The sequence below is a fragment of the Dasypus novemcinctus genome, chromosome 24 (assembly GCF_030445035.2).
Source record: "Dasypus novemcinctus isolate mDasNov1 chromosome 24, mDasNov1.1.hap2, whole genome shotgun sequence".
Classification (NCBI taxonomy): domain Eukaryota; kingdom Metazoa; phylum Chordata; class Mammalia; order Cingulata; family Dasypodidae; genus Dasypus; species Dasypus novemcinctus.
Window position 1 is genome coordinate 46,983,192 of NC_080696.1, and position 72,089 is coordinate 47,055,280.

The 72,089-nt window shown below is 42.7% G+C and overlaps 1 protein-coding gene and 1 non-coding gene across 2 annotated transcripts; both read left to right on the forward strand.

The window, feature by feature from the left end:
- Positions 1 to 12,672: 12,672 nt before the first annotated feature.
- LOC111759475 (small nucleolar RNA SNORA31) lies at positions 12,673 to 12,801 on the forward strand. Its single transcript, XR_002793445.1, has one exon. It is a non-coding gene; the product is annotated as a small nucleolar RNA SNORA31 (small nucleolar RNA).
- Positions 12,802 to 62,614: 49,813 nt separating this feature from the next.
- On the forward strand, positions 62,615 to 68,658 carry SRSF6 (serine and arginine rich splicing factor 6). The gene is made up of 6 exons (XM_058287119.2): positions 62,615 to 63,100; positions 63,331 to 63,479; positions 64,780 to 64,904; positions 65,013 to 65,221; positions 65,487 to 65,570; positions 65,688 to 68,658. Exons 1-6 carry the CDS (start codon positions 62,994 to 62,996, stop codon positions 66,046 to 66,048), a joined length of 1,035 nt encoding a protein of 344 aa, XP_058143102.1. The 5' UTR covers positions 62,615 to 62,993; the 3' UTR covers positions 66,049 to 68,658.
- The last annotated feature ends 3,431 nt before the right edge of the window (positions 68,659 to 72,089 follow it).

The following is a 72,089-nucleotide window of genomic DNA, read 5'->3' on the forward strand; positions in this document are numbered from 1 at the left end:
GGAAGCAGGCACTCAACCACTTGAACTACAGCTTCTCCCCCATTCATTGTTTCTTGATGCAATTGGGCCAGTGGAGCAGGCTCTCTTGGTACAATTTGCATGGGACTAAGGCGTTTCCCAGGAGGCAGGACTTTCAAAACTCAAATCAGCAGCAGCTTTTGACCAATCACAATGGGGTTTGGTGGATAAACCAGCAAACTTGCCCCTTGGCAAGTGTGGTAGACATTCCCTAAAATGACCCCCAGTGACCCTGGCTCATGGTCTGCATGCCCTTGTGTAATCTCCTCCCCTTGTGGGCAGGCTGGGCTCGTTTCTAATAAATAGAATACAGCAAACATGATAGGATGCCAACTTTGATGTTTGCTTACAAACTGAGAGACTTCCTACCTGCTGGCTCTCTCTCATATTCTCCCCTGCTTGCACTGAGAGAAGACATTTGTCATGTTGGGAGGTATCCTAGGGAGAGGTCCACTTGGCAGTGAATTAAAGTCTCCAGTTAAGAGTCATGTGAATAAGCCTGGAAGTGGATCCTCCCCCAGCCAGCCCTGAGAAGACATCTCCAGCAAACACCTTGTTTTCAGCATTGAAAACAAGGCCAAAGGACCCAACTAAGCCACTCCCAGATTCCTGACCTATAGAAGCTATGAGAAGATTCAGGTCAATTTGTTTTACAGCAATAAATAAGCAATACAGATAAGGATTGGAGAATAGAGGAAATCTGGAGACTCACAGAGTAGCCCCAATTGCCAACAGCATTACTGCTTTTAACTTATCAGTTACAGATAACTTCTGTATCAGTTATCTATTGCTGTGTAACAAACCACCCTGAACCTTAAAGCAACAATCATTTATCTGCTCATAATTCTGCAATTTGGGTAGTTCTTCTGATCCTGTCTAGGATAACTTATGAAATTGCAGCCATCTTGCACTTTAGCTGGAGTTGAAGGGTCAAAGAAGCACAATGCACAACAAAAAGAGACACAGAGGAGAGACAATAAGAGATGCAACAGACCAGGGAGCTATGATAGTGCAAAAGAATGATTGCCTCTGTCCCACTCTGGAACCGATCTCCAGGATCAGTTCCTGGAGCCACCCAATGAGAATACAAGCAGACACAGAAGCATACACAGTGAATGGACACAGAAAGCAGACAACGGACAGAGGGGGGAGAAATAAATAAATAAATCTTTGAAAAAGAAAGAACCCAACGTAAGAATCCCAGGTAAAGGGCTTAGCCTAAGACCATTCCATTCTTGCCTTAGCAACCTCAGGCATTCACATTTATACAATAAAGACTCTCAAATCTCTATCTATAGTCCTACCCAGACTGAATAGCCAACTCCATTCTCAACAAGTCTTCAGGGGCCCTCCCAGATATCTCAAATTCCATATGCCAAATTGAATTCTTGATCTTCAATACCTCCAGCACTCTTACCCCCAGAGGACCAGTTAGCAACCCAGTGGCACCTCCACCAGCCCAATTGGCCATGCCAAAAAACCTCTCCAAGTCCCATTAATCCCTAAGTCCTATACTTTAAAATATTTCTCAAATCCCTCTTCTCATCACCAGCCCTGCCACCACTGTGATCTAAGTTACTCCCATCTGTCTCCTGAATGACCACAGTGATCTCCTAACTGGTCCCCTTGCATCCCTCTTCTCCCCAGAAACGCATTCTCCATAATTATGTAAGCAGTCAAAGTAATTTTTGTAATATAAAGTTTATGATCATGTCATTCTCCTTGCTTAAACCCTTCAGTGTCTTTCCCACTAGCTTTAAAATTAACTCCCAAATCCAAATTTTCCAACCCCTTCTCATACCACTTCCCTCCATACCCTCTCAAAATCTATGTTCCAGCATTACTTGGCTTCCTTGTCTAGATCATGATTTTTTTCCCTCCTCAGGGCCTTCGCACAAGTTATTCCCTCTAGCTGATACGTGTTCTCCATCACCACCACCCTTCCCTGCCAATTCTTCCAGCCACATTCCCATTCAACCACGTAAGAATTAAACAGTCAGGAAAAAGAAAGAGTCAGTTCAGGAAACACTGAACAGAAAGTAGTTTTATCTTTCCATCCTGGCTTGGTCTCCTTGAGGTGTGTTTCTCTTACTGGTGGGTCTTCAGTCTGCCCTAGGGTAACCACCCATCCAGGTTTGCCTGGGACCAAGAGGTTTCCTAGGATGTGGACCTTTCAGTGCTAAAACCAGGAAAACCCCTGACAAACTAAGATGCTGTTTTTTCCCCACCAACAGCTGCTTAGAAATCAAGGAGAACAGCCAAACCTTTGCCCAAGGAAGGCTATTTCCCGTTCAACCCCTGCAGGTTCCTCTGCACTCTCCACCTCAATCAGCTAATCACTGAGAGTTACTGTTAATTAACACTCTATTGTAGACCAGAACAAATTGCAATAAGCATTTTGTTCATTTTCAAATAAAGGGTTGCTTTCAATGAACTAAGTGTGAAAATTCTGATTGTGATGGTTTACACATATGTTCAGAGTTAACATCACCAATTAGCAAGCCACTGCCCCCAAAGCCCTCATTAGTCCTGTGTTTATGACATATAAACAAAAAATGAAAAGCTAGGATGCAGTGGCATCCGTTTCCTAAATTCCACGAAGGACAAGGACGGAAACACAGTTAAAGCAATCATTACACACTACGATATAAAACCCAGCCACATTTTCTAAGTGTTTGCCAAACGTGCGATTCCATGTAGGAGAAGTGCCTTCTGTGGAAATGTCACAATGTTTTGCGTATAGGTGCTACTTAATAACAAAAGTTCTTGAAATTGCTGCAAATCTTCTTTGAACAAATTCTGCACCACTAGGAGGCCCAGAAAAGTGAAATGACTCCGCAGAGCAGGGCAGCTACAAAGCACAGCTGGGACCAGAGCCGTTTTCTAGACCAGGGTTTCTCAGCCTTGCCACAGCTCGCGTCTTGGGTTGGCTATTGTCCTGGACACTGGAGGATGTTTAACATTCCTGGCCTCGGCCCACTAGTTGCCAACAGCAGTCCTGTCCAGTGACAACAATCAGAAGTATCTTGGGACAGTCCCAAACGTCCCTCGGCAGGAAGGGGGTTACAAGGGAGAGCGCCCCCTTGGAGAGCCATTGTAAATGTATACCAGGGGTGCTCAAATTGCTGTCCCCACTGAATCAGGCCCTCGCAGGTGGCTCCCATCTATAAACCCTGCGGGGATTCTGATGCACGTGCAGTTTGGAGAACCGCTGGTGGAGATGGTCTTTAATCCTCTCGGTAACCTTGCAGGGCAGGGTGGATACTTTTGTCGCTATTTCGTACATAAGGAAACTGAGGCTCAGAGAAGTTACAGGCCTTGCCCCAATTCTGATGTAGGAATGGCAAAGCCAGGCCCTGATCTGGGCTCAGGCTGACTCCAGAGACCAGCTTTTCTGCTCGACCACGTCTCCTCAGACACAAGGCAGCAGGGATGAGAGAAAGACTGGATTGGGATACACGAGCATCACGGAGCCAGTGCCAACAGCACCGGGACCCCTTCGTGTCGCTGCTGCCCTTTGGAGTTCGAGGTAATGAAGACTGGGGGCCTGGAGAGGCTCACCAAACCTGACGAGCTGTTCCTGAGGGCACATCAAGCACCTTGGGAGCCCAAGGCACAACTATCTCCAGACCCACTTTCCAAGAAGCATTCTGAAGGATGCTTGGTAGAAAAAAATATATTTTACCTTTCCAGTCACCTCTTTTCTGGGAACCTCTTCTGGGAGCCTATCCCATTTCACATGGTCACTATAGTAGCCGCCATTTTATAGAACAGGACCTCACTCTTCTGGTCACAGCTGACTGGCTTGGAGCAGGTACATGACCTAAAATGAACTCATGACTCCCTTCCCTGGGATTTTGGACAAAGTGAAGATTGAATTGGTCCCTCCCTGGTGGTTGAAACTGTGAGATTTCAAGTTCTGGCACTATTGGTCACCATGCTAGTTCTACTACTCACTGGCAGGTTTCTTTATCTTACAACCCAAATCTACCTAACTCGAATAAGAAAGAGAAAATGTCTCTCACCACCGTAACTACCCAGAGGGAGAGTAACAGGTTTCATAATATTTAGGAGACAATTCACCCTCAACTCAGAAAGGTTTGTTATGAGAAGTTCCCTCCCATCTTCTCCATGGTTTATGGTCTCTGAAGATGGTTCTAATCTGCTGAGAAGAACCAGGGCTGCCCTGGACGCTTTAGGCTCAAAAGTTATCACTTGGAGTTTCCCCCTCCTGCCTAGCAACAATACCTCAGACCAATAGCAAAATTATACATGGAAAAGAGAAAGAGAAAATATTGTATGTCAAAGAGAATGCAAGTTCCTTCAGGGTGAAGATTGGTTTAAAGATAAGGAAATACAAGGGGAGCAAGTGTAGCTCAAGGGTTGAGCATCTCCTTCCAATGAATGAGGTCCTGGGTCCAATCCCCAGTACCTCCTAAAAAAATAATAATAATAAGGAAATGCAGAAGTTCTAGAGAAATAAGAGAAGTGTTTACTAGAAGAGCTGTGACTCCAAGACCCTCCCTGCCTCATTGGGGAGCCTGATTCACCCCGAGTCTCCACCTCTGTATCACAACAATTTTTTTTTAAGATTTATTTTATTTCTTTCTCCTCCCACCCCCCATGGCTAGCTTTCTGTCTGCTCTCTATGTCCATTTGCTGCACATTCTTCTGTGTCTGTTTGTCTCCCTTGTGTCATCTTACTGCGCCAGCTCTCCACAGGGGCGGGCCAGTTTGCCTTCACAAGGAGGCCCTGGGACGTGAACCCAGGACCTCTCATATTGTAGACGGGAGCCCAACAGTTGAGCCACATCCGCTTCCCACTAACAATTTTTTAAAGGTGTCTCAGTTAAAAATGGCATCAATGCTTTTGTTATATGAAGGGATACAAGGAAAGACAGGTGGATGGGTGGATGCACAGATAGATGGATGGACAAATGCTCAAAGAGAGCACTGTAGTTCTCTAGAGGAAGAATTAGAGGTGGATTGGAGTGAGGTAAAGGGTGAGGGTTTTCGACTGAACCTGACACCTCTTGCCTGGTAGATGGGGGAGAAAAGTGACCATGAGAGGTAGAGAGAGAGAGAACTGGCCAGGAAGACAAAAGTCAGTCTTGCCACTGACCTGCTGTGTGATCCTGAGCCACTTACTTCCCTCCTCTGAGCCTCAGTTTATATACAAACACAGAGCTGTCCCAGATCCTCATCTCTCCCCAGTGTCTAAGGAATCTGCATAGGGTTGGGGTTTCTCCAGACTGTTAAAGCAGAGCCTGGAGCCATGTTCCCCACCGTCGGCAGAACAGGTCGCACTGCCATATGCCAGTCCTGTCTCCAGAGCAACACCAGGATGGGTGGGCAGTTGGGAGGTCTCCAACTTCTCTGAGAGCATCGCTGCAGCTGCTTTTGAAAAGGGTGAAATGTGGGCTTGGTGGTGAGTGAGAAGTTGGGACTGCTGCCTGTTCCCACGCTCAGCTGTCAGCACCACCCCCCGAACGTGGAGCACTAGTAACTCCCCCATGGGGGCTCTGGGGCCTCCTATGAGATGGTGGGGGGGCTCTATCAGAGATGGTGCCCTCTCCCACCCCCACCCCCAGCTGTCACAAGGATGAAGTCCTGGAACTGCTGGGATGATGACAACCCAAATATCTCCAGCCTTCACCAGCCAATGGGGACATCCAGGGCCACATTTAGGGGCATTCCTTTGCCCCAGTTTAATCCACTTTTTGATCCTCGTTGCTTTAGTCACCATCAAGTTGTTCCTCAACCCGCAGGTAATCAGTTGATGAAATATATACCATTCAGAGGCTCTTAAATTGACAGATCTGAAACAGAACCAATAAGATATATATATCCATGATTTATTTTAAGAAATTGGCTCATGCAATTGTGGGGGCTGGCAAGTCCGAAATCTACAGGCAGGCTGGCAGGCTGGAAATTTAAGCAGGATTTCTTGCTTGAAATCCTTAAGAACAAAAACACCCACTTTTTGTTCTTAAGTTAAGGCCTTCAACTGATTGGATGAGTCCCACCCACTTTATGCAGAAAATCTCCTTTACTTAAAGTCACTAATGTAGACCCTAATCTCATCTGGGCAACACCTTCACAGCAATATCTAGACCAGTTGTTTTGTTTTTATTTTTGTTTTTTTTTCCTTCTTTATTTTCTTTTAAACATTACATTAAAAAAATATGAGGTCCCCATATAGCCCCCACCCCACTCACCCCAACCCTCCCCCATCACTACCTCTTCCGTCATTGCAGCACAAATGCTGCACCTGGCGAACACATTCTGGAGCACCGCTGTAGACTGGTGTTTGACCAAACAAATCTGAGTACCATAGCCTGATCAGGCTGACATATAAGATGAACCATTACAAGACCCAGACTCCTCTTAGGCCCACTCAGGACATCTTGGTGCAAATTAAAAACAAATAATTTCTTTTTATTGAGCACTGCTATGTCCTCTACAGGAGGCAGTTTAGCCCCAGTATAACACCGATGAGTAAACTGAGGTCCAGAAATGCTGTTCACTTGCCTGAGGGCACATAGTGAACAGGTGGTAAAACTGAGATGGGAATTTGGGTCAGCCCAAAAGGCAGAGTTTTTGCCCCTACCCACTTCACCACAGCCCAGGTCTTCAAGCTTCCCTGCACAGCCCAGGTCTTCAAGCCAAAGAGTCTTCCATTCTGGACACACCTCATGGTGCCATTTGCAGCTCCCTGTCCTGTGTGTCCCTCCACACTTTTGCTCAAGCCCTTTGCTCTCTTTGGAATGCTCTGAGCTCTGTTCGTGGGTGCCCTTCTCTAAGAAGACTTCCTGAGAAGCCCCAGCCCCCAAGGTGGAATTAACCCATCTCTCCCTCATGGCCCCACGGGACCCTGGAGGTGCATTGATCATAGGAAACATTTGTCGACCTCACCCTTCCAGTGAGAGGCTTCTGGGAAACAAAGGCCATGCCTTGTCCCTTTCTGTATACCCAGATCCAGCACAGCACTAGGCAAATAGAGACTCTCAGTAAATATGGAAAGAAGAACCAAGTCAACAGAAACCTCCCCAGAAATCCAATTTAGAGATACCAAGACAGCAAGTTCATGGGGCAGTGTTGTTTGGCACACAGCCCAATAAGTATTTGTTTCTTAAATGAATACAGCTGAATATATATATACTCTTATTTCTGTTGACTCTATTCCCAGGCAACCTAGAAGGTTGGTTCGAGGTACAATCTTAGGATTTGAAAATGGAAACATCAGGTACCCTCTAAATAAAAGTAAACATCAGATACCCTCAGAGTAACTTTTTCAACTTTAAGCGATCCTTCAGAGATAACAGTGGTTCAATATGCAATGAGAAAATAAGCCCTCAATTCAAAACAGTAAGCTATGAACACCGGCAACCAAAGGACGTAAGTCATTCAACATTGCCAAGAGGCCTGGCCTTATTCTGGTAGGCTAATGAGATCTTCAAAATCAAATGTTAATGGGTAAAAACCTTTCTTGGGGTTGGGTTTCCCCAGGAGCAGACCCTAAGACAAGAGTTTGAGTGCAAGTAATTTATTTGGGAGGTGACCCCTGGAAGCTCCAGTAGGGGAGAGGGGAAGAAAGACAGAGAAGGAAAGAAAACCAATTAACAGTGTGTTCTCAGTCCAGTTACTACTGTGGGCTACTAGAGCTTAATCCTACTGGGGATCTTTGGAGGACAGTATAAAACATGCACCTGCCAATTATCCCACCTACAAAGAGAGGGAGCTGGGGTACTTATCCTCCAACTGCCATCTGCCATTGCCCACTCCCAGAGGCATTAACTTGCAGTATTTCCAGCCTGCCCAAGCACCAGGGACTGAAAGAAAGCCCCCAAGGGTAGAAGAGCAGGTGCCTCCCGGCAGACATCTCAGCATGCACAAGAAGGGCGAGTGCAGAGTGGATATGGGGGAGGCATCAGCAGTGCCTGCTATGAAGTCCAGTGGTGTCCACCTACCACGTAGGCATCAGAACCTAATGAAAACTAAGAAAGAACGTGGCGATCTGAGACAAAAGCAAGCTCTGGGCAGAGGAGGAGCGAGGATCTGCCACCTGCCTCGTCTCCTCGTTTCCCTGTGGGCTGTGTGTCTGCCTTTCTCCTCCTTTCCCTCCCCAACTTGGAATCTATTTTCTTCTCACTCTGGATCTTTCTTCTCCTTCCCCCTCAATAGCTTTCCACCCACCCCTTCTGTCCCTATTTTTCTCATCTCTTTAAAAGCCCGTAACAAGGAAGGGAAGTATCTTGCTTAATATTTGTTTACTCAGGAAGAGTGAGTTTTATGTACACTGTTCTTAATTAAAATCTCAGCGAGTTTCTATTTGTAGATGGAGAGGCATTCTGCCCGGGAAGGGGAGCTTGACAATCTTGGCACCTCATTTCTAGCGTATCCCCAGCGGTTGGAAGGAACGCTTGGGATTTGGTCTTTCATGTGGGGCACATGAAGCTATTCGTGTTCTCAGCAACACCAATTATTGGCAATTTCACTCCATAAGGGAAGCCGATTTCCTTCCAGACATCCTGTAGTGGCGCTTCAGAAGGAGTGGTGACTCGTTGCTGCATGTGCGGGGGTGGCCTGTAGATAAAGGCTCATCTGAAGTGCCAGGTGGGATGTCTACAATGAAGTACTCAGCCTCCTGGAGTCTCCTGCAGTAATTGCTCCATATTGTCATTTGGGGGGGTCCCCACTAAATGAGTGCATTGATCAAGAAAGAAAGCTTCTCTCTGTCTTCCATACACTTCTCTCCCTTTGCAATTTGTTCTCTGCACAGCTTTCCTCCAGACCACCCAAATATCCCCTCCTCTGAGAAGCCATCGTGGCTCCCTCAAGCTGACAGGTGCACTCTCTTCTCTGCTCCCTGAACCTGGGACTACCCACTTGCATGGCATGTCCCAGACTGTGTTGTCTGCTTGCTAGGCTGTGGGCTAGTGGAGGACAAAGTCCCCATCCTAGTCAATTTGTCACCCTGGAAGTTCAGCAGAATGCAAGTTTGGTAAATGTTTGTTGAATGAATGCATGGCCAGAACCTCCAAGAGGCTGAGAATGGCTTGTAGGAACTCTTGGGCTAACAGCCAGGGGAAATGCAAGGAACTGAGAAGTCAGGAAAACAGTGTTTTTCACCATGGGGTGGGCATGGGGGCCAGAGGAGGCTCAAGGGACCAAATTCTCCCATCTGGAACCACTGGCTTTATAAAGTCAGAAAACTACTATTCTACTCTTCCAACCACTGCATTTTTTCAGATGGGCCGTGGCTTATTCATGGCCATCCAGGGAGTGAGCAAGGCCAGCCTGGGACCTAGGTTTACTGACTCCTTGTCCAGTGCTCACTTAGCGCACAAGCCATCCCAAAGATGCCATTCCGGAGGGAAATGAGGGCCTTGCACCTGGAGGCACAATAACCGGGCAAGAGGAGTCTGGGATGGGAAGTGGAGGGCTGGTAGTGGCAGAGATTGTGGGACAACAGGGCCAAGGCTTCTGACCTGGGGTGGGAACAGGAGGGGGGGAGGCGGGACAAGGAGGAAACTGGATGGAGAGTCTTCCCTCTAAGGTCAAGGCAGGGCTCAGGAGCACAGACGGGTCTCAGTGTGGACTGGTCTCAAGGCCAGGACACGGCCCCTCCCTCAGCCTGGATAGATGGACCAGGTGGCCAGAACCGTGAAGGGGGGAGGTAGGAAGCCGCGTGGAACTTGCACAGGAAAGGTGACTCCAGAGTTCGCCCCACTGCATCCAGCGTTGTATGGAAAAGCGGGAGCCCTGGTGGCCTCAGGAAGGCTGGGGAGGCTGGAATGCTTCCAAGCCGCTCGGTGCCCTCCAAGCAGCAGCCGGCGGAGAAGCGGCGGCGCCACCTCCTGGCACTTGTGGGGAGTGCAGCTCATGCTGGGCCAGCCTTAGGGGTTGGGGCGGTGCTGGACCCAATAAGAGCTAATAAGCTGTTTCCTTTTTCTAGTTTTACATTTTATTATGAAAAACTTCAAACATATACAAAAAGTAGCAAGAACTGTATTCATGAACTCCCATATACCCATCACTACACTTTACCAATTATTAGTTCATGGCCAATCTTACTTCTATGGCATTCCCCAGCCCTCTCCTCCCAATTCATTGCAAAGCAATCACAGGCATCATATTCTTTCATCTGCACATGTTTCAGTAAGTAACTCTAAAAAGGTATTTTTAACAATGTAACACAATACCACTACTCACCAATAAATGAATAATTCTTTAATATCAAATAGCCAATCATCTCAAAAAATCGTGTTTTTTACAACTTATTAATCAGGATCCTAATAAAGTCTACATGTTGTGATTGGTTCATTGTCTTTTGAGTCTTTTTTTCAATCTATAGGCTTCCCCTCTGTAATGCTTAAGCTCATGTGTCAACTTGGCCAGGGTCTAGTGTCCGTTGTTCTGTCAGCAAACATTGGCCTGATGGTTAGTGGAGGGTATTTGGAGGAATTTTTTTTTTTAAGATTTATTTTTTATTTCTTTCTCTCCCCTTCCCCTCGCCCCAGTTGTCTGCTCTCTGTATCCATTCACTGTGTGTTCTTCTGTGATCGCTTCTATCCTTATCAGCGGCATCGGGAATCTGTGGGGGGTTTTTGTTGCATCATCTTGGGTCAGCTCTCCGTGTGTGCGGCGCCATTCTTGGGCAGGCTGCACTTTCTTTCACGCTGGGCAGCTCTCCTTACAGGGCGCACTCCTTACTCATGGGGCTCCCCTATGCGGGGGACACCCCTGCGTGTCAGGGCACTCCTTGCGCACATCAGCACTGTGCATGGGCCAGCTCCACATGGGTCAAGGAGGCCTGGGGTTTGAACTGTGGACCTCCCATGTGGTAGGTGGACGCCCTATCCATTGGGCTAAGTCCACTTCCCTATTTGGCAGATTTAAGTCATTAGTCAGTTGATTGCATCTATGGGTGATTTCATCTACAGTCAACAAAGGAGATTGCCTTCAGCAATGAGAGAAATCTCATCCATCAGTTGAAGGCCTTAAAGGGAGAACTGATGATTTCAGCAGTCAGAAACAAGAATTTCTGTCTTCTACTTCAGTCAGCCAGCTTCTCCTGGGGGATTCATCGAAACCTTCTCAGAGTTCCCAACTTGTGGCCCGCCCTATGGGATTCAGTCTTGCCTATTCCCATAGTCATGTGACCCAATTCCTATAAAAAAATCTCTTAATTTTATATAATATATTATATATGCATGTACATGTGTCTATATTCTGTCAGTTCTGTTTCTCTGGAGAACCCTAATATATCCTCCTTTTTTTTTTTTTTAGCTAATTTGTAGAAAGAACCTGGTCATTTGTCCTGACATTTCCCACAGTCTAGATTTTGTTGTTGCAACCCTGTGATATCATTTAACATACCTCATATTAGTTCAAATTCAGGTTTGATCTTTCAAGAAGTCTACTTCAGAGGAGCTGTTGTGTTCTTCCATTAGGAGGCAGGAAATATCTACTACTTCTCTTTGGGGAATGTGAGCAGCCATTGACCATCATAGCCTACATCCTTTATTTCACTGGGGAGTACAAACTGGTGATATTCTAATTCCATCATTAGTTGTTTACTTTTAAATCAAAGATTATTAATTCAGAACTACTACCCACAAAAAAAGATGACTTCCTACAAGAAAATCCTCTTCTGGAACCTGAGATAAGTCTTCTCCCCTCTCTAGAACTGCATTGAAAAGTGGCTAGTTCCACTTCGTGTTGTGCTGTAAATGGAAAAAACATATCAGATTTCAAAGTCTTAGTATAAAAAAGGAATGTAAAATATTTTATTAATAATTTTTACATTATTGTTGAGATGATGTTTTGAATATTTAATGAAATACATTATTAAAAACATTAAAATTAATATTATGTTTATTTTTACCTTTATTAATGTGGTTATTGGAAATTTTTATATTACTTATGTGGTTCCCATTGGATTTCTGTTGGACAGTGCTGGTGTAGGATCTAGTTGTCATTCATTAACTTTTCCAATGATTATTGAGCTCTAACTATGTGTCAGGCACTGTTCTGAGAATATGGCACTGAATTAAACAGACAAAGCTCCTGCCCTCATGGAGCTTGTATTCTAGGAGAAAATAAAGAATTAGCAAATATCCAGCAAATCAGGTAATGAAGTGTTTGGGGGGGAGGGCGGGAAGCTAAGGAGGGCCCCTCTGATTAGAAGATCATTGATCAGAAAACTGAAGGAGGTAAACTGGTGGTCTCTGTGGATATCTGGAGGAAGAACTTGAGACAGATGTTAGGAGTGAGGACCAACTTAAAAGACCAAAATAAGGACTTTGGTTTTGTTTTTTTTTTAATACTGGTTTTGCACTAGGCTGAATAGCATTCTATTGTATGGATGTGCCACAAATTGTTTATTCATTCACCAGCTGATGGACTGGAGAAAATTTGAAGACAATAAAGGAGAAAATGAGAAACAGAAAGTATGATAAATACTTAGAAAGATAGAAAGGAGGCCTAAAATAATAGTATTTATAATAAAGATCGGAGGATTAAACTCATCAATCAAAAGAAAGAGACTCTAAGATGAACAAAACATGATACAGCAACGTGCTATATATTTATAAGAAAACACTTAAAGAATTCAGAGACACTAAAGATGGAGGAATCAAAAAGGATACACTGCATCCACTGACAGATTGTTGAACAAATTGTTGTTCTTTTGGTTTGCACCAGGACGTGAAAGAAAAAAACTCCCTGTGCTTTCCGTCTGTCTTTGTGGCAGCCCAGATGGAATAGGGGAATACATACACAGAAAAATTAAAAAGGATACAGATGAATATGAACCCAAAGAAAGCTGGGTGATTGTCCTAAAATCTGACAAATCAAGATTCAGTGCAAACAATATCACAAAAACAACAATAGATTTAAAATACAGCAATCAGTAATCATACATTTTCACCAAAAAATGCAGCTTTAAAACATAAAGCATTTGAGGCCCAGTGGGATGGAAGAAGAGCAGAGGCCCCAGGCCTTTTGAGACAGAGGTACCTCCTTGATTTCACCTTTCCTTCTATCTACACCTGCACATCAGAACCACCTGGGAAGATTAAAAACCCTAATCCCTGAGCCATACCCAAGACCAATTAAACAAGAATTTCAGGAAGCAGATGTGGCTCAAGCAATTGAGCTCCCACCTACCATATGGAAGGCCCCAGGTTTGGTTCCCAATGCCTCCCAGAGAAGACAAGCAAGACAGTGAGCTGGCGCAACAGGCAGGAGTGACAAACTGATGCAACAAGATGATACGACAAGGAGACACAAAGAAGAAACACAATGAGAGAGACAACAAGGCAGGGAGCAGAGGTGGCACAAGTGATTGAGCAACACTCTCCCACATGGCAAGTCCCAGTTTCAGTTCCCAGTGCCTCCTAAAGAGAAGATGAGCAGACACAGAGAGCACACAAAATCTTTATTTTAAAGATATAAATAAAATATATCTTTAAAAATAAATAAATAAATAAGAATTTCTGGGGGTGAGACCCAGGCACAAATATCTTTTAGAACTCCCCCAAGTGGTTGACAGGGGTAAATTAATATCTACAGGGAAAATGATCCATTTATTCTTTCACTCTTTTATTACACTCACACACTTATCCATATTTTCATCCATAAAACTAATAGTAGTTAGACACCTACTACTGCCTAATTGTGCCAGGCACAGTCTGAGATGACGAAGCTGCAGTATGAACAGAGTCAGAATTCCCACGCTCATTGAGCTACAGTCTGGAATCTAGAGGAGAGTTTACCCACGGGAAAAGGAGTTGTGCATTTTGGGGTTTGGGGATTTGGAAGAAGAGGCCACTGGTTCTCTTCCAGTTGGGGAAAAAAAAAAAAAACCTTAAGCATCAACTTATAGAATTGCATAAAGAAATAAATTAACAACTGTAGTGATGAATTTAATTCATCTCCCCCAGAAATTGATCAAGCAGACTAATAAACAAATTTCTCAATCAGCAAGGTAACAGGTATCTATGGGACTCTATACCTAATAATCAATCAAGACATTCTTTTCAAGAACACAGGAAACATCATTGAAATTCACCACTAAAATAAACCAAAATAAATGTCAAAGGATCAACATCAATAGGCGCTCTTCTCTGGCCATAATACAATAGACTAACAAAGGATAACAACCAAATTCTCATGTATCTAGAAACTGAATGATATACTACTAAATAACCTATAAACCAATAAGGAAATTACAAGAACTAAGCATTTGACAGGTCAAAATTTGAGGAAATAAGCTAAAGCAATACCTGGAAGAAAATGTATACTTTGAAAAATGTTTATCATAAAATCAGAAAGATCTAATATAACCAAGATAAGTGTTCAGTAAGGAAGTTGGGAGAAAGAAGAGAGATGATGACTGTTTGGATGACAGTAATCAAGATGGAGAAATATGGGCAGATTTGGGGTACGTTTTAAAGGTAGAGTCAATAAGCTGCATGGATGAGATTGGAACTCAGTGGAAAAGGTCATGACTAGAGATATGAATGTTGGAGTCATCACATATAAGGAGTATTTAAAATCACAGTCAGTGAGTATAGATAAAGTAGAAAGCCTAGGTGAGCTTACTAGAACCTAAAGTCTGGACCTACACTAGGCGAATCCAAAGACCTCATCCTGTTGGGGTCCCAGGGTATTTTAGGCACAGAGATGATACCTCAGACCAACAAGGTTCACCAGAGCCTAGTGTGAAACCAGAACACCCAATAAAGAACAAATGTCAGGTAGACCAGATATCATCACCACCATGATCATCTTTCCTGCCTTCCTTCCCTCAGGCAGATAGTAATATTATTCCCATTTTTGAAAGGGGAAGTTGAGGTTCAGCAATATTTGGTAATTTCGTGCACAACAGAGATAGGACTCAATCCCAGACCTGTAGCACTGTCCTGTCAGTGCAAGGATGGTCACAGACACATTGCTTACAATGGCAGAAAACTGGAAACAATTCAAACTGTTTGTTAAGGGAGTGTTCAAATAAATAGTGTTCAAACAAATATCATTTAAGACCTATTCTGAAGTCCAGGATAGGTGCAGCAGCAGGAGCACTGGATGTGGATTCACCATTAGGGATCAAGCCCAACTTGACAGTAGATAGATGTGTGATCAGTCATTCTCTGAGCCGCCACTTCCCCATCTGTTCAGTGGGGAGATGACTCCCTTTCCTAGTGGCCCCAAAGATCTACAGTGAGAGCCAAACAGAAATGGATGTGAAAACCTTTAATTTCTATACGGGGCTGTGTGCAGGTGAAAGGGGACAGCTGCTGTTGTCAGAATTCTGAACAGGACTGGCTCCACTCAGGTGACTCTTGGAGGGTCTCCTTCCAGGAGTGTGACGGGGTCAGATATTGAGATCCCCATGCCTTTCCAGCTTTGCACACCCAGAAGACTCAAACAATCAGAGCCTTTCTGTTGTGGCTGTAGCAGTTTGATACTACTTATGAATTCCAAAAATAGGTATTGGATTATGTTTGTAAACTGGCCTGTTCCTCTGGGCATATTAGATTGTATTAACTTCAGAGGTTTCACTTTTACTGGATTAAGTTATAATTAGGGCTTTTATTGGACCACATCAGTAAGACGATGAGTCCCTGCTCCCTTGGTGGGCAGGGACTCACAGCGAAAATGAGATGGCAGAGGAGAGAGTGGGAGTTTTGACGCAGGAAGTAAACACACAGTTGAAGAACACAGAGGAATAGAGATGGCTCCATAGACATGGCAGAGGTCCCAGGAAGAGACAGAGCCTGACAGTTTACAGATGACCTTATGAAGAGACCAGAGCAGCTGAGCCCTGAGAAGAAAGAACCCTAGGAGAGAGATGTTTAGGAGGAAGAGGAACGCTGAACCATCACAGAGACCGGCAGTCATCTTGCTCCAACATGTGGCAACAGACTTCGGTGAGGGGAGTAATTTACTCTTTATGGCCTTGTGAATGTAAGCTTCTACCTCGAATAAATACCCTTTATAAAAACCAACTGGGGAAGTGGATAGGGTGTTCGTCTACCACATGGGAGGTCCGTGGTTCAAACCCTGGGCCTCCTTGACCCATGTGGAGCTGGCCCATGTGCAGTGCTGATACACGCAAGGAGTGCTGTGCCATGCAGGGGTGACCCTGCGTAGGGGAGCCCCACGTGCAAGGAGTGCGCCCCATAAGGAGAGCCGCCCAGAGTGAAAGAAAGTGCAGCCTGCCCATGAATGGCGCCGCACACATGGAGAGCTGACACAAAAGATGACACAACAAAAAGAAACACAGATTCCCATGCCGCTGACAACAACAGAAGTGGGCAAAGAAGAACACGCAGTAAATGGACACAGAGAGCAGACAACGGGGGGGTTAGGGGGGAAAAGGGAGAGAAATAAAATTAAAAATAAATAAATAAATAAATCTTTTTAAAAAATAAAATAAAATAAAAACCAACTGATTTCCGATATTTTGCATCAGCACCCCTTTAGTGACTAATACAGAGGCCTTCCTATGGCGATACCCCTCCGCACAGTGCAAGGAATCCGAAGACCTAGAGGAAGTGCCCACCTGAAGCCCTTCTCCCTTTCTAGACCATACTGCAGTAACCCAGGACCCCAGAATGCCCCACCTAAATGGTCCTGAACTTGCTTCCAGGACCTGCATGAATCCTTCTTTGGTTCCTTCCTTCCAAGAGTGCACTGTCCCTGGCATGTGCACCCCTAGGCTCAAAGGAGGTTATTTGCAAATGGGGTGGAGAGTTGGGAGAGAGCTTAGAAATGCAGGGTGTGGTGACCACATGCCAGAAGACAGACCTTTCATGGTGACAGAGCTGGGGCTGGGAAGAGAAGAAGATGAGCTACAGGCCAGAGCTGCCTTTTGTACTCTTGCCCCAGACCCCACAAATATTAGGGCATCACACAAACATCATAATGCTGGTCATATCCCTCCCCTTCCCCTATGAGTCTGGTGTTAAAACACAAGAAACAAAAACCATCTTTGCTGGAAGCCTAATTATGGTGAGCAGCCTGGCAGTGCTGTATATAGACTCTGCTTTGGGGGAAATGTGCTGATTTATGCAGTTTCCAACATTTAAAGGTGAAGACCAGACTGGGGCTGAATCAGATCACATGGTTCTACAGGACAAAGCTTCAGTCCTGGGCTGCTGAGAAAAAGTTTGTAAAAGATTATCTAACCCTTCCTGCCCTTCCTTCCCACACCCAGCTACCAGCTTCTTCTTTGGTTCTCTGGCCATTCCTTTCTGCTGAAGACCCAAACTGGTCTCATTGACATTGAGGCAGAAGCCAATAATTACTGCATACCTGCTCTGTGCCAGGCCCTGGGGAAACTGATGTGAACCAAGGCCTCTGAAATCTCATAACCTAGTGAGGCAAAAGACACACAGACAGACACTCTTGGGGTGGCAAGGTCTGTCCAGCTATGGAAATTAGCAAAAATGGCACCCAACTCCCCCCTCACTGTATCTGCACCTTTTTGCTATGTTACTTTGAGCCTCCTCCCACTCTGGCTCTGGGCTCAGCCATATGACTTTTGGGGCTGATAGGGTACTAGAAAACCTGAAGCAAGCAAAGGCTTGAAAACACTCGGGCAGTGGGGCTTGTCCTCTTTTACAGCAAATCTGGGTTAGCCTGGTAGAGAAGAGAGACCACATGAAGCCATGTAGACTGATTCCTAGACATCCCAGATGGGACCATTGGAAACTAGCCAGCCCGTCAACCCACCAGTACACAGCAGCCAGCCTTGTCCAGAAGAGCCACCCAGCTGAGCCAAGTCCACACTGCCAACCTACAGAACTGTAACTTAAATAAAGAGTTGTATTAAGCCCTCCACAGCAAAGGAGAGGGTGGAGATGGACTTTAGGGTGAGTAGGATTCACCAGGTAGACAGATGAGGAAGGGTAAGCCAGACACAGGGAACAGCATAAGCAAAGGCATGGAGATGTGACCTATTACTCTGCTTTTGGAGGATGAAGTCATCCAAGATGACTAGATGAGGGACCTCTGGGGACAGATGAGGCTGGTAAGTTAGGCAGAGGCTGGGCCACAGGAGACCTGAAGCTTCAGCCGTGGGTTGTTGAGCAAAAGTTGGCAGACTTTCCTCCTCCCTCCTCTCGCCCCTGACTCCAGACAGGAGGTGCTGCCAAGATCCCAATGTTTCCAAACAGTCTATGACCACCAGCAGTGTTGTCTGGCATGTTGGATCCTCAGAATCAGGGACAAGGAGGGACAGGTACAGACAAGGAGAACAGCTTCATGAAATCATCCCCAAGAGCCAGCTGGTCCAACACCCTCTAAAGTAGGACTCAACAACACACTCCTTACATATCTTCAGTGACGGGGTGCTCAGTATTCTCTCTGCCCAAGGTTCTCCATCGAAGTTCTTCATCACAGGTTTATTGGTCCAAGCCTCCTGCTTCCATCCACAGCAGCCTCGAGGGGTGGCTGATGCCCATAGTAACCCCCAATTTGTCTCTTCTCCAGGCAGAACATAGTCCTGCAGTGATGTGACTTAGGAAGAAAGGGAAGGGGAGGTCATCTCCCTCATTCCCCCAACCTCTATGAATGGAGCCTAAAAACAGCTTTCACGGCAGCCACCTCGGTCCATTCCCAGGACACTCTCCCCTCACCCCCCAATAAGGCTGTGTTTTGTAGACACTTCTTTACAGCTAAATTGCAATTATTTCCTCGCATGACAAGACCATGACCTCTTAAAAAATAGGCCCTAGAGCAAATTCATCTTCACCCCTCTCCACCCCATCAAACCTGGCACAAGGCTAGACACAGAGTAGTGGCACAGCAAACACCTGCTGAATGATGAATCAAGTTCCAGAAGACTAAGAGCTACGGTATGGAAAGTACTGGGCAAAGCAGCCTAGCCTCGTGCCAAGAACGTGGGCTCAGGAGCTGGACTGCTTGGGTTCAAGTGTCTGTTCTCACTAGCACATCTCCTAAGGTCACGGGTTATTTAAACTGTTTGAGAGAAACACAGCCATATCGATCAGATACCTACAAACTATAGCTGGAGGTAATTTGCAGTTTCAACATTAGCTTGTGCTACTTGCCTTTTGATGATGTCATATCTTTGTGAAGCTGGATTTTCAGGGATTATTGTGAAAGAAATCAAGTGCCATGTGAAAATCAGTGTAGAATAGGAAATGAAGGTGGCGCTGTCCAATCTGATTCTGAGGTTCAGGAAGTTGTGCTGTGCCCAACAGGCACACACATCCCATGACTACATAATCCAGGTTACTTAAGAATGGAATAAAAATATTTTTCCTTCACTTTATATGAATTATGTTTTCAAGTGACTATTAAGCTGTTAGGACATAAATATTATAACTTCTTTGGACTCAATTACTTAATAAACAGAACAATTAGGTATTCCTTTTGGCCGTAGGGTACCAGGGGAAAAAATTACTGCGGCTCTAAGTATACTAGGAACAAAGAAATTGCATTTTACTTCACCTCTCCTCATTCTCAGTTTCCCTATGCATATATTGGGGTTGGTAATAATATGCTATAAGATTGTTGAGAGGACTAAATAAGTGAGGATATGTGCAGTGTTTAGAACAGTGAGTGGCACATAATTACTGCTGTATCTGTGTTGTTACTATTATGTAGAGATGCCAAATCAATAGCTGGTGAGATTATAGGGGAAATGTTAAAAACACATCTCTTTGACTTCAATAACTTCTGACACCAACAATACAAGTCTGACTTGACCCAGAGTTGGGTCAGGTTGAGGAAGCATCTTTCTTTAGGAGGTACCAGGGACTGAACCCAGGACCTCACACATGGGAGGCAGGCGCTCAACCACTGAGCTACACCCGCTCCCCAAGGAAGCATCGTTAACAAGACTGCCCACACTTCAGACACCAGCCACAAGTTTAAGTCTTCCCAGGCCACCCACACTTCTGACCAACTGGCTACAAATTCAGGGGTTCCCACCACCCCCTCAGGTCTGGTAATTTGCTATCACAACTCACAGAACTCAAGAAAGCATTACACTCAGAGTGCTTAGATGGGTGGTCTTGGTAGCAAGTCCAGCCCCCAACTCTAAGACTACAGGCATCGCATTAGCATAAACGATCAGGTATAGTCAGGTGCACCATAAATAACAAGAGACACTCCAATCATGGGAAATTCCAAAGATGTAGAGGGTATCTCCCAGGAAGTGAGTGGGCCAAAGACCAGGCAAATTCTTTATTATATTACAGCAGTAGAGAAGAGTTTTCTAGCAACCTCTTCAGGCATTCTCTTGTTTTATTAACAAATACATTACAAGGAGCACTAGCAGGGAAATCATACGGAGATGTGTTTCAGCTACAATTCAGCCTTGAAACCTTGAACAAGGCCCCTACCTCTTCCTGAGCCTCAGTTTCCATTTCTGCATTTTATCCATTTTATACATGTTGTGGTGTCAGTGGTTCTGGGGCAGGGATGTCGGCGGTGGGGGTGGGTTTAAGACTCTTTCTTCAGGTGTGTGAACACCAAGGGAGACCAGACCCCGGATGTGGAAGCGCCCTGAACTACAAAGAACAGAGCAAATACCAGGGAGTGGGTGATTAATACTGTGCACTTGATAAAGCTAATTATGAACCATCTTTATCACCTTGTTGAGGCGAGTTCCCCTGAGGCTCTGGAAGCCACAATCTGAAAGAATGAGTTTCTTGGCTTAGTCTGAGTTGAAGGTAATTAAGCATGTCAGAGTTACAAAACCACATGGCTTTAAACTGATTCAGACCTTTCACTAAATGAGACCATGGTAGAAAGTGTCGCCATAGTGAGGTTTTACCAGCTGTATAATCAGTTCCGTATTCAATTCCTTAGATAGAGATTTGCTGATAAACCAACCTACCGTTTTTAAAATGTAGTTTTGTCTTCAGGAAAAATAATAATAATAAAGCCTTCTTTTAAAAGAGATCCTCAGTTTTCATCAGATCAAATTTCCTTTGCCTTTTGCCTCTAGGGTTCCTAGGGATACTGATTTTATTTTTTTTAATGCCGAGTTTATTCCTTTATTAGATAGTCATTGAAATCGACCTCATTCCCATGGAGGGGTGATTATGGGCACAGAAAATGCATTCATTCCTTTTACAAGGCTGGTGGCTGGCAGGAGTTATTCTGCAAGTAGATTCAATGGAAATGTTAAATTTTATAAAACGAGGACTGAGAGTATCATAAAACTGATTTTGATATGTATTCCTAAATTTTAAAAAAAAAAAAAAAAAGGAAAAATGTTTTCTCTCAGATGAAGGGCTCTCTACATGGATAGGTGGGACTTTGAAAAAGAAGGCAGGTCTCTCTCCCTGACCTCACCCCACCAGTCTCCAGGCTGCCCAGGTATGGCTGAGCCTGGAGCAGGGAGCAGACCTTCTTATCTTTCCCAGGGGGAGCCAGGGGCACCCGGCATTTGGACATAATGAGATAGGAATGGTTAGACTCAGCCCAAAAATTATCTTTTTTTAATATATATTTTTCATTTTTTTAATACCCCAATTCATTTTTATTATCTTTTTTTAAAGATACATAAGTAACACAAAATGTTACAATAAAAAATATAAGAGGTTTCCAAAATACCCCATTCCCCACACCCCCATTCCTACATCGACTTCTTTCATTAGGGTGGTACATTCATTGCATTTGATGAGTATACTTTGGAGCACTGCTACACCACACGGATTATGGTTTATGTTGTAGTTTACACTCCCCCCCAGTCCATTTAGTGGGTTATGGCAGGATATATAACAACCTGCACCTGTTCCTGCAATATCAACCCCAAGTCCCGAAAATGCCTCCATATCACACCTCTTTTTCCCTCTCCCTGCCTTCAGCAACTCCCGTGGCCACTCTCTCCACATCAGTGATATAATTTCTTCCATTGCTAGAGTCACGGAATATCAGTAAGTCCACTCTAATCCATGTTTTATTCCTTAGCTTGTAAAATTCACCTTGCACCATACTCGAGACTCAAGCTATGACCGCAAAGACACCCTAGTAGTGTAAATGAGAGAATTAACAATTGATTATGATTACTGAATCACTAGATAGATACTTTTTTCTTACTTTTCCAGTATGATATAGAATAACCAAAAGTTAATACCTGAAATTACTAAAACTCACAGGTCTCACCTATGTTTTTGGTTATTCTGAACTGGTCTCAGCTTTCTTCATGTGTATTCTCGACTGGCCTCACTCCACTCTTCCCTGTTTGAATCCATAAGACCCCCAAACTCCTCAAACTCAGGGAGATAGATTTTAGGCCATTAGGCCATCTGAGCTCCTACACACTGGCAGTAAGCTCTTTGTTGCTTTGAAACACCAGTGTCTCAGGAACTGGTCATTTGAAGCACAGCAGACAAAGAATCCCATCTTTACTCAGTATCAGAGGAAAACCAGATGTGAACACTTCTCACAGTTGGAGAGAGGTAGGATCAGGACTGAGTGTCCTTCCTACATAGCTTCCAGAGTCAGGTGGCCTGGGTTCGAATCCTGACTCAGCCACTTACTAGCTGTGTGACTTTGAGCAAGTCACTTAAACTTTCTGTGCTTTTCTTTTCTCCTCTGCCAAGTGGAAGTAACAATCTAGTGATTATGAGAATCAAATGACAATATTTATAAGGTACTAGGAATTGGGACAGGCATACATGTTTGATGAAAGCAAAAAGCAGGGGTTTTATCTTGTGTCTGGCAAACATTGACCTCCCACATTCCCAGACTGCATCTCACGATGATCCATTTTCCCGGTGAGCTCACAGCTCACTTTCTGACTTTTGGCCATTCCTACTGTAGCTGGATTTCTCTAGGTTCTTGGCTGTTACATAAAAGAATTTAAGAACATGCCAGTTTAGTTAGGCCAGTAGTTAAATAAGGAAATGGGAGAAGAGAATAGAAATGGGCGAAAATAACAGATCATGGGTCCCCAGTTACATTTGTGGGCTGCTCCAGGCAGAGAGAGAGATTTAGCCTGTGCAGTTGCTTTTTAAACCATTTATTATTCCTCCCCTTGCTCAGGTTCAGCAGAAGGGCCCCAGCTGTTTGCTGTTTTGATTAATTAACTCACCCTCCCAAAGATAAAGCCCTTCGAGTGTATCTGGGGCTTTTCCTTGACCCCAGATGAAATCTCATTCCAAATGGGGAACTCTCAAGGGGTTCTTTCAACAACTTTCTGGTGGGGTCCTTCCCTCAGGGGGCTTCCATGGCCACGTGTTTCACGGCCATGATTTTCTTCCAGGTTTTAGATTAATCTTTCCATTCCCTAAACTAGCCTGCCTCACTACCTTCCATTTCAGGGAAAAGTCTGTCAAACCTTGACATTGTTCAACAACCCTCTGGTTTTTCCTGCCTTTCCCACCAAAGCTCCAACCCTCCCTCTCAGCGCAGCTTTCCTTCTTCACAGAGAAAATAAGGTTATCAACCAGAACCCCCTCAGTCTTCCTCCATTCTCCTCACTCTGTCCTGCCCCTGGCCACACCCCCACACTCAGCCACCCTCCTTCCTGCCACAGTGGAGAAGGTCCCATTACTCCTTCATCTGAGGCTGAGGCTGGTTGTCCTCCCTGGTGGGGCGTGTACAAGGACACCTAGCCATGGAACCAGTGCAGACTGACATCTAGCCCATCTTTGCTTTCCAAGTCCTACATCCTGACAGAAGACTGCAGACACCCATTCAAACTTGCTTTTTCTAATTCATCCACCCAGAAGGACCTGTTTTTTTTAAATTTGAGCAAAGGTATCTTACAGGCAAAGTGGGGACCCTGGACCCTGAGCTCAAAATCTCAGACACCTCTGCTGTGGCAGTATGGCATTGTTTATGAATTCCAAAAATAGATATTCGATTGTGTTTGTAAACTGGTCTGTTCCTCTGAGCATATTAGGTTGTATTAGATTCAGAGGTTTCACTTTTACTTTATTAAATCAAGATTAGGGCTTTTATTTGATCAGATCATTAGGGCTACCCAGTTTGAGTCCCTGCCTTCCCCCTCCCCCAACTTTGTGGGCCATATAAATGGATGCTCAATCAAAGACAGTAAAGAAAACACACAGAGAAGGAGAACACAGAGAGGTTAGTTTTAGACACTGGAGCCCCAGGGAGAGAGCCAAGCCATTCGCCTGATAGTTAGCAGCTGAAGAGAACAGCACTCTAAATAGCTGAGAAAGCCTGGAAAGCAATGAATCCCAGGGAGAGAGATGAGCTTTATGCTAGTCTATAGCTGAGATCAGAAGGAGCTGGGACTGCAGAACCTTAAGGGGAAGAGGAAGGCTGAGCCCTCACAGAGACCAGCAGCCATCTTGCTCTAACACATGGCAGCAGAATTTGGTGAGGGAAGTAACTTATTCTTCATGGCCTTGTGACTGTAAGCTTCTACCCCAAACAAATACCCTTATAAAAGCCAACAGGTTTCTGATATTTTGCATCAGCACCCCTTTGGCTGACCAATATACCTGCTCTTTCAGTCTATTCTCAGTCACCTCCATATTAGGCTCTTCTTCTCAACCAGCTACTACCTTTGCTTCTTGAGCTACCATGGGCAGAGGACAACTCTAAAGAAAATTGTCCAAGACGTGGGAACGGGGCAAAAAAAATTATCGCTTGTTCCTTCAGTGCTGTGTGTTGCCAGGCAGATGCCTCCAGCCCCATTTTCTGATTTTCTAGGAACTGTGCTGTCCAATATGGTGGCCACTAAGCGCATGCAGCTATTGGGCCCTCGAAATGTGGCTAGACCAAATTGAAATGGGTAGTAAATGTAAAATGAGTGCTGGATTTAAAAATGTAGTCAGGGAAAAAAAATGACAAATTTCTCATTAATTTTTGTATTACATGTTGAAATGATACTATTGTGAAAATATTGAGTCAAACTTATCAAAATTCATTTTAACCTGTTTCTTTTTTTTACCTTTTTTAACATGACTACTAGAAATTTTTAAATTACATACATGGCTTGCATTTGGGGCTTGTGTTATTTTCTATTGGACAACAAGGCTCTTAGACAGTGTACTTTTGTTTGACTTGCTATTTATTCTTGATTATGTTACTTCACAATTATGAAAGAATAGTTAATCAAGAGTGATCAATGAATTTTATCCTGTAAATATGTAGATGAAAATACTAAACCCAAAGATTACGCATTTGTTAAGTTCTTTAGGAACATTATTCCAGCATTCTTTCTTTAAGAGTCTACAAATATTTCTCTCTCCTATACATTTTTGTTGCTCTTGATGTTGTGGTCTCTTTTCCTTATAGCTTTTTTTCCTTTTTCTTTTCTTATTGCACAAACTAGCATGACCAATAAAATGTTAGTAAGGTACAATTACTGTGTACATCTTTTTCCTACACTTTTCTGAACTCTCCTTATCATCTTGTTGCTTCTCTCATTAATGAGTTAATCAAATCTTTTATATATGCTCCCACTATATATGAAAATTAAGTTTCTAACATTTTGGAAATTATACTTTGACAAGGGGATTCTGAGAACAATGGAGCTTTTTACTTCCAATCCCAATTCCAGGCTATTGCCTTTTCTGAGCAAGAGCGAGTTTCTGCAGAGATCACTGTCAGGGGCCCCCACCCTCTTGGTGTGGGCCAACTTTCAGTATCCATATATCCTGCATGAGACTACTAAGCCTTCCTGACACCTGAAAGGCCAGGAAGTTGTTGACATGGGCTAAATTACCCACCCTCAATTCTGGGAGAATTCAGAGAGACTGAGTAACAGAGAAATCTTCCTTGGATGCTTTGGCAGGGGACTGACAGACTCCCATGAAGAACAGGTCTTCAGAACCAGAGACCATTTTTATATTTCTCTGCCCACCTTTAAGAACACTCCCTACCCAGATCCACACCCCAAGGAGCACGCGGCAAAAGATAACAGCCTAACTAAGAGGCTTCATAAGAGGACGAGGTAGAACAATCAGATCACATGTCCATTGAATAAAAGTCAGCTGGAAGAGACAAATTAACACCCAAAATTTTAAAATTATAATGACTTTAAGAAACTCCAAATGCATCACAAAAAGAATTTCTGAGGCTTAAAAACAAGAGATTTGAGCTTGTTTTTTAAACGAGAAGATGAATTAAAGGAGAAGATGTCATTGTCAAGTCTTGAATCAGAAACCTGGAAGATCAAGTATAAGGAATATCTTAAGCTTAGAGAAGAAAGATAATAAGATAAAAGTCATGAGGGAAAAGATAAAAGATTTTGAGGAAAGATCTAGGTGTCCTGACATGCAGAGTAGAAGTTCCAGGCATAGAAAAAAAAGAGTAAGAAGAGAGGCAATAATTAAGCACACATCAGAAGAATGTTTCCCTGAGCTGAATAAAGATCTGAACAGCCCATTCAATCCACTGAGACAAACTGCCACCTAAGATCCTGTATTGGGCTAAAAATCCATTCACATGATGGGAAAGAAGAAATATATAAAAGATTATGCAAGAACTCACGGATGAACCAGCAGATAAATGACAACATGTATGAGTACAAAATGGTTGCTGCTTTACTTCTGCCTTCCAAAAATCTCACAAGAGTCTTTCTTGTGGCCCATCCTAATGAGAATTATATAGGCAAGGGAATTTGTGAAATGCAGTTCAGTCAAACTGAGTTCACACATTAAGGGTAAAAGAACTAAATGGGCAGTTTTAGCTACTGCCCATTGCAGGGGAGCAGAATTTGTGGTTTAAGTTCAGTCAAGTTATTTACCTCCTGAAAAAAAAACTTTTGGAGGAATACTCTAGAGTCTTCACAATATTACATTTCAAATCCAGAACACAATCCAAAATTACTAAACATATGAATGAAAACAAAAGCACTTAAGAGAAAAAGCAACCAAGTGAGACCAGCTTTGATGACCCAGTGGCTGGAATTAGAAAACAAGGCATGGAAGAAATAAGACATTCAGATTCTCCTTCAAGACTCCTGTGAGGCGTCTGGTTAGTTGTTATAATAACTCCTTCAGGGTCTGACTAATCTTTTGAGCCAAAGTTATAATCTTCTCTAGGTGAGCTCTAGTCAATGACTGAGTAAAGCAATGGTATTTAGGTCTAGTCTTTTTTGGCCAATGGAAGACTACTCTAATGGACAACTATTCCTACAGAGCTTCCTATCAGGCTGGTAGAGATAGTATTAGATGCACATCATGATCTGATGGCTCCCCTGCCCAATCAATCCTGCCTTCTCCCATTTCCTTTCACAGGTGTTACTCTACAATAAATTTTTGCACTTTTTAATCTGTCTAAGTATCTGCTTCCCAGAAATTCCAACCAGAATAAAATAATTTTCAAGTAGCTATTATAACTATACTCAAAGATCTAAAAGAAAATACTTCAAATAAATGAACAAATAGGAAATATCAATAGATAAAACTACAGAGAAGAACCAAATGAACATTCTAAGACTAAAAAATACAATGTCTGGGATGGGTTTAACAACTTATTGGACCTGACAAAAGAATAAATAAAGATGAATATAGGTCAAGAAAAATTAACCAATCTGAAGAACAGAAAGAAAAGATCAAAAATTTTAAACAAAACCTCAGTGACCTGTGGGACAATATCAAAAGGTTTAACACGTATAATTTGAGTTCCAAAAGGTGAGAAGAGAGAATGGGACAAAACAATTTTTTGAAGAAATGATGGCCAAAATTTTTCCATTTTGTTGAAAGTAAGAAATTTTAGAGATTCAAGAAGCTTAGAAAACCCTAACCAGGAAAAAAGACAGAGAAAAACACACAGAGGTACATCACTAACAAACTGCTAAAAACTAAATATAAAGAAAATATCTTGAAAGCTGTCAGAGAACAATTATACATTGCATTATGGGGAGCAATGATTCAAGATACTGCTAACTTCACATCAAACATAATGGAGGCTGAAAGATAATGAACTAATATCTATAGAACGCTTTAAATACTGTTCAATTCAGAATTTAACATCCACAAAAATATACTTCAAAAATGAATGTAGGGAAGCCGATGTGGCTCAAGCAACTGGGCTCCCGTCTACCATATGCAAGGGCCAGGATTTGATTCTTGGAGCCTCCTGGTGAAGGCAAGCTAGCCCAGGTGGCAAGCAGGCCTGAGTGGAGAGCTGGCCCATACGGAGTGCTGGGCTGTGTGGCAAGCTGGCCCAAGCAAAGTGCTGGCCTGCACAGGAATGCTGGCCAACATGGCAAGCTGGCCCAAGCGGAGAGCTGGCACAGCAAGACACAAAAAGAGACACAGAGGAAAGACAGCAAGAGACACAGTAGACCAGGGAGCTGACTGAGGTAGTGCAAGAGATTGAGCATCTCTCTCCCACTATGGAAGGTCGCAGGATCAGTTCCCAGTGCTACCTAAAGAGAAGACAAGCAGACACAAAGAATGCACAGTGAATGGACACAGAAAGTAGACAATGGGGTTGGGGTAAATAAATCTCTTTTTTTTTTAAATAAATGTAGACTTTTAAGAAGACAATGGACTAGAAAGGCATGCGACTCTCTTCTCTCCCAGAAAAATAACTAGAGGACATGCTGAAATGGCCTGAAAAAAAAATCTTCTAGGGTTTAGGACACCAGACAAAAGCTGGACACCACCCAGAAGAGTAAGGGGCAAAGGAAAAGAATCACAATGGCATAACTGTGAGTTAAAAGCCACGGCTGCTGCGAAGTGGACTTGGCCCAGTGGCTAGGGCGTCCATCTACCACATGGGAGGTCCGCGGTTCAAACCCCGGGCCTCCTTGACCCATGTGGAGCTGGCCCACGTGCAGTGCTGACACATGCAAGAAGTGTCATGCCACGCAGGGGTGTCCCTGTGCAGGGGAGCCCCACGCACAAGGAATGTACCCCATAAGGAGAGCTGCCCAGCGCAAAAGAAAGTTCAGCCTGCCCAGGAATGGTGCCACACACACACAGAGCTGACGCAGCAAGATGACGCAACAAAAAGAAACACAGATTCCCAAGCCGCTGACAATAACAGAAGCGGACAAAGAAGATGCAGCAAATAGACACAGAGAACAGACAACTGGGGTGGGGGGGTGGAGAAATAAATAAATAAATCTTAAAAAAAAAAAAAGCCTCGGCTGCTACTGCCAGCAACCTCCCCCACACTTAAGACATGCTTCTTAATTCTTAGGTCTCTGGGCCAGCTACAGACATAGGGGGCTCCAGGGATCAACCTCCCCAGGAGAGGAGACAGAGAGGGAGACAGCCTAAGCTTGACTCAGCTTTTGACCCATGAATTTGGTTTCCTGTGTCCCAAGAGCCCTTCCAGGCCAGGAGAGGCCATGCCCTTGTTTGCCTTGGGAGCCAGCAAGGGGCTAAATAGAGCCGTAGTAAATTGATCCAACCCTCCCAATCTCCCTCTCTACTAACCAGGACTGGTTGTTGAGGATGCAAAGAGGAGTAGAATTATTTCCTACCTGGGGAAAAGAGAGAGGGCTGCCAGCAAAGGCTGGAGAACTTTCTCTGAGAAGGTTTGAATTACAAGGCTCTTACCCTCCAGGCAGGAAACTATGTCACTTTGATCCAGTCCATATTGCAGCAAACACACTCCAGCCAGGCATTGAACTGAGAGCACTGCCAAAACGCACCATCTGCTGGCAGACCGAGGAAGTGCATGTGAAGAAATTAAAAGTAAATAAGGGAAGTGTTTTCTGACCTTTACAGCCTGCCTCCCCAAGGCCCTAGGAAGCAAGTCTGCAACACATTACAGGGTCTAGAGCTCAGTTTTGAGCAACCAACAGGGACAATCCTAATGATCCAGGATGAACAAAGAACCAAAGAACAGCAGTAACACACAGCCTCCTGCCACTAAATCCCTATGAAAGAGAGAAACTGAGCATCTTAGTAAACTACCATCCTAATCAGATGCCTAGAAATCAGCAAAAAATTACAAGCCATACTAAGAAAATGGAAGGTAGTGCCCAAGAAAAGGAATATATCAAAGCCCCGGATTCGAGACAAGTAATTAATGAGATGCACACACATTTCCCAAATCAAATTAATGAGTTCAAAGACAATATGGCTAAAGAGAAAAACAACATCAAGAAGACATTGAGCGAGCACAAAGAATTTAAAATCCAGAATAAAAAAGTAACAGAGCTCATGGGAATGAAAGACATGATAGATGAGACCAAAAACACATTAGAGAGAGTAGATGAAGCTCAAGTGGTTGAGTGCCCATTTCCTAAATAGGAAGTTCCAGGTTCCATTCCTGGTGTTTCCAAAAAAACCAAACAAACAACAAGCAAAGCAACTGAAAAAACTGACTCATGAAAGTCAATGTGGCTCAGTGGTTGAGTGCCAACATGCCACATACAAGGTTCTGGGTTTAATCCTCAACCCATGGTACCTCAAAAAAAAATACTAAAACACACACACACATTAGAGTCATACAACAGCAGATTCAAAATAATAGAAGAAAGAATAAGCAATACTGAGAACAGCTGAAATTAAAGAGAGAAAAGAATGGAAAATTTTGAGCAGGGGTTCAGGGAGTTGAATGACAACATGAAAATGTAACAACATACATGTCATGGGAGTTCCAGAATGAGAAGAAAAGGAAGAAGGGATAGAAAGAGGATTTGAGGAAATAATAGCTGAAAACTCCCAACTCCCACAAAAGAAATGAACTTACATGTCCAAGAAGCACACCATACCCCAAACAGAATAAATCTGAATAGACCTACTCCAAGATACATGTCAAATGTCAAAGATAAAGAGAAAAGTAAAAGATTGGAAAAAGATACTTCAGGCAAATAGTAACCAAAAAGACCAGGGGAAGCTATACTAATATTGGACAAAACAGACTTTAAATGCAAAAAAAAAGTTATAAAAGATTCTGAAGGCCATTATATATTAATAAAAGGGACAACCCACCAGAAAGATATAGAAGTCATAAATATCTATGAACCTAACCAGGATACCCCAGAATACATGAAATAAACCCTGGCAAAACTGAAGAGAGAAATAAATATCTTTACAATAATCATTGCAGACTTCCAGACAAATTAGATAGAACAACTAAACAAAAGATCAAAAATGAAACAGAGAATTTGAAAAATATGATTGTGATGGTTAGGCTATTGTGTCAACTCGGTCAGGTAATTGTGTCCAGTTGTTTGGTCAAGCAAGCACTGGACTAACTGTAATACAAGAGCATTTATGGACTTTAGTCACCATTGACTTTACTGCAGTGGTAAATCATAGATAGCTAGTTATAATTATATCATTCAGGGAGACTGCCATCAGCAGTGAGTGATGCATAACCCAATTGGACCACTTCCACCATGGAAGGGCAGCGATCTGCTTTAACTGGAATAGACACATACTCAGGATATGTGTTTTCATTTCCTGCAAGCAACACTGCTTCCAAAACTACCATCCGTGGACTTACTGAATGTCTTATCTACCACCATGGCATTCCACACAGCATTGCTTCCAATTAAGAAACCCATTTCACAGCACATTTCACAGATGTGCGGGAATGAGCACATGCCCATGGAATTCACTGGTCTTATCATGTTCCCCATCACCCTCAAGCAGCTGGATTGATAGAAGGGTGGAATGGCCTTTTAAAGACTCAATTACAGTGCCAACTAGGTGGCAATACCTTACAGGGCTGTGGCAATGTTCCCCAGGAGGCTGGGTAGGCTTTAAATCAGTGTCCACTCTATGGTGCTGTTCTCCCATAAGCAGGATCCATGGGTCCAGGAATCAAGGGGTGGAAATGGAAGTGGCACCACTCACTATTACCCCTAGTGACCCACTAGGAAAACTTTTGATTCCTGTCTCTGCAACTTCAAACTCTGCTGTTCTACAGGTTTTAGTCCCAAAAGGAGGAGTGCTGTCACCAGGGAACACAACAATGATTGCATTGAACTGGAAGTTAAAACTGCCACCTGACCACTTTGGGCTCCCCTTACCTCTGAATCAACAGTCAAAGAAGAGAATTACTGTACAGACTGGAGTGACTGATCCTAACTATCAAGGGGAAATAAGACTGCATCTACATAATGGGGGTAAAGAAGAGTTTGCCTGGAATACAGGAGATCCTCTAGGCCATCTCCTAGTATTGCCATGTCCTATGAATAAAGTCAATGGAAAATTGCAACAACCCAATCCAAGCAGGACTAACAATGGCCCAGAATATTCAGGAATGAAAGTTTGGGTCAAACCCCGCCCCCCCCGCCCAGGCAAAGAGCCATGGCCAGCTGTAGTGCTTGCTGGGGGTAATGGAAACATGGAATGGGTAGTGGAAGAAGGTAGTGATAAATATGAACTTTGAACACATGACCAGTTACAGAAACAAGGACTGTAATGGTCATGAATCTTTCTTCCTTGTTTCATTATGATGATAGCATATGTACACAAAACAAATTTCTTTGTTTTCTTCCCCATATTTTCCCCTTATCATATAACAAGTTGTATCCATTTCATGTCATAATATTTGAGGATGTCAAGTCTGAGAGTGAATATTACCCAAGAACTTGCACCCTATTCTATATAGAATTAATGTGTTTCTGGTTGTAAGAAGAGTTGAACATTGTTAGGCAGAAATATATATATACATGTCTGTTATTGTTTTTACTTAAAGACTAAGTATGGTTTAAGGTAATGTGTATAATTGCTGAGTTGGCAAGGAGTGGACTGTGATAGGTAGGCTACTGTGTCAACTTGGCCAGGTAATTGTGCCCAGTTGTTTGGTCAAGCAAGCAGTGGGCTCTTGTAATACGAAAGCATTCATGGACTTTAGTCACCATTGACTTTATTACAGTGGTAAATCAGATAGCTAGTTATAATTACATCAATCAGGGAGATTGCCATCAGCAGTGAGTGACACTTAAGCCAATCAGTTGAATTGTGATTCCCATTCCAGCATTGGGAGAGAATTTCCCAGCTCTTCTTTGGACAGCCAACATCTCCCAGAACTCATCAAAAATCTTCATTGGACTTTCATCAGAGCTCCTGGTTGCAGCCTGCCTGCAGAACCTGGACTTGTGCATCCCAAGGCTGTATGAGAGACTGATAAATCTCTTACTACTGACAAATACCCCTTGTTGATTCTGTTTCCCTAGAGAACCCTGACTAATACAATGATAAATGAGCTAGACCTAGCAGACATACGCAGAATGCGGCATCCAAATTCAGTGGATTATGCATTCTTCTCAAGTGCCCATGGATCTTTCTCCCAGATAGACCACATGTTAGGCCACAATGCAGTTCTCAATAAACAAAAAGACTGAAATTACACAAAGTACATTCTCAGATCGTAATAGAATGAAAGTGGAAATCAATAATAGACAGGAAAGGCATAAATTCACAAATGTGTGGAGGTCAGAAAAAACACACTCCTAAATAATCAGTGAGTCAAAGAAGAAATTGCAAATGAAATCTGTAAATATATTGAGACAAATGAAAATGAAAAGACAACATATCAAAACTTATGGGATACAGCAAAGGCATTCTTGAAAAGGAAATTTATAACCCTAAATGCCTATATTAAAAAGAAAAAGAGCTAAACTCAAAGATTTAACTGAACAAGTAGAGAAACTAGAAAAAGAGCAGCAAACCATCCCAAAGCAAAAAGAAGGAAAGAAATAATAAAGATTAGAGCAGAAATAAATGAAATTGAGAAAAGAAAAAAAAAGAGAAAATCAACAAAACCAAAAGCTGGTTCTTTGAAAAGATCAATAAAATTGACACACCCCTAGCTACACTAACAAAGAAAAAAAAACAGATAAGATGTAAATAAATACAATCAGAAATGAAAGAGGGGAAGTTACTATTGACCCCACAGAAATAAAAAGGATTATAAGATGATATTATGAGAAACTGTACACCAACAAAGAGACAACCTAGAAGAAATGGACAAATTCCTAGAAATATGCAAACAACCTATACTGACACTACAAGAAATACAAGAACTTAAGAAACCAATCAGGGGAGCAGATGTGGCTCAACACATAGAGCGTCCACCTACCACATAGGAAGTCCAAGGGTTCGATACCCAGGGCCTTCTGGCTCATGTGGTGAGCTGACCCATGCACAGTGCTGCTGCGCACAAGGAGTGCTGGCCCAGGCAGGGATGCCCCCATGTAAGGGTTCCCCCCATGCAAGGAGTAGCCCCTGAGCTAGGAGAGCTGCCCTGCACAAAACCATAGCCCACCCAGGAGTGGTGCCACACACATGGAGAGCAACACAGCAAGATGACACAACAAAAAGAGGCACAGATCCCCAGTGCCACCTGATGAGAATACAAGCAAACACAGAAGAACACGCAGTGAATAGACACAGAGAGCAGACAATGCGGGGGAGGGGGAGAAGAGAAATAAATAAACACATCTTAAAAAAAAAAAAAAGAAACCAATCATATTTAAAAGAGATTGAATCCGTCATCAGGAAACTCCCAACAAAGAAAAGTCCAGGACCAGGTGGCTTCACAGATGAATTCTACCAAGCATTTCCAAAAGAATTAACACCAATCCTGTTTAAAGTCTTCCTGAAAATTGAAGAGGAGGGAAAATTACCCAACACATTTTATGAAGTCAACATCACCCTAATACCAAAGCCAGTTAAAGATACAAGAAAAGAAAATTACAGACCAATCTCTCTAAGGAAAATAGATGCAAAATTTCTCAACAAAATCCTTACAAATATAATTCAACAGCAAATCAAAAGACTTACATATCACAACCAAGTGGGATTTATTCCTGGTATGCAAGGCTGGTTCAACATAGAAAATCAATCAATGTAATATACCACATTAAAAAATTGAAGGAAATAATCCATACGATCATCTCAATCAACCCTGAACATGCATTCAACAAATCCAGCATCCTTTTTGGATAAAAGCACTTCAGAAGATAGGAATAGAAGGAAAATTCCTCAATATGATAAAAGGCATATATGAAAAACCCACAACCAACATCATACTCAATGGGGAAAGGTTGAAACTTTCCCTCTAAGATCAGGAAGAAGACAAGGATGCCCACTGTCACCATTGTTATTCAACATTTTACTGAAAGTTCTAGCTAGGGCAATTAGACAAGAAAAAAAAAAGTAAATACATCCAAATAGGAAATGAAGAAGGAAAACTCTCACTGTTTGTGGGTGACATGATCCTATACTTTGAAAATCCTGAAGTATCCACAACAAAGCTACTTGATCTAATAAGTGAGTTTAGCAAAGTGGCAGGATACAAGATCAACACACAAAAAACAGCAATGTTTTTGTACACTACTACTGAACAATCTGAGGAGAAAATCTGAAGGGAAATTCCATTTTCAATAGCAGCAAAAAGACTCAAATACCTGGGAATTAATTTAACCAAAGCATACAGAACCTATATGCTAAAAGAAATTTTAAAAGAAATAAGCAAATGAAAACCATTCCATGTTTGTGAATTGGAAGAATAAATATTGTGAAGATGTCAGTCTTACCCAAACTGATTTATAGATTCAATGCAATACCAATCAAAATTCCAACAGCCTTCTTCACAGAATTAGAAAAAGTAATTACCAAATCCATTTGGAAAGGAAAGTGCACCCAAACAGCCAGAAGCATTCTAAAAAAGGAAAGCAACATGGGAGGTATTTCACTGCCTGACCATGAAACATACTATAAAGCTATAGTGGTCAAAACAGCATGCTACTGGCATAAAGATAGACACATCGATCAGTGGAATAGAACTGAGTATCCAGAAATAAACCCTCACCTATAGGTTAATTGGTTTTTGACAAACCTATCAAGTCCATGTTAATGGGACAAAACAGTCTCTTCAACAAATGGTACTGGGGCAACAGGATATCTATAATCAAAAGAAAGAAAGAGGACACCTATCTCACTCCCTACACAAGAATCAACTCAAATGGCTCAAAGACCTATATATAAAAGCAAGGATGATAAAACTACTATAAAAAAATGTAGGGAAACATCTTAAAGATCTTGTGCTAGGTGGTCGTTTCTCAGACTTTATACCCAAAGTACAAACAACAAAAGAAAAAAAGAGATAAATGGAACCTCCTCAATTATATACTTTTGCACCTCCCAGGACTTTGTCAAAAGGGTGAAAAGGATGCCAACTCAATGGGAGAAAATATTTGGAAATCACCTGTCTAATAAGGGTTTAATATCCAGGATATATAAAGAGCTGTTACAACTCAACAATAAAAAGGCAAACAACCCATTAAAAAAATGGGTAAAGACTTTATAGACCATTGTCAAAAGAAGACATACAAATGGCACAAAAAACACATGAAAAATGCTCAACATCACTAATGATTAGGGAAATGCAAAGTAAAACTACAATATATCATTTCACACCTATCAGAATGGCTGCTATTAAAAAGACAGAGAACTACAAGTGTTGCAAAGGATATGGAGAGGTAGGAACACTTACTCACCATTGGTGGGGATGTAAATGAATGGTACAGCCACTGTGGAGGACTGTTTGGCAGTTCCTAAAGAAGTTGAATATCGAGTTGTCATGTGACTCTGCAATACCATTACTGGGTATATACTCAGAAGAACGGAGAGCAGTGACATGAACAGACATCTGCACACCAATGTTCATAGTGACATTATTCCAATTAACCATATTGACAGGCTAAAAAGAAAAATCACATACTCATTAAATGGATGTAGAAAAACGAATTGAACAAACTAAAAAATCAACAGCTATTCATGAAACACTTCCAGCAAACAAGAATGAAAAGGGAACTTCTGTCTAATTAATGGCATCTTTAAAAAAAAAACTACATATATATTCAATAATAGCTAAATATTGAATGCTTTCCTTCCTAAGATTGGGAATAAGACAAGGATATCCATTTTCACCACCACTATTCAATATCATACCAGAGTTCCTAGCCAGTGAGATAAGGCAAGATAAAGGCATAAAAGGCAGAAGTAAAAATGTTTTTATTCACGAATGACATCATTGTTTATATAAATAATCCTAAGGAATCTACAACACATTTACAAGAACTAATAAGTAATTTTAGCAAAGTTATAGGATACAAATTCAATATACAAAAATCAATTGTATTTTTATATTCTAGTAGGGAAAATTGGAAAATGAAATTATAAATATCATTTCATTTACTGTATTGTCAAAAAATATGAAATATTTAGGAATAAATTTAACAAAAGATCCTCAAGATCTCTACAAAAAAAACTTCAAAGCATTACTGAGAGAAATTAAAGAAGATCTAAGGAAAAAGAGCAATCTCTCAAAGTTATTGATTGGAAGACTCAATATTCTAAGACGTCAGTTATCCCAAAATTTATCTGTAGAGGCGGCAGACTTCGCCCAATGATTAGGGCGTCTATCTACCACATGGAAGGTCTGCAGTTCAAACCCCAGGCCTCCTTGCCCCGTGTGGAGCTGGCCCATGCACAGTGCCGATGCGCACAAGGAGTGCTGTGCCACGCAGGGCTGTCCCCCGCGTAGGGGAGCCCCACACGCAAGGAGTGCACCCCATAAGGAGAGCCGCCCAGTGCAAAAGAAAGTGGAGCGTGCCCAGGAATGGTGCTGCTCACACGGAGAGCTGATACAGAAAGATAACGCAACAAAAAGAAACACAGATTCCCGTGCCACTGACAACAACAGAAGTGGACAAAGAAGAAGACGCAGCAAATAGACACAGAGAACAGACAACCAGGGTGGGGGGGAAGGGGAGAGAAATAAATAAATAAATAAATAAATATCTTTTCAAAAAATTTATCTGTAGATATAATACAGTCAAACCATAATCCAATCAGATCATTTTATAGAATTTGAAAAAAATTATTCCAAAAATCATATAGAAATGTAAAGGGGAAGACTTCCGGCAAGATGGTGGCTGAGTGAGCTTGCCTTGCCGTCTCTCCTGGGAAGAGGCAGCTGGGCACCGCTGGAGGTTCTCCGGGACCAGGCTTTTTCCGGATTTTTTCAGGGCAGGAAGTGTCTGGACATCGATTTGGTGGGAAGGTAACGGAAAGGACTGGTCTATAAGATATAAATTGGGACTTTCAGGAGGGGGAGGCAAGATGGCGGCTGAGTGAACTTCCTGGTTACTAGCTCCGGGGGGGAATTGGCTGGGAGGCGTCGGAGACTCTTTGGGACCGGATGTTTCGGGACTTTTCCTGGTCCGGAGGTGTCTGGACATCGATTTGGAGGGAAGGTAACAGAGAGGATCCATCTGTGAAATATACACAGAGATCCCAGCTACGTGTGGAGGATTCCCTCCTTGGGTAGGTGGAGCCGAGACAGCTAGCACCGCGCGGAGCCCCGGCGGGCGGCGGCCAGGGTAGCCGAGTCCGGCCGAGCCCGCCTGAGCCGTGGCGGGCGGGGGGGCGGAGCCCAGCTGAGCTCGGCCGAGCCCAGGCGCGCCGCGCCGGGCGGCGAGCGGGAGAGCCGAGCCCAGCGAGGCCCAGCCGAGCCCAGCCGAGCCGCGGCGGGCGGCGGGCGGGGGAACGGAGCCCAGCTGAGCCCAGCCGAGCCTGGCGGCGGGGTTTATGTTCTTTGGTTTTTTTTGTTTTTTGTTTTTTGTTTTTTTTGTTGTTGTTGTTCTTGTTGTTCTTTTTTTTTTTTTTCAATCCTCTCTTTCTTGTCCCCAATATTCTTCTTATACTATTTTACCTTAACAATACAATAGGTCCTACAGGAAATACCTCACATTTGCTGGGTTTCCTCACCCTCCACTGCCTCATTTCTCTGTGAATAGATTTAGCCTATCTACACTATCCCCTTTCCCCTACAACTTGATATCCTCCACCATCTGCTATCTCTCCTATATTCCATCTCCCTTTCTTTGATCCACAAAGTGTCTAACTCTTAATTTCTAATACCTTGTTTAGTTTTCCATCTGGTATTCGTCCCTGAAACTATTACCTTTCTTTTCTCTTTCCCTCTCTCACGAAAACAATAGCCTCTTAGTACGTACCATATTCCTCCCATATTCAGTCGTCTACCTCATTATAGGTACTTTCCTACTCCTATAACTCTACACAATTTACATGATCTAACCTCCATCCTCCCAGAACTCATATTGTTGCTTTGTAAACATATATCACCAATACTACTTCACACTTTTTCCTTCCTTACACAATTGACTTTCCCCAGCACTAATACTTTCCTTTAAAGTGAGCTTAACTAGCAATAAGAAATTGGAATAAGAAGAACAAAGTGACAAAGAGAAGATATAACACTTACGCAAAAACAACAGCTAATTAATCTCCAAGACTAGACAAAGAAGCTAAGGAACTGATTAAACCTGTCAAGAAAAAATGTTGACAAGACAGCAACAAAAATCTACAAACCAAACCAGTAATCAGGAAAACATGGCTGAATCCAATCAACAAACTGAAAATCAGGAAGGGGGGCAGGACTTCGCACAAGCAATGAAAGATCTCAGAACATTTATCACCGACAAATTTGATGAAGTAATGAAAGAGGTTAACAGCGTGAAGACAACACTTGGAGGGGAAATTGCAGACATGCGCAAAAAAATAACAGATATGATGGGAATGAACACCACAGTTCAAGAAATCAAAAATACACTTGCAGCAAATATCAGCAGACTAGAAGAAGCAGAGCAGAGAATTAGTGATGTGGAAGACAGTGCATTGGAAATCAAACAGATAGTAGAAGTGGTCAATAAAAAGGTAGAAAAAATCCAGATAGGACTTAGGGACCTGAATGATAACGCAAAATGCTCAAACATACGTATTATAGGCATTCCAGAAGGAGAAGAGAAGGGAAAGGGGTCAGAAGGAGTGTTGCAGGAAATAATGAATGAAAACTTCCCAAATCTACTGAAAGAGACAGATGTACATATCCAAGAAGCACAGCGCACTCCACTGGTCATAAACCCCAACAGGCCCACCCCAAGACATATACTTGTCAAATTATCCAATGCTCAAGACAAAGAAAAAATTCTAAAAGCAGCAAGAGAAAAGAAAACCATCACATACAAGGGATACTCCATAAGATTAAGTGCTGATTTCTCATCTGAAACGATGGAGGCAAGAAGGCAGTGGTATGATATAGTCAAGGTACTAAAGGAAAAAAATTTCCAACCAAGAATACTCTATCCAGCTAAACTAGCATTCAAAAATGATGGAGAGTTCAAAATATTCACAGATAAACAGAAACTGAAAGAGTATATCAACAAGAAACCTCCCCTTCAAGAAATTCTTAAGGGAATTCTGCAGGAAGAAAGGAAAAAACAGGACAGGAGGAGAGTGTAAAAGCAACAAGAAAGACAAAAATAGAAGGGGAAAATAAAATGATACAAACAAAGTATAACAAACACAAATCCAACCAAAATATGGCTACCATAAATAACTCTCTAAACGTAATAACACTGAATGTCAACGGATTAAACTCACCTATCAAAAGATTCAGACTGGGACACTGGATAAGGAAATATGACCCATCTATATCAAGAGACACATCTTAGACCCAGAGACTCATGGAGGTTGAAAGTGAATGGCTGGAAAACAATCATACAAGCAAACAACAACCAAAAAAAGGCAGGAGTAGCTATATTAATATCAGACAAAATAGACTTTAAATGCGAAACAATTGTGAGAGACAAAGAAGGATACTATATTTTAGTGAAAGGGACAATTTGTCAAGAAGATCGAACAATCATAAATATTTATGCTCCTAACAAGGGCGCCTCTAAATATGTGAGGCAAACGCTGGAAAAACTAAGTGAAAGAATAGCTGCATCTACAATTATAGTGGGGGATTTTAATATACCACTATCAACTCTGGACAGAACATCTCAAAAGAGAATCACTAAAGAAACAAAACATTTGAACAGTATATTAGAAGAGCTGGATCTAATAGACATATATAGATCATTACACCCAAACACAGCAGGATATACATTTTTCTCAAACGCACATGGAACATTCTCCAAGATTGACCATATGCTAGGCCACAAAGAAAGGCTTAATGAATTCAGAAAGATCGAAATCATACAAAACAATATCTCTGACCACAGTGGAGTCAAGCTGGAAATTTGCAAGGGACAGAGACCCAGACTTCACACGACAATTTGGAAATTAAACAGCACACTCTTAGAAAAACAGTGGGTCAAAGAGGAAATCTCAAAAGAAATCAATGACTACCTTGAAACAAATGATAATGATAACACAACATACCAAAATTTATGGGATGCAGCAAAAGCGGTACTGAGAGGGAAATTTATAGCCATAAATTCATATATCAAAAAAGAAGAAAGAGCAGAAATTGAAGAATTAACTGCACATTTGAAGGAATTAGAAAAACAACAACAAAGTAACCCAACAGGAAGAAGAAGGAAGGAAATAACAAAGATAAGAGCAGAACTAAATGAAATAGAAAATAAGAAAGCACTTGAAAAAATAAACAAGACCAAGAGCTGGTTTTTTGAGAAGATCAACAAAATTGACAAACCTTTAGCGAGACTAACAAAGAAAAAAAGAGAAAAGATGCAAATACACAAAATAAGAAATGAGAAAGGTGATATCACCACTGACCCCACAGAAATAAAGACTATCATAAGAGGATACTTTGAAAAACTATATTCCAACAAAAATGACAATTTAGAGGAAATGGACAAATTCCTAGAAATACATAAGCAGCCCATACTGACGAAAGAAGAAATTGATGATCTTAACAAACCAATCACAAGCAAAGAGATAGAATCAGTCATTAAAAATCTCCCAACTAAGAAGAGCCCAGGGCCAGACGGCTTCACAGGTGAATTCTACAAAACATTCCGGAAAGAACTAACACCAATCCTGTTGAAACTATTCCAAAAAATTGAAACAGAAGGAACACTGCCTAATTCCTTCTATGATGCCAACATTACCCTAGTACCAAAGCCAAACAAAGACACCACAAGAAAGGAAAATTACAGACCAATTTCTCTAATGAACCTAGACGCAAAAATACTTAACAAAATACTTGCTAATCGTATTCAACAACACATTAAACGAATTATACACCATGACCAAGTGGGATTTATTCCAGGTATGCAAGGATGGTTCAACATAAGAAAATCAATCAATGTAATACACCATATAAACAGATTGAGAGAAAAAAACCACATGATTATATCTATAGATGCAGAAAAGGCATTTGACAAAATACAGCACCCCTTCCTGATAAAAACACTCCAAAAGATTGGAATACAAGGAAACTTTTTGAACATGATAAAGAGTATATATGAAAAACCTAAAGCCAACATTGTTTACAATGGCGAAATCCTGAAATCCTTCCCTCTAAAATCAGGAACAAGACAAGGATGCCCATTGTCTCCGCTCCTATTTAACATTGTCTTGGAAGTACTGGCTCGAGCACTGAGACAAGAACCAGATATAAAAGGCATTCAAATTGGAAGGGAAGAAGTCAAAATTTCATTATTTGCAGATGACATGATCCTATATATAGAAAACCCTGAGAGATCTATAACAAAGCTCCTAGAACTCATAAATGAGTTTAGCAAAGTCGCAGGTTATAAGATCAATGCGCAAAAATCAGTAGCATTTCTGTACACCAATAATGAGCAAGATCAGGAGGAAATCAAGAAACAAATACCATTCACAATAGTAAATAAAAAAATCAAATACTTAGGAATAAATTTAACTAAAGAGGTAAAAAACTTATACATCGAGAACTATACAAGATTGTTCAAGGAAATCAAAGAAGACCTAAATAAATGGAAGAATATTCCCTGTTCATAGATAGGAAGACTGAATATTATTAAGATGTCTATCCTACCAAAACTGATCTACACATTCAACGCAATCCCAATAAAAATCAACACAGCCTTCTTTAAGGAACTAGAAAAACTAACTATGAAATTTATTTGGAATAAAAAGAGGCCCCAAATAGCCAAAGACATATTGAAAAAGAAAAATGAAATAGGAGGAATCACACTTCCTGACTTCAAAACATACTACAAAGCTACAGTAGTGAAAACAGCATGGTACTGGCATAAGGAGAGACACACAGACCAATGGAATCGAATTGAAAGTTCAGATATAGAACCTCATGTATATAGCCATATAATATTCGATAAAGCCACCAAACCCTCACAACTGGGAGAGAATGGCCTATTCAACAAATGGTGCCTGGAGAACTGGATAGCTATATGTAGAAGAATGAAAGAGGATTACCATCTCACACCTTATACAAAGATCAACTCAAGATGGATCAAAGACCTAAATATAAGAGCCAAGACCATAAAGACCTTAGAAAGCAGTGTAGGGAAACATCTACAGGACCTTGTAATAGGAAATGGCTTCATGAATATCACACCAAAAGCACGAGCAGCAAAAGAACAAATAGATAAATGGGACTACCTCAAAATTAAAGCCTTCTGCACCTCAAAGGAGTTTGTCAAGAAAGTAAAAAGGGAACCCACACAATGGGAGAAAATATTTGGCGACCATATATCTGATAAGAGACTTATAACTTGCATATATAAAGAACTCATAGATCTCAAAAACAAAAAGATAAACAACCCATTTAAAAAATGGGAAAAAGATTTAAACAGACACTTCTCCAAAGAAGAAATACAAATGGCTAAAAAGCACATGAAAAAATGCTCCAAATCCCTAGCTATCAGGGAAATGCAAATCAAAACTACAATGAGATACCATCTTACTCCCATAAGATTGGCAGCCATGAAAAAAACAGTAGAATACAAATGCTGGAGAGGATGTGAAGAAAGGGGAACACTCATCCATTGCTGGTGGGAATGCAGAAGGATCCAACCATTCTGGAGGACAGTTTGGCAGTTTCTCAAAAAATTATCCATAGATTTGCCATATGACCCAGCAATACCACTGCTGGGTATATACCCATCAGATCTGAAAACAAGGACACAAACCGATATATGTACACCAATGTTCATAGCAGCATTGTTCACCATCGCCAAAAGTTGGAATCAATCCAAAAGTCCATCAACAGATGAGTGGATCAATAAAATGTGGTATATACACACAATGGAATACTACTCAGCTGTAAGAACAAATACACTACAATCGCACGTGATAACATGGATGAACCTTGAGAATCTTATGTTGAGTGAAGCAACCCAGGCATTGAAGGACAAATACTATATGACCTCAATGATATGAAATAAGTTAACTGCCTCAGAGAGCTAGAGTCTGGAAAAGTGGCTTACTGGAAATCGGGGGGTGGAGGAAGGCTGTGAGTTAATGTCTGTAGGGGTGGAATCTGTTATGAGCTGGGGGTAAGTATGAGCACAAAGAAGGGACAAAATGGGGGCAAGGGGTTACCTTCGGGTGGGGTTTTCTGGGTTTAAGGGGGGCTGGGGATGGGAAGAGGGGTAATATGGTCCAAGAAATAGGTGGGAGGGAGGGGCAACATACAAACATGGGAGAGTGCCAGAAGTTCATTGAGAACTAAATGTTGAGTAAAACGTATCAAAGTATAAGTAGGAGGGTTACCTGGTTAGGACGCTTAGGGGGTATGGTCTGATGCGGGACGGACTCCGGAGGGAATAGCTGAAGGCTCATTTTGCCAAGGTGGGTTCTACCATTGGGTGGGGTGGACCCATATCCTGGGGAAGACTAATGCCGTCGAATAGAGAGAACTGTATCTCTCGTGAGAAAGGACGGCTCCCAGGGCATTAGATTGGCAGGCGTTGTGGGCCCTAAGGGGAGGGGAAAATAGACGTGCAATGGATGGAACAAAGGTAAATAAGGGGGCAAAAGAGGAGTTATGTGAGAGTACACGAGGATGAATATAAAACAGCTAATATTACACCAAAAACATATAGGGGACGACAGACTAATAATGAAAACCATAAGACAAAACATAGGATAACTAAAAAATTTAGAAAACTGTACAACCTAAAGTATGGACCACATAGTAAGCACAAATGTTACCTTGTTTGAAAACTATAGTTTCGGAATCTGTACATCAGTTTCAGGAAATATGATATGAATAAGTTAAAAGATTATTGCTGTGGAAGGGAAAAGGTTTTATGGTGGATCTGGGGAAATACTGTATATTGTATATATGAATTTTGGTGATCTAAGACTCTTCTGAAACTGACATTATGTTGGGATTCGCTTTACGGGAAGTTTTGGATCACAGAGTGGTTCAACAATGGCAGCAGAGGAATACTGATATGGGATGTTATTGACAGGATATATATGGTTGACAGGGAGTTATACAGGGCATATGCCCAGGGTATATGGTAATGTCTATATATACTCATAGTGGAAACAATTAATAACAACAGCTAGGGGGGTACTGGGCTCCTGGCCGAGGGGTCACTGTTGTGGGCCCTGGGAGAGCAGCGGCAATCCTCCAGGTGCAACGGCAAGAACCAGGAAGGAAGGAGGGCCCAACAGTGGGCTCTTGATACTAATGGCTACACTTTTGAGCCTATGCACCTGCAATAAGAACAAGGCCTAGAGTAGCATTGTGCCTGGGGGTTTCCTCCTGACAGCCTTCATGTTACTCAAATGTGGCCACTCTCACAGCCAAACACAGCGTGTAGATGTGATGCATTCCCCCCAGCGTGGGACACGACACCCGGGGATGAGCCTCCCTGGCACCGAGGGATCACTACCACATACCAGCTGAAGAAGCAACTAGAAAATGACCTTGAATTAAAGATTCAATGCGGAACAGCAGAATATACCTGTCTACATATAATAACATGACTTCGGGAAGCGGTTTGACCTAATGTAAGGGGGAAATGGAAAGGAGAAATGAGATTATAAGGCTGTGAGTCTCTAAAAAAGAGTCTGGAGGTTGTCAGAAGGAATACCCCTATGTACAACTGAACAGAGTCTAAGAGACAGATAAGGTAGATACAACCCCAGGTATTGGTTCTTTTGAGGGATAAAGAGACCCACGGGTTCTATGGTCATGGCAGAAGGGGTTCACTGCCATGACAGATGGCCCTTCTTTGGAGCTGGTGTTTCTGCGTGATGGAAATGGACTCAGAGGGGATCTCTTTTCACAAGACTTGCATGCTACTTTATTGGAATTGTAGTTGGTGCTGGGTTTAAGATATATGTAGGGGATTTGAATCTCTGGACTGATAATATGACACCCAGGCCCAGAGCCTCAACAGACTTCAGCTCCTACACTTTGACTTATTGGACTTACTCCACTCAGCTAACATCGAGTTGAAGAAGGTCAACCACCACAACATGGAGCCTAGAGTGTCTACAACTAGAAGCAGGAAGAGTGCATCCAGTACCCATGTGCAATCTAAGCCATCACTTGACATAGGTGTGCAATGGACACAACCAATCCAATGTCCACAGAGAAAATGTGGAATGGGTGTGGGAACGGTAGCCATAGGGGCTGCTGGGTGTGGGGAACGGGAGGAAGAGATGAGATGTGGAGGCGTTTTCGGGACGTGGAGTCGTCCTGGATAGTGCTTCACGGACAATTACGGGACACTGTAGATCCCCCCAGGGCCCACTGGATGGAACGTGAGAGAGTCTGGGCTATGATGTGGACCATTGACTATGGGGTGCAGTGATGCTCAGAGATGAACTTACCAGGTGCAATGGATGTATCACGATGATGGGAGAGAGTGTTGCTGTGGGGGGAGTGGGGGGCGGGGGCGGTGGGGTTGAATGGGACCTCATATATTTTTTTAATTGTAATTAAAAATAATAATAATAAATAAATATTAAAAAATAAATAAATAAATAAAGCTCTTTACCTATAAAAAAAAAAAGAAATAAAAAGTACTAGAAAGATGATGAAAGGAAAAAGAAAAATAAATAAGAAAGAAAAATTACTAATCTACAAAAGCTCATGTATAAGAATGTTTCTTTCAACAAAGTCCATAGTGACCAAAGAACTGGAAACAAAGCAAATGTCCATCAGTAAGGGTTCACCTGAATAGAGTGTGGAACATCCATGCCATGGCCATGGCCGTTGAAAGGAGCTCCTCCAGATAGCACAGAGGAATTTCACTGAAGATTGTTGAGGAAGAAAAGCAAGATATGGGAAAGGTCAGAAATCTGATAATCTGATCCTATTTTTTTGAAACAACCACACACATAACCTGTATATGATCCTACATGTAAGGAGAAAAAAATGGAAAAAAACATATATTAGATTGTTAACCCAATTTATGGGGAAAGGCTCTGTAGCAGTTTGATATGGCTATGAATTCCAGAAATAGATAATGGATTATGTTTGTAATCTGGTCTGTAGCCAGGCATGATCAAGTTATGATTAGGGCTTTGATTGGACCACGTCATTAGGGTATAAAAGGCATGGCAAAGGACAGAGTTGAGGGTTTCTGATGTTGGAGTTTTGATGTTGGAGTTTGATGCTGAAGTTTTAAGCTGGAGCCCCAGAAAGTCAGCACGTAGAGGAAACAGAAGCAAGCCCCAGGAAGAGAGGACCTGAGCCAGGAGAAGAACATAGAGGAATAGAGACGGCTCATTAGACATAACAGAAACCCCAGGTAGAGAGACAGAGCCATTCACCTGAGAGGCTACAGCTGACCTTGTGGAAAGAGACAAAGTCTAGAGAACTTCATAGTCTACAGCTGGCCTTGCGGAGAAAACAGAGGTGCTGCACCCAAAGGAACCCAGGAAGCCTGAGCCCTCGCAGACATCAGCAGCCATCCTGCTCCAACATGTGAAAATATGTTGACTTTGGTGAGGGAAGGAACTTATGCTTTATGGCCTGGTATCTGTAAGCTCCTACCCCAAATAAATACTCTTTATAAAAACCGACCAGTTTCTGGTATTTTGCATCAGCACCCCTTTGGCTAACACAGGCTCAGATTAGGGGTGGAGTGCTGATATGGAGTTAAGGTAGAGAGGGAACTGCATGATAAAAACAGTATGTATGTTATTCCATTTATGTTAAATTTCTGTGTGGACATAGTATGTGGTACAGAAGGAGATGCACAGGATGGGCACCAAAACATTAATAATGATTACCTCAGAGTGCCAGGATTCCAGGGGACTCTTATTTCCCTCTTTTAGTTAGAAGTAAAGGAGAAAAGAAGGGAGAGAGGGAGGGAGGAAGGAAAGGAGTGGTCTACATTGTTTCTACATTCTCCCCTGCCATTCCTTTCCCAAACCATTCCAACCCCTACTTATGCCAGGTCCTCATTTGATACCTTGCCAGCATTTCACCTCTTAGACCGCTGCATCCTTGACCTGCCTCCTGGATATTTTCTCTTCCATCAACTCCATGTCACCTTGCTCCCCACTTCTGCCTCTTTGGCCACCACTTCGTGGTCAACTCTGAGAACTCATCTTCCTCTTCCCACCCTTTAAATGTTGGTGCTCCTCTGGTTTTTGTCTTCAGACCTTTCCTTTCTCAATTTAATGGGCATCCATATGCTAATGTCCCCCAACTGCTTGCTTGAGCTTCAGATATCTAAAGATACATTGGTTCAGTCAGGCAGCTCTATCTGGATGTCCCACAACAGCAGACTCAGCATGGCCAAAACTAACCTCATCATCTTCCCCCCAAAACCCACTGCTTCTCCTCCTACAGTCCCATCTCCAAAAATGGCAGATACTATCATCCACCCAGCTGCTCAGGTCATAAGCTTTTGTATCATCTTTCATACTCTCTCTCTCCGCCCCCACATACAAGTACTTTCAATTCTACCTCCAGGGTGTCTATCAAATCCATCCTCTCGAATGCCCCTCTACTACCACTACCTTGGTTCAGGTACTATTCTTTGTACTCTAAATGACAGAAGCAGCCTGTTAATTCATCTTTCTGCCTCCAGCCTTGCCCATTGCCTCCCACTCACCCTCCATAGATGCCAAAGAGATCTTTCTAAACCACAAATCTGACCAAATCACTTCCCTACTTAAAACTTTTTGAGGGTTTCTCATTGCTCTTAAGACCAAGATCCAATGTTGAAACATGACATATTGGCTTAAGGATATGGTCAGCCTCCCCCAACGCATGTTCCCTCCATCCCCTTGCTTCTGATTTCACCCATACCTAAGGAAGAATAATTGCTATGGGTCAGGGTGAAGGACGAGGGACAATGAGCTAGTGTGCAGCACAGATTGAAGAGCTGGAGCATATTTGTCAGGGGTTAAGGTGTCTTTCCCTTCTTAGGAAACTCTACCTTCCAGGTGACTGAGGAAATAAGAGGTCTAGCTCTGCTTTCCCTGGGATAAGAGCTGACATCTGTCACCCCTCTGACTCTGTTGTTCTCATGAAATCAGGGCAATGGGTTGGTTAGAGGTTTACTGGCCACAGAGAACAAAAGCCTGGATTGGGAGATGGTTGAATAATGGACCCGTAAAATATACATCCATGTATATCCACCTGGAATGTCAGAATGTGGCTTGATTTTGAATAGGGTCTTCACAAAAAAATTTTTTTTCATTTTTAGGTATCAGGGTTGGAAATTGAACCTGGGACCTTGAATGTGGGAAACCAGCATGCTGAGCCACATCGGCTCCTTTGAGTTGGTTGTTTCATTTGCTTGTTGTTTTACTTGTATTTTTAGGAGGCACTGGAGATCGAACCCAGGACCTCCCATGTGGGAAGCAGGTGCTCACTTGCTTGAGCCACATCTGCTTCCCTGCAGATGTTTTTAAGGTAAGGATCTCAAGATGAGGTCATCCTGGATTAGAGTGGGCCTTAAACCCAATGACGAGTGTTCTTATAAGAGACAGAAAAGGAGCAGCATTGGGAAGAAGGCCTTGTAAAAGGAAGGCAGCGATTGGAGAGATGCTGCCACAAACCAGGAACAGCTGGAGCTACCAGCAACAAGGAGAGGCAAGGAAGGATTATCCTCCAAGGCCTTCAGAGGGAGCGTGGTCCGGCTGACAACTTGATTCTGGCTTCTGGGCTCCAGGTCTGTCAGGGAATCAATTCCTGATGTCTTAAGTGACCAAGTTTGTGGTCATTTGTTCCAGCCACCACAGGAAACTAATGCAGGAATGAAGTTGGCTTTTCTACCTCCATTTTAACTCCTGATGCCTTAACATTGGGGTTCAGGGACAAGACTAAAGGGTCCCTCCACACATACACGGCATGGCCTGGGGCACCCCTGTTTAAGTGTTTATTAAAATTGCCCTATACACCTTTCCCCTCAGTTCCAAACTCCCAACCCAGAAAATGAGCCTGGACAGACAGAGAAACTGAGGGAAGGAGAAGGGAGAATGTGAGGCTGTGGGCTGAACAGAGGGGTCCCTCGCCTTTGAGGCAGCCCATGAAGTGACCAAGCACTGCCTTTGGGGTTCACCTACACCCTCTAAATCCTGGCCCTGCAAGTTACTCACTGCGTAGCCTTGATCCTCTGCCTCCTCTTGTGTAAAAACGAGGAGACACGGGTGGGCCAAGCGGCGGGGACTACAGAGCCTGTGCCTACGAGGCTGGAGACGCTGATGCTTTCCAGAAGTGTCCCAGCTTGAAAGTTTCCTCAAGAACAGCAGTGGACTCTCTTTCTTTGAAACTTCCATATTTACATATAAATTGCTGCCTAATGGCTCTGCCCTCCTTTATCTTAGCTTCAGGTTCTAATGAGCTGGAAAAATGGTCCTGTGTGGGGAATAATGAAGCTTCTAGGCTGAGGAGGGAAGAGAGTGTTTCGTTCTCACTCGCTGTGCCGTGGGAAGCAAGCAAGGAAGGAGGGGGGCAAACATGGTGCCCCCTCCCCACAGGGGCACGAGTGCCAGTATCCCAGAGGAACGGGGAAAAACATTTTGTAACAGTTTGAAACGTGGTGGAAAATCAAGCATGAAAGAATACGAAATCCACTACACAATTTGTGAAAAGTGAGTCATGGTTCTATTTGTTCTGCCTGGTGTACACATCGCAAATTTTTCATCCAGCCTGAAACTAAAAACAAAGATGAACCAGGAGTGCCATCTAGGGTAAGATCTTTCACTACCTCAGCACTCAAATCCAGAGATGTGGATTTGGGTTTTTTGTTGTTTTGTTTTTTCTTCTGTAGACACTTGTGAGGGCGGATATTATAAAGTATATTCACACTGTGCTACATGCCAGACCCCTCTTAAAGCACTTTAAATACATCCTTTTATTTAATTCCCACAACCCCATGAGCTTGAGAGTCCCATTTTAGAGACTGCAGAAACAAAGACTTGTTCAGCTAAGTTAATTGCAGACTTGAGATTCAAGCCCAGACCTGATTCTAAACCCCGGGTGTGTCCACTAGAGCAGAAGTTTTTAACTGAGGTCTGTGGATAAAATTCAGGGGGTTCATAGGTGAAAAAAAATTACGTCTCTGTTTTTACCTACTTCTAACTGAAATTTAGCATTCCCTTCAAATCTGAATGTGGGCAAGAGATTTGTCACCAATAGAAGTCACAGATATTTTCATTCATATTACAGTTGTTGCCAATATCTCAAAATATCATTTATGTTCAACACTACTTCCAAATGACAGCGCTTCTAAACCCAGCACAAGATCTTATTTAAAGTGTTAATAAAGAAGCACCATAGTAGCCAGGTGGCCCCCAGTGATCTCCAACTCCTGGGATTCTTGTATAGCTTCTTCCCATATTGATGTGGTTGATCTGTGTAACCAATAAGATACTGCACATTTGACAGAATGTGACTTCCAAACCTAGGCCATTGTTTTAGTTTCCCAGCTGCTAAAACAAATACCATACAGTGAGTTGTCTTAAACAATGGAAATTGATTGGCTCATGGTTTCAGAAGCTAAAAGGCTTGCACCTGGGGTCAGAGTTTTCTGGCTGGTTGGCAATCTTTGGAGTTCTTTGGCTTTTCAGTCATATGGTAACGCATCTTCTCTCTTCTCTTCTGGGTTCTGTTCATTTCTCCCTTCTGGCTTCTCCCATGGCTCTTTCTGTGTCCAATTTCCTTTGTTGATAAGGACTGCAGACATATTGGATTAAGGCCCACCCTCATTCAGTCTGAGCACACCTTTACTAATAAGGTCTTCAAAGATTCTATTTACAAATGGGTTTACACCCACAGGACCAGGGGTTGGGACCTGAACATACCTTTTATGGGGGACAAAATTCAACCCCCAACAGTCATAAAATAAAACCTTACTATCTTAGAGCATCCAGTTAGCAGCCATCTTGGGAGAACACTGAAGCAGTAAGTGAGGATAAGGAAAATTCAGAGGGGACTTTGCCTCACTGAAGTTCTAAGGAAAGCCCCCAAATCCCCATCAAGCAACCAGGGAACGAAGAAATGGCAGCAGGTCTGCGGTATTGTTTTAGTTTGCTAAAAGCTCCCGGGAGCAATATACCAGAAAAGGGGTGGCTTTTATAATAGGAATTTATTAGGTTAAAAGCTTACAGTTCTAAGGCTGTGAAAATGTCCAAATCAAGACATCATCAGAGACACTCTCTCATCAAAGGTGAGCTGCTGGCAGATCCTGGACTCTACCCTGCGGCAAGATGCAATGCAATGGTGGCTCTCCAGTCTAGGTCTCTGCCTTCTACTCCAGGCTTACTTTTCCCCCAAGTTCAGCTGTAGGCCATCAGGTATATGACACATCTCTCCCCTCTCCCCTAGGCCTCATCTCTTTCATTCTCTTGGAGGACTCTTTCTGGGCCTCTGAGCTCCTTCCCTGCCTCACTTCCCCACCCTTCTGCTGGTGTTTCCTGGGATAACCTCCCATATAAACATCATGCACTTGAATCCTGTCTCAGGGCGTGATTCTAGAAGAACCCAAGCCAAAAGATATGTGTGTCCTTCCTTTCCTCGCCCTCTTCTCTGTAGAAACATGGAATGTTCTGTACCCACTTGGAAGTCTGAGCATACCCTTGAAGGAGAGACCCCTGACTCCCAGTGTTTTCCCAGGAGAAAAATCTTCAGGAAGGGTAATTGCCAACCATCGCTGCGAGGCCTGGATCTGAAATGGGCTCAGCTGTGTTTCCAAAATCTCTGTACTTTGAGTGGAAAAATAATTGGCAGATACCTTTCCCGGCCATTAATTCTTTACAGCCGACACTGAGCCCTTGGGGCAAAGACCGATTGTCTGCAGCTACTGCCAGCCTGGCCCTGAATTCAGAGCAGGCAGTGTTCTCTTACAGACAACCATGCTCCTCACCTGGTATATCTTACCCACCAGCTTCCAGAGCCTGAGAGGGGTCACAGAAGGCCATCAGTGGAGACTGAAGAAAACAAGAAATTGCCCTCAAACCAGAGGGGGTTTAGGGATTGAGGTGGCCATGAATTTAAAATCATGGAGAATAGGGCCTTTATTCAAGCTTTCTTTTTAGAAAATATTTCTCGAGCATCCATACTTTATACCCATGATCCCAATTAATAATTACAACCACCTTATGCAGTAGGTATCATTATCATGCCGACTTTACAGACGAAAAGGCTCAAAGAGGGAAGGGTCTTAGCCAAGGTCATATAGAGAATAAGTTGATTCAGATGGCCCCAGAGTTGTTTGACTCCAAAGACCATTCTCTTCCCTATGTCATAAATTGCTTTTCTGCCTTCAGCAAACACCTACTGTGTGCCAGCCCTATGCTGGGTCCAACAGAGAACAAAAAGAGTAAGAAAAATTTCTTCACTAGAGGAGAAAGAAATACAATCTCCCCCATTCTACCCATCCCATACACCAGAGGGCACATGGACATATTGTCTTTGGCAGCTTTTGCTCTACAGTGGGAGAGTTGAACAATGTAACAGAGCTCGACGACCCACAAAACCTAAAGGATTTACTGTCTGGCCCTTAACAGGAAATGTTTGTCAATCCCTGGTCTACACCATGCTAGACAATGAAGATGCATCAGCTTAGTTACTTCTTACCTCATCTCTAGGAGCCTTACCCTTTTATTATGTTCATTTCACAGATGAAGAATGAAACACAGAGACATGAGATAATTTGTCACACTGCTGGAAAGCTGTAACAGTGCATAATTCCAAAGTCTTCCACCCTCCCCTTTCACTGCTTCAAAAACAGTGGTGGGATAGACTACTGAGACACTCACATGACCCCATGTGACCCCACACCAGGAGTGAGCCATGGGGCCATGCCCCCAATCCGCTGGTGCACCAGGAGCGAGCCACAGGGCCATGCCCCCAGGCCCACCTCCTAACATCTGCCAGGCAGGTCCCAGAGCTGAACAGTCTGCCCCCCAGCTCCGCATGGGTGTTTTTCTCCAGCAGGCATCAGAAGACCTTTCATGTGGTAAACAGGCATTCATGTGCTAATCGGCAATCTGAGGCTGGTGTAATTATTTTCTGTTGATTTCATTATTAAACCTTTGTGGGAAGGGCAGAGCAACAACCACACAGGCTGGTATGCCAAGCAGGGGCTGGCAAAAGTTGGGAAGATGACAGGGTAGGAGCTGAAGTGTGTTGCATGACAAAAGTGGCCAGGGTCAGTTCCCAAGAAATCATACCTTAATTCATTCCTATCAAGGGAAAATACCATCAAAACAGACCTGCCAGGAGAGGCAAGCTGATATGCCCGTAGCAGATGCACTGTGCTGCTCCGTCCTCTCAGCCCTCACCTCTCCGTGCCAAAGTCCACTTGCTTGCTGTGAACACCTGGACTTCTCTGCCTGAGGGCTTGATTTCTAGTTGTGGGAGAACATTAGGCCACGGAGGCCAGTTTGAAGTGCCAGAGAGTTCATGCTTCTGGGAAGTTGGTAGATAAATACCCCAGCTTCCTCAGCTCTTGGGTGGGAAAAGGTACTCTTCCCTGGGTCTGAACGAGTGCTACGCTGCCTCCCAGAGTTCCCTGGGGTAATTAAGCGCCAGCTGCCTACAAGTGTAATCAGCTCAATAAAGCATCCTTTACTGACTTCCTTGCCTTGCCTGTCCCATATCCCCTCTTTCCTACTGATGTTTTCTGGAATCACCTCCCAAACAAATGACTTGCACTGACTCTTGTCTCAGGCCTGCTTCCAGAAGAACCCAAACAAAGACAAGCACCAAGGGCATCACAAACCATCTCACCTAATATTTCAGAGGTGGAGCAGGGGCTCCTAGAGGTTAAGCAACCAGAGTCCCATCCAGCCAGGGGTTAGCCAGGGCCAGAGCGTTCAAGAAAGCTTTCTGGGGGAGGGGACCTGAGCCTCTCCTTGACCACAGAGTGAAACTCTCCCAGACCCAGGCCCAACCCCAAACTTCCAGCTCTTTCTGCTCCATCTTTGGGACCCATCTCCCACATCACCATTCCCAGGGACCCTCCAACAGTGCAGACGGCTGTAATGGGAACAGCAGCTGCTCCCAGAATTGATCTGTCATGAAAGATGAAGAAACGAGAGGCTAGTTAGAGGACTTACAGTAACAAGTCCCTATGAGGGATCAACATGGCAAACTGAAAAACTGGCATAGTTGATATTTGCATTTATTAAATAAAAATAATAGGTAACTCTAGCTTAGGGTCTACTATGTCCTGGGCACTGTTCTAAATGCTTTCTATAAAATAAATTTTTTAAATTCTCACACAACTCTTTGAGATAGATACCTTTCCTTTCCCCATTTTACACAAAGAAACAGGCACAGAGAGGCTAAAGTAATTTGCCCATCACACAGAGTAGAGGTCGTGGGGCTGGAAAGAGGCCAAGCAATCTAGCTACAGAGAAAAGCTCTTTACCCTCCACACCATCGGGTGCCTGTGGAACAAAATGAAGAGTTCTACAGTGCCCTGCCTGCAGTACCTCACCACGGGGCCCAGTACCCCTGGAGGTCCCTGTTTTCACTCTCTAGTGGATATGTAGAAGGTGCAAGATCTGGCCAGGGCAAGGCAATGGAGGGGAGGCTTCGCCATAGCAATTTGGGGGAAAAAATTGTCCAAAAAACTTGATGACCTTCTTGGCTTTTTTTGTTCGTTTGTTTTTTAATCATCTCTATTGAGGTATAATTTACATACCAAAAAAACTTACCCATTTTAAGTATATCATTCAATGACAAAAGTTTAGTAAATAACACAATCATGATACTGAACGTTTCCCTCACTCCAAAAACTTCTTTCATGCCTTTTTGCTACCAATCAATCCCATTCCCTAATCACCAGCCCCTGGCAACCACTAATCTGTTTTCTATGCCTTTAGCTTTGCCTTTTCTACAATGCCATATAAATAGACTCATAGTATTAGCCTTTTGGATCTGTCATCTTCCACTTAGTACAATGCACTTGCGATTAATCCACATTGTTGCACGTATCCATAGTTTGTTTCTTTTTATTGCTCACAAAAGTATTCCATTTTGTGAATATACCAGAATTTGTTTATTTAGCACCTGTTGATGGACATTTGGGTTGTTTCCAGTTTGGGATTATTATAAATAGAGCTGCTATGAATATTCATGTAAAAGTTTTTCCTGGTTTGTGCTAAGCTTTTAGTTGACCTATTTTAATTATCAATTAATATATGAACACATTCTTTCTCTTATCAAAATGATAATGAAGTAGGGTAAAAAGCAAGATTTTCTTGCACTTGGCAGAGCTTCTCAAGTTTAATGTGCACACAGATCACCTGAGAATCTTGTTAAAATGCCTATTCTGATTCAGTGGAGCCTGGGGTAGAGCCCAAGATTCTGCATTTCTAAAAGCAGGTGCTTTTCTGAGGTGAGGGAGGAAGTGTTCACAGACTACTCATTGAGCCATGAAGCCAAGGCCAGTATTTCTCAAAGTGTTTGCCTGACCATCTGCAGCAGTCACCCAGGGGGATGTTGAGCACGCAGACTCCCAGGCCCTGCTCCGCGTGCCATGATGGATGGAACCCACAAACCTGTGCCTTTAAAACGATGCTCGTGCTAGTCTGAGGACCACTGCTTCTGGACTCTAGGTCTGCAAGGCCCGACTAGGACTGTCTTGTACGTGGTTATGTCCCCTGAGCCTAGCACAGGGCCCGGGCCATGCAAGGTGCTGTAAAAGGTCTTATTTCCCATATCCTAGGAGGCAGGTTCTGCACCCTGGGGACCAAGTGACAATTCTGCTCAGTTTCTCCTGTCCTATGACCTTAGAAGGCCACCATTCACTGCCAGAATAAGGGCTGTAGTGAAAAGTATGAGCTCCCCCAAGGCATTCAGGAACATACTTCAGCTTAAATTTGTATGAATAACAGCATATGGACTTTCTGGTGGGTAAAATGTCTGCAAGCTGCAGCTCCGTGCCAGATGGAAGAATAAAGACCCCCTTGTACCAGGTTCAGGGGAAGATCCTGGAGGGGAACCCAGCACTGCCTCTCATGAGATTCTGATAGGCCCAGGAGAGCACAGTTCTAGCTGGAGCACACTATGGGTTCTGGGAGCATTTGTCTTCAGGACCGTCAGATTTCCCCCATAGCCTCCCACACTTCACTTGACACATGGCCAGCTAGGATTTTCCCCCTCAGCACTTCTACCCCACGCAATGATCCTGAGCCTATTTGCCAAATCCAAGAGGTAGTGGATTTCCACTCTGCTTCTGTTCTAAAGACAAATACTGTTTGCTACAATGGGCTCTTCCAGGACCTTCTAGAGCTGAGGTTGGTTGCAAGCAGCAGGAGAGGTAGGGCTAAGCGAGATGAACAATACGGTTACAATGGCAGAGGAAGTGGTGAGGCAAACCTAGAAGGTCAGTTCTGAGGGCTATACCTGAAGAGGGCCACAAATGAGAGGTCAGCAGCCAGGGGGCAGGCTACCTTGAAACCAGGCCACGGGAAAGATATTTGTGGAAACTACGGACATTTAGCCAGAAGAAACCACAGAGGGTCTGAACGCTGCCCTCCCAAATACCTGAAAGATCCATCTGTAGGAAACAGATGTGGCTGTTTGCACAGCCACAGTGGCAGAACTAGGAGAAGTAGGTAGACAGTTGAAAGTGCCATGTTTACTCACGGTGAAAGATGTCCAACAATGGACTTGGCTACGTAGTTAGGTAGTGACGTCTCCATCAGGGATTTCTGGATGTATAAAGCACTTGAAGTCAGATTTGATTCAGAGACTTTCAAAACCTTTCTCTGAGGTTCACTGAAGCATGGATGAGGCAGTCCATGGAATTTATCAACCACTGCATTCACAGTGATGGCCACCTGGTGGCAATAGAGGCACACCTTCAGGAGCAATTAGGCGCCAACTGAAAACCTAACCGGAAAACAAATCAAAACCAAAAAAAAGACCTAAACAACTAATGATTCAGACAACTTGACATTCATAAGCAAAGATCAAATGAATAGAGTTTTAGTTCCCAGAAAGACCTGGATAAGTTGCTGTATTTGTTTTTTGAGAGACATTATCCTTTTTATTTTTTAAACTTTCCACTGAAGTACAACACACATACTGCCAAGTACACAAACCATCAACGTACAGTTTAATGAATTTTCACAAAGGGAACATACCTGTGTAACCAGAACCCAGATCACATAACAGACCATCACCAGCACCCCTTCAAACCCCTCTAGTCACCCCGCCTCCCCAGTCAGGTTAACCACCATCCTAACTTCTAACACCTTACATTAGTTTTGCTTGTTTTTGAATTCTGCATACACGGAATCATGAAGAAGGAACTCTTGTGTCTTGCTTCTCTACATCATTTGTGCAAGCCCTTGATGTTGCTGCATATATTTATGGTTCATTCTCATAGCTGTGTAGTAACATGTGATGGTATGAAGCTATATGGACCCCAGAAAAGTCATGTTCTTAAAGCTAATCCATTCCTGTAGCTGCAAACCTATTGCAGGTAGGATTTTTTTTTAGGTACCAGGGCCCGGCAACTGAATCCAGGAACTTGTATGTGGCACTCAACCAATGAGCCACATCAGCTCCCCTGAGTTGGTTTTATCATTTGTTTTGCTTGTTTGATTTTTGTTGTTTTTTTTAAGAGGCACCAGGGACCAAACGCAGAATCTCCCACATGAGAAGCAGGTTCTCAACCACTTGAGCCACACCTACTCCCAAGGATAGGATTTTTTTTAAAGATTCATTTTTTATTTATTTCTCTCCCCTTTCCCACCCCCAGCCCCACCAGTTGGCTGCTCTCTGTGTCCATTCGCTGTGTGTTCTTCTGTGTTCGTTTGTATTCTTGTCAGTGGCACTGGGAAACTATCTCTTTCTAATTGCGTCATCTTGCTGCATCAGCTCTCCATGTGTGTGGCACCATTCCTGGGCAGGCTACAATTTTTTCGCGTGGGGCAGCTCTCCTTACAGGGCGCACTCCTTGTACATGGGGCTCCCCTATGCAGGAGACACCCCTGTGTGGCACAGCACTCCTTGCACACATCAGCACTGCATTTGGGCCAGCTCTACATAGGTCAGGAGGCCCTTGGTTTGAACGCTGAACCTCCCATGTGGTAGGCAGATGCTCTATCAGGTGAGCCAAATCCGCTTCCCAAGGATAGGACTTTTTTACTGCAATAAGATGTGGCCCAAGGTGGGCCTTAATCCTCTTAATAGAATCTCTTATGAGAAAATGAAATTCATACAGAAAGAAAAAAGCCACAAAAGCAAGACGCTGAAGCAAAGAAACCCAGAAGAGAAGGGAGAGACCAGCAGATGCCGCCATGTGCCTAGCCATGTGACAGAGGCGTCCAGGATCGCTGGCAGCCTGTCTTCTGGGAGAAAGCATCATCTGATGCCACCTTGATTTGGACATTTTTTCTCAGCCTCAAAACTATAAGCTTGTAAGATAAGTCCCCATTGTAAAAGCCAACCCATGTCTGGTATATTGAGTCCAATAGCCCAGCAGACTAAAACATAGTATATGGTGTGAATACACCACAATTTATTTGTCCATTCTTCTGTTGATGGATATTTGGTTGGTTTCCAATTTGGGGGCCATTACATATAATGCAATAAATTTCTAGTACACATATTTTAGAGGGTATATGTACACAATTCTATTGGGTATAATAACATCATAGCTGGGTCGTAGCTGTACATGGTCAACTTTAGTACACACCACAAACACAGTTTTCCAACAACATATGAGAGTTCTCGTGGCCCCAAATTATGGTACCAAATTTATCTTATAATTCTGGAGGTCAGAAATCTAAACCCAAGGTCAGAAATCTAAAGTCACCAACTCTTGGCATTTTCTGTTCAGCTATGTTTTAATGGAGCAAATGTATGACCTGGAGTGGAACGGCCCTGCATCCCAGGAGAGGAAGGAGATACAGCTCTGGAAAGACCCCTCTGAACCCTCCCATACTGCCCAAGCATACAGCCCCCGCCCCCCCCAACTATCTGTTAAATGAATGAATCTAACTTATTCTTTCAAATAGGTGCAGAGTATTCTATTGTTGGAATAAGCATCCTGGGAACTACAGCTTTACAAATTGGTTCTTTTGTTTCTCAGATTTCTACAAGCAAGTTTGCTGGTCCAAAGACTTGTGAGCTTTTTTTGTTCCATTTTTCAGCTGACTGCTACCTCCTTGAAATCCTTTTCACGCTTCATTTTTTTCTCTTTAGCCGCTCCTTGCCAGGACTCTTTCCTGTATGCAACTGAATTTCAGAATCCCTGCAGCAGGCAGAATAATTCCCCACCACCACCACCAAAGATGTCCATTTCCTAATCCCTGGGATGTCTGGAACCTGTAAATGTTATCTTAATGGCAAAAGGGACTTTGCAGGTGTGGTTAAGTTAAAACTCTTGAGATGGGGAGAGTATCCTGGATTAGCTGGATGAGGCCAATATAATCAAAAGGAACCTAGTAAGAGGGAAGCAGGAGAGTTAGGGCGAGAGAAGGTGTGACAACAGAAACAGGGGCTGGGGTCAGAGTGATTGAATGTGTGAAGGACCCAACTAAAGTGGATGGCTTTGATCACAGAGGAAAAGGGCATAGGCCAAGGAATGCAGGTGGCCTTTAGAAGCTACAAAAGGCAGGGAAACAGATTCTCCCTTAGAACTTCCAGAAGGCAAACAGCCCTGACAACACCCGCAGTATCCAAGGACACTCTCCTGATCCACACTGAGATAACTCTCCCTCTCTTGCTGACAGAGTCCTGCAGTTACTGCCACAATTTTAAAATGAGCAGAGATGGGGTGACCTTTATTTGCCATGTTATAGGTGTCTAAAGAAATGAACTCCCACACTGCACATCCATCATTTCTCCTTTGAGTTTTTCTTCTAATGTACCAAAAGTCGTGAGTTAGTCCATCAGCAAGACACCACAGAATGCTGATGGCCCAATAACCCCTTCAATTGTGATGTTTGGGATTGTTTCCTTCTCTGTAGCTGGTACTCTTGGGTTTTTGTTGAAAGTAGTTGTTGGGCTCTGGGGGAAGAGAGGTGAGAGGAAGTGGAGGACTGTGCCAGGTGCGTCTTTTTCAGCAAATGAACTGCCAAGAGAAAGATGACTCTGTGCTCCGCTCCCTATATGCATTCTTTAATAAATACTACCCCATGGAGGAGGTGTAGGTCAGTGGTTGAGTGCCTGCCCTGCATGTATGAGGTCCTGGGTTCAATCCATGGTACCTCCTTAAAAAAATAACTACTACCCCCATTGCCTTCCCAAAAGAATATTCGTCCCACCAACATAATGAGTGCCACTTCCCCACAACTCATCAATAATGAATGTTAACAAATTTTAAAATACTGGCAATGTGATGAGTAAAAAATGTTATCACTTTGTTGCATTCTCATCTCCTTAACTACTATTAATATATTCCACAAGTATTGGAGGGGTGGGGGTAATGTCAACCTACATTTTTAAGTTAAGCATGGCTTCTACCCACTAGATGTCAGTATCAGCCCCTCCACCCCTAGTTGTGACAACAATAAATGTCTCCAGAATTTGCTAAATACCTCCTGGGGGGCAAAATCACCCCCATTCAGAAGCTAAAGGATGAGATTGTACTGTTCAAAGGCGGGGAATATGAAGAAAGCCATAAATAGCCAGGAAAGTTATCAGTGATAACCTTTCTCTTAACTTCGGTGATACCAGTCTCCTGGTTTTTTCCTACCTCTCTAGCTACTCTTTGTCGGTTGCTTTTCCTGTACTCAACTGAATTTCAAAGTTGCCAAGGACAAGGTCCTCGGTCTTCTGCTCTCAATTTAAACATACCCCTTTGGGGTTTTCATCCAGTTCTCCAACTTGAAATAGCATCTCTATTGATAAATTCTCAAACGTATATTTCTGCCACATATCTAAGGTGCCTTCCAAACCAATGGGCGAAGGATGGTTATTGGAACAATAGACTCTGCAGAAGGAAGAAAGAGAACTCATCTCTCTGGGAGGGCTGTCAGTCTTGCTCAACCTTCTTGGGCACCTACTGTGTGCCGGGGACTTGGCCGTGCTCCCTTTGAGAACACCTACTGTGAGCATGGGATTCTCATGTACACCCCAATCTACCTACAGGTGATTCGAGCTGCCAGTGCTCCAAGAAAGTACCCAGGAAGGGAGGGAGAGGGAGGCACAAGGGGCTGCGATGAAGGATGATGAAGGCTGTGAGGCCCCGAGGGGTATGCGCTTGCAACGCGATCTCAGCTGGGTCACCACAACCTCTCAACATAAATCTCGGATTCAACGAAATGGGTTAACTAACTGTCCGAGAGCATTCTCCACCAGACCAATCAGGGGAGGAACTGCGCAGCTTCGTTTTAAGGGACCAATCATAGACCACAGTGGCTTATTATGACAACCGCGAGAACCAATGGAAAATGGAGATTCTCCTACCCTTCCTTCCAAGCTCCGGCCCCAGAGATCTGGCGGCGGACCAGTTTTATAAAAGGTACAAGTCCACGGCTGGACGATGGGATAACAAAGCTAAAAGAACTGTTCGGGGAGGGCTGCTGACGATTCTGTGGGCGGGCAAACTAGCACTTTACCTAAACCTGGCGGACGTTGGACTCGCAAACCACGCTCGAACAAAGCGCTCTAACGCGAGAGGGTACGTGCCTGCGCGCTGACGTCACATGCGCCGAGCCCGCCCCCGCCTGTCGCCCTTATAGCGTAGCCCTGGCGCGCGCGCGCCATTGTGTGGCTGGACTCGGCCGCTGCTGCGGTGGAAGGCGCGTGTCCGGGCTTTCGCAGTCCCCGCACCTGCACCGCAGCTATTGACTCGCGGTCCGCTACTTGACAGCCAGCCCTCGGGCCCCCTGCCCGCCACGGATATGCCGCGCGTCTACATAGGACGCCTCAGCTACAACGTCCGGGAAAAAGACATCCAGCGCTTTTTCAGTGGCTATGGCCGCCTCCTTGAAGTAGACCTCAAAAATGGGTGAGTCAGGCCTAAGCGCCCGCGTCCGCCACCAGCGCCCCGGGCCTGGCAGCGGCAAGGGCTATCGGGAAAAGGGAGACGCGAAGGCCGCGGCGCCGCGTGGCAGGGCCTCTAAAATGGCGGCGGCGCGGAGCCGCGGGAGCGCGCGGGGAACGGCGGCCGCGCGCGAATTCGCGCGCTCCGGTCTAACGACGCCCCCACTTGTCCCCCGCCCTCGCACCACCCCGCAGGTACGGCTTCGTGGAGTTCGAGGACTCCCGCGACGCCGACGACGCCGTTTACGAGCTGAACGGCAAAGAGCTGTGCGGCGAGCGCGTGATCGTAGAACACGCACGGGGTCCGCGCCGCGATCGCGACGGCTACAGCTACGGAAGCCGCAGTGAGTCTAACCCCTGCGCGCTCCGAGTCCTTGGGGACCCTGAGGGGCGGGCGCAGGCACTAGGGTGGGCGGGGTAGGGCCTCCCAGCCCGGGCAGGCGCGGCGGCCAGGGACGCTTGACCGGTTTATACCCGGACCCCGCTGCCATCACGCCTGCCCCGGGCAGCTGCGGGACGCCGGAGCGCGGGGATTGGGTTGTGGGTTTTGCCTAGTCAGGGTTTGGGCTTTGGGGGTTTTATTGCTAAATTGTGTGTGGGGAGAGGATCTGGGCACCTGTGAGCGCTGTCGTGGGCTCTGTCCACATAGGAAGTGAAGGGTAGCAGTATTCGAAGTATCCCCTTTGCTTACCTGACAGTGCTTTAGTTAGAAATGTGAATGTTTTAGAGTAGATGAGGATTGGCTGGGGTGGAGGTGGTGGTCGGGAAGGGGAGAAGTTTGAGGAAGAGCTTTAAGGAAGAGAGAACTAAAATTGAGGGGTGGGTCAAAGAAAATATTTTACTTTTTGAAATAATGTGGTATTATACCACAAACATTATCTAAATAAGCCTTATGCTGTATTTCAGTTAGTTGGGGGCATGTTATTGGGAGGAGGTGGGAGGGGTTTTGGTTATGTTAAATGTTTGATGTTGAAATTGTTGCATGTTGAATTCAAACTTTTTAACAAGTCCTTGATGTTTCAATTTGAAAGTGACCAATGGGGCTGAGGCTGTGTCCACTGAGGCTAAGATGACTGCCTTTCCTGATTGGCCTTGGCTTTTCCATACATTGTGTGACCCTTGCCCTATGACCCTTTGGCTGACCTTACCGGAAGCCATGACGACAGCAGCCTTTTGCCATTAGACGCAGGGTGATGGTGAGGATTCCAAGGGTTAGACAAAACTGGTTAATCTGAACTAGGTGACTGTTACCTTGCGTGTTTTGTGGCCAAACCACCACCAAAAACCTCACACTGTGATGTAAGTACTTAGTGTAACTAGTAAACATTTTTGTAAAATGTAGAAATGCATGTAATCAGTTAAGTTTTATATTTTACAATGTTCTGTAAAATAAAACTTAGCGAGGTAAATTGAATAAAGGAGCAGTCACTCTCTAACAGATTGTAGGAGAAGTTTAGTTGGATTTAGTCTATTTGACTTGCCCTTAATTTAATTTCTGGCAAATCACAAATGTATCAAAGGTTTAGCAGTATAATAGCAAAGTCCTACTCCAGTAAATAAGTTGATATGTTTGTACTAACTTTCAAAAACGTTATGTATCATTATCATTGCAAAGCATCTAATTGTTTCCTTCATGTGATAAAGGTGGTGGAGGTGGATACAGCAGTCGGAGAACCTCTGGAAGAGACAAATATGGACCACCTGTTCGTACAGAATACAGGCTTATTGTAGAAAATCTTTCTAGTCGTTGCAGTTGGCAAGATTTAAAGGTATGTGCTGTAATTTGGGATTAAAAGATATATTCCAAGAATCAAACATAGTGTATACATCTTTTCTTTAGATTTCATGGCCTAACTAATCTTACGTTGCAATTTTAGGATTTTATGAGACAAGCAGGTGAAGTGACCTATGCGGATGCTCACAAAGAACGCACAAATGAGGGTGTGATTGAGTTTCGCTCCTACTCTGACATGAAGCGTGCTTTGGATAAACTGGATGGTACTGAAATAAATGGCAGAAATATTAGGCTCATTGAAGATAAACCACGAACAAGCCATAGGAGGTCTTACTCTGGAAGCAGATCAAGGTAACATGTTCAGGGACGTGGAGAGGGAATAAACAAAGAAAAAGGAGTACTTGAGTAATGTCAATTACCATTTGATTAACTTAAGTCAGTTTTTCATTTTCTCTTCGGTTGTGTGTCATTGGGATCTTTTCTAGATGTTTTGATGGTGCATTTATTGGTTTTGTAATCAAGTTTATGGTCTTGTTTGTCTGTTTTTGCTAAATGGCCTAACTATTCACCTTGAGTTCTTTTGAGCTGAAGATTTCGTTGTGTTTTCTTGTTACAGGTCACGGTCTAGAAGAAGGTCACGAAGTAGGAGTCGCAGGAGCAGCCGCAGTAGATCTCGAAGTATCTCAAAAAGTCGTTCCCGGTAAAGAATTTGCTTATTGGTTCTGATTTTCTGAATATTTCTCTTATTTATGGAATACATACATGTTCTGCCAAGGTAACAGAAAAATCTGGGTTTGGTTTTTTTTCTCTTGTCTAGATCCAGATCTCGGAGCAAAGGTCGGTCACGTTCCCGATCAAAAGGCAGGAAATCTAGATCAAAGAGCAAGTCTAAGCCCAAGTCTGATCGGGGCTCTCGGTCCCACTCTCGAAGCAGATCTAAAGATGGGTATGCAAAATCCCGAAGCAGGTCTCGGTCTCGTTCTCCCAAGGAAAACGGAAAAGGTGATATAAAGTCAAAATCCAGATCAAGGAGCCAGTCTCATTCCAAATCGCCCCAACCTGCCCCACCCTCAAAGGCTCGATCTGCGTCCCCTCCACCAAAAAAGGCTCCTTCAAGATCTCGTTCTAGGTCACGCTCAAAGTCAAGGTCAAGGTCCAGATCAAGTTCCAGAGATTAATCCAGAACTCTGTGTTCTTTGCACACTAGTACAGAACACTTTTCCTACTTGCTTGGGCAGTTATTCTTTCATGTTTGTACTTGGCCTCTTCTGCAAGAGGAATACCTGAAAACAGGGGCACACAGAAATTGGATTTGTGGCCAAATTTGATGGAAAAGATGAGGTTCTAAAAGAAATGGTGGCATGAAGTCAAAGACCCTCTCCCTTTGTAGAATTAAGATAACTTTTGATTTTATAGCTTTTGAGCTAAAATAACTTTTGTAAAGATTAAGCTCATTTAGATTTTTTTAAGTATTTCAGCAGAATCTGTTGTATGGGTTTTTTGTTTTATTTGTTTGCTTATTTTTAAATTAACCGTTTCAAGCTTTGAAAAGGCTTTAGAGGGAGAACCTAATTTTCAATTATGTTGGCTTTTTATAAAGCTTGAGTTATGTAAAATTTAAATAAAAGTTTGCTACCAAGATGATTGCCTTATTGAGTAGGTCAATAATAAGTTCCTTTAAATACTGATAATATGCTATTTGTGAAAACAGTGTAAATTCTACTTAAGTGTGAAACAAGGCAAGCCTCAGACCAGCAATAAATTATTCAATTTGAAGAATGTTATTTTGTGCTGTTGATCAAATTTGCCCATCTTGATCTCCTTTAATGAGTTAGATTAAAGTTAAAAATTACTTTGCAGACAATCTGGTATACATTTTGCTTTAAAAGTTTTAAGTGAAACTTTTTAAAAAATTAAATTTGATTGAACTCTTCGAAAAATAACTCCCGATACTTCGTTTCTAGTTTAACTAATAACGCCACTTTCTGGAAGGCGGTCAGTGTAATTAGTGTCTTCTTAGAATATGGTTCAGTGGTCTTTAATGTTTGTTATGTAAGAATGGAAGTAGCCTTTGATCAGTAATTTAGCATATTGTTCAAAGTGGAAAGGCAAATACTTTGATGGAAATCATTTTAAGTCTCAGTTGCTGATTAAAGTAAAATACCACCCAGCACTTGGTACCCATTGTAGTTAGTGGGGTGATGTGATAATTTGGTTAGATCATCTTGTAAATTTTGTACAAGGTATAGGTAGTTTGGGGGGAAAAAAGATTGGGCAACCCTAAACTCTTGGTACTTTTATGATGACTGACGTGTAGCATACCATAGAACCCAACTTTGTAGAACTGCAACCTTGTAAGTTTTACTGGGTTAGTACTTAGCCTGTACACCCATAACCCTAATTGGGTTTAAATTGTAGTTTGAGAAATTACCAACTTTTATCCCTTTGCCTCAGTATTTTGTCTTTTTTAAAATGCAGTTCATTCAGAAGCTCTCATTGGCCCTAGTCTGAACTCAAGGTATAGATTGCTTGGCTCCGCTTTACCATCTTCCTAGGAACTGTCACTCTAAGGTACCGAGATGGGGTTGTGATAGGGCATGATGCTGCACTGCTCAGTGTACCACAGCATAATATGCCTGGAAAGCATAATATTCAAAGAGTGGTGATATGGGTTCAAATAATCTGGAAGGCATACCTAGTAAAGTGAGGCTGAGAGGAAGAATTGAGTCAAAATAAAGATCTACATCTCAAAATAGAATAGCTGGGTGTGGGAGTACTTAATGAGTTTTTTTTTTAACCCCCTGAACTGGCTTTTCTTCAGAGATAAAAATTAGACGAACAAATTATTATTGTTTTTAAGAAATTCCTGGGTTTCCTATTAGAAAATCTTTAAAGCCTAACCTTAGGAATTAAGGGCTTTTTAAAGGTTGATGCTTCCATGAGATTGATGATTTTTGTTTTGATCGATGTTTACTGTATTAAAAAAATACTTTTTTTTTTTTTTCTTCAGTATAACCTTTAGAATTTGAGAGAAGAAAACTGTCAACAGTAGTTCTTTTGGTTTTCTTTTTTTGGTTTATTCTAAAGAACAAATGATTCTTAGTTTATATAAAGAGGCAAACCCCCTATGCCTTTCAGAATTTGGTATTTAAGGACAAATAGTCTTAAAATTGACTGACCAAAGTTCTCTTGTTTTCAGGGAAAGAACATAAAAGCTTTTAAAACCACAGACTTTTAAAAGGAAGGAGGGGAATATTAAAATGTAAAATTTGGCTTTCTAAAAGTATGCAACATCCTTCAACTGGGCTCTTGTGTTATGTTACACAGTACCATGCAGGTTTGTCCACCTCCTTAGCTGCCTCAGTAGTGGATAATTGTATATTTCTGCATCCATAAAAGTTAAGTAGGAGCAAAGATTATGGGATATGCCAAACTTCTGTATAACATTTGCCCTCTTGAGAACCGAGTTGGCTGATAGTGTTTAGTAAGTACCTTACTAATTTGTGAGTAGAATCCAAGAGTTTATAGACTATGCCACACATTTATCTGTGGCAAGGTAGAGGATTAAGCTGATCCAGGACAGAAGAAAGCGTGAAGAACATCTTGGTTCCCCTTTCCCTTGATAGTTTCATTGACATGCCGCAGTGCCTTTATGGCCAGTTTGAGTCCTACCTGCTCCAGCAACTTTTACTTTCCTGCTCTTGTGTTAACCATCTTAAATCCTGGTATTTCTCCCACCATGTTAACCTGTTTTATGCTTTACCTCAATAAAATGCTTACTGAGGGAAGGGCTTGTTTTGAATTTCTTGTGCATACCCACTGTGTACCAGTGCACTGTTAAGAACCCGTGGCATAGGGTTTTTTGAATTGGAGTTGCCACTGGCAAGCCATTTCTGTGGTTCCTCAGAAACATGAGGAATTTGGCATCGGTGCAGTAGGTGATTTATACATGTCATCAATCCTTGTGGTTCAGTGTCATCTGTGAAGTTTTAGCGAGAAAACGGTGTTGTGAAGATTAAAAGTTAATCTGTGTCAAATACTTTAGGATAGTGCTATGTTAAATATTTGCTATTACAAAGAATTGAACATGCTAAATCATTTTTGTATTTACTTGCTTGACAAGATTTACCCATTTTTATCTTGTAATGGTTCAGGCATTTTCCAGGTTCTTCATTAAATAGAAAGCTTTAATCATTTCCCAGGCCTAAGCTTCATTAATTTGGACTGGGGTACACCAAAGTTAGCAACTTTTAAAAGTTCTGATGTTTTGTTTTTAAGGATGTGCTAGAGATTGAACCCCAGGACCTCATACTTGGGAAGCTGGTGCTCAGCCGCTGAGATGACATCCACCCCTCAGTGAGAGTTGGTTTTTTCCTTTGCTTTGTTTTTAGGAGGTACTGGGAAACGAACCTAGGACCTTGTACATGGGAAGCAGGTGCTCAACCTCTTGAGCTTCATCCGTTCAATCTAATATCATTAGGATATTTAAAAAGTCCTAATTCCTTTTAATGAAGTCTCCCTCAGGGCCCACTGTTTGTCTCTCCAGACGTTTATGGTCATGCATATGTCCTTTGGTTTCTATGGTAAGCATAAATTAACTAAACTTAAAACATTCATTGTAATACAATGAAACTATTTTAGAGCTCCCATACAATTTAGCACTAAATCTTGGAGTTTTTAGAATATCTTTGTGTCCCGTAAACCATGTATCCATTTGCTGGGTGGATGAAATTGCATAGTTGGTTTTCAAATTCTAAGTTTGGTTAGATATGCCTATTTTATTTTACAGCAATCCCACAGATGGGCCAGCAGTATAAATGAAGTGAATAACTTCCTCAATAGAAAGTAAATGTTTGAAAATCAAAGCTCAAAAGGGAGGGTATACAATAAAGCCACCTTTGACCTCAGAGGAAGCCGGTATTACTAGTTTGTTAGGTATCCTTTGGAGGTGTTTTTTATGTATATGTTAGCCAATCTAGAAAAAGGTTCATATTTCTTCAGTTTCATTACACAGCCCACTTGAATCCCTTTTCCAACATTTCACCTGTTGTTTCATTAACTTCATTTCTCCATTTTTTTCCCCTGAACCATCTGAAAGTTGGAGAAATCATGTCTTCCCCAAAAATGTGTTTCCTATAAACATGTTCAACCAGAGTATAATCACCTAATAAGTAAAATCAAACTATCATCCAAACTATCCCAGGGTCAAAAAAGGAGAGGTAGAAGGCATCATTTACTAGCTAGGAAAAAATAGAAGAAAATGTTAGAGGCAAACTGTTCTCATCTATACCTTCTAATATTGTGGGAGTAAATACTATTTTAACAAAAGCATTTTATCGAGCATTTGGCACACTTATTAAATAGCTGCCATTATGACACCGTTCTATAAATACAATAGCTAAATTTGAATACTCAAAGTCAACTGAGAAAAGATAGGCAAAGCAGAATTGCTGAATGTATACCCAAGTATTAGAGTATCATCCCTCCTTTCCTAGTGTTTTGTGACCAGCCTTAGTGTACTATTTAAACATACTCCTGTTACTTTTTTAAAAATTTGAAACATCAGAGAGTAGTATGATGACTGCCCCCCACACACAAACACGTACTTACCTAGCTTTAACATCTAATACACATGTCCACTTCCTCCCCCCCGGGTAATTTAGAAGGAAATCTTAGACAATCTGTCTTTAAAAGACTCAAGAGTCTCAGTCTACAAGGTCCCCTTCTCCCCTGCACCCTTACAGTATATTTCTTTGAAGAACCCATGTCACTGTCCTGTAGGGTTTCCCAGTCGTTTTGCTGATTGCATTCTCATGATGCCATTTAGGGTGTTCCTGCCCTTTATATTGTAATTTGGTAGTTAGACCTAGAACCATAGTTCTTAATATGTGGTGCCTTGACCAGCATCAGCATCACCTGGGAACTTGTTAGAAATGCACATTCACCGGCCCCACTCCAGACTCAACTGAATCAGAAACTCCCCATTGCTGATGGGGACTAGCAATAGATATTGCTCTTTAGGAGGCACCAGAAACTGAACCCAGGACCTCCCTTATGGGAGGTGGATGCTTAACTGCTTGATACATCTGTTTCCTGCTCATTTGTTTTTGCTCATTGTCTGTCTTACTGGATTTTTTTGCTCATTACTTTTGTTTTGTTTTGTTTTTTGTTTTTGCTTGTCTGCTTGCTTTTTCTTCTCGTTTTTGCTCATTGTCTGCTTGTTTTTCCTTGATGTCTGCTCATTGTCTGTTCATTGTCGTCATTAGGAGGTACCGGGAGCCAAACCTGGGACCTCCTGTGTGGGAGGTGGGTGCTCAACTGCCTGAGCCACATCCACTCCCCAGAAATAGGTGTTTTAATAAGCCCTCCAGCTGATTCTCGTGCATGGTAAGATCTGAGAATCACTATTCTAGAGGCTTATCAAATTCTGATTTTTTTTTTTCATCTTGGCAGCCCAGATCCATTAAACCATGAACTCATAGTTTTAAACATTTATTGCAATCCACTGCAATTCTTTTTTTTTAAGTCAAGCATTTAATTGGGTAAAATTGTGTTCATGAAAAAAAAATTTCCAAAGTTTGCAGATAACAGAAAAAATGAAATAGTCCATGAATAAACAGTAAAAGACATTGATGAGTCACACAAATAAAATACAAAAGACTGCAAACTTATAAAACACTTAAGCTTAATCGTAATCAAACTGCAAGTCTAAATAATGTTTTCTTTTTTTTCCCTGCCTTTCTGATAATCTAAATCAGTACAATGGGTAGCATCATTGTGTTGTGTCATAAAAATGATACTTTTGTAACAGGAGTGTAATTTTTTAAATCTGGAGAATTGGCAATATGAATCAAACTATAGTTTTGATCTAGATTTATTTTGTGTCTAAGAATATATCATAAGGATATGCACAAATAAGCAATGAGAATCTCTACACATTGTATGTAAGAATTCTGTACAACCTGAATAGCAATTAACAAATAGATGATAGTTTAACATACATTTTCAGGAATGAGATCTATTGTAATAGTTTCCAAAATTGTAAAAGTCACCCATTGCATTTTAGTTTAATTATCCATGTCCATATAGTGTTGTGAAAAATGACATAAAACATCTGAACAAATGATTTTAAGTTTGGGGATTTTTCTCCCACCTGCTGGTAAGAATTTTATTAAAGTAACAAGTTGCAATTTAAATTTTAGTATTTTTCTTTCTCTGC

What these genes read in the sequence shown, in the direction of transcription:
- SRSF6 (XM_058287119.2), top strand. Translation starts at nt 62,994, where the DNA reads ATGCCGCGCGTCTACATAGGACGCCTCAGCTACAACGTCCGGGAAAAA. An exon ending in GAAGTAGACCTCAAAAATGG is followed by an intron (nt 63,101 to 63,330) that starts GTGAGTCAGGCC and finishes ACCACCCCGCAG; the next exon opens with GTACGGCTTCGTGGAGTTCG. An exon ending in ATCTCAAAAAGTCGTTCCCG is followed by an intron (nt 65,571 to 65,687) that starts GTAAAGAATTTG and finishes TCTCTTGTCTAG; the next exon opens with ATCCAGATCTCGGAGCAAAG.